This window comes from Oncorhynchus gorbuscha, linkage group LG07 (genome assembly GCF_021184085.1).
Source record: "Oncorhynchus gorbuscha isolate QuinsamMale2020 ecotype Even-year linkage group LG07, OgorEven_v1.0, whole genome shotgun sequence".
NCBI classification, from domain to species: Eukaryota; Metazoa; Chordata; class Actinopteri; order Salmoniformes; family Salmonidae; genus Oncorhynchus; species Oncorhynchus gorbuscha.
The window spans coordinates 22,124,935-22,196,760 of record NC_060179.1 but is presented as its reverse complement, the minus strand read 5'-3'; the positions used below and the strand labels follow the sequence as shown (position 1 = coordinate 22,196,760).

The window sequence follows — 71,826 nt, the reverse complement described above, 5'->3', positions numbered from 1 at the left end:
TGTGGTAGAGTATAGTGGTATGGTAGAGTTCAGTGGTAGTGTGGTAAAGTTCAGTGGTAGTGTGGTATAGTTCTGTGGTAGTGTGGTAGAGTTAAGTGGTAGTCGGGTAGAGTTCAGTGGTAGTGTGGTAGAGTTCAGTAGTAGTGGGCTAGAGTGCAGTTCTGGTGCGGTAGAGTTTAGTGGTTGTGGGGTAGAGTTGAGTCATAGGGGGGTAGAGTTCAGTGGTAGTTTTGGTAGAGTTCATTGGTAGTGTGGTATAGTTCAGTGGTAGTTTTGGTAGAGTTCAGTGGTAGTGTGGTATAGTTCAGTGGTAGTTTTGGTAGAGTTCAGTGGTAGTTTTGGTAGAGTTCAGTGGTAGTGTGGTATAGTTCAGTGGTAGTTTTGGTAGAGTTCAGTGGTAGTGTGGTATAGTTCAGTGGTAGTTTTGGTATAGTTCAGTGGTAGTTTTGGTAGAGTTCAGTGGTAGTGTGGTATAGTTCAGTGGTAGTGGGTAGAGTTCAGTGGATGTGTGGTAGAGTTCAGTTGTAGTGTGGTAGTTCAGTGGTAGTGTAGTAAAGTTTAGTGGTATTGAGGTATAGTTTAGTGGTATTGTGGTAGAGTTAAGTGGTAGTTGGGTAGAGTTCAGTGATAGTGTGGAAGAGTTCTGTGCTCGTCGAGTAAAGTTCACTGGTAGTGTGGTAGAGTTCAGTAGTCGTGTGGTAGAGTTCAGTGGTAGTGGGTAGAGTACAGTGGTAGTGTGGTAGTGTGGTAGAGATTAATGGTAGTGGGGTAGAGTTCAGTGGATGTGTGGAAGAGTTCTGTGCTAGTCGAGTAAAGCTCACTGGTAGTGTGAGTTCAGTAGTAGTGTGGTAGAGTTCATTTGTAGTGTGGTAGTTCAGTGATAGAGTGCAGTGGTGGTGCCGTAGAGTTTAGTGGTATTGGGGTATAGTTCAGTGGTAGTGTGGTAGAGTATAGTGGTATGGTAGAGTTCAGTGGTAGTGTGGTAAAGTTCAGTGGTAGTGTGGTATAGTTCTGTGGTAGTGTGGTAGAGTTAAGTGGTAGTCGGGTAGAGTTCAGTGGTAGTGTGGTAGAGTTCAGTAGTAGTGGGCTAGAGTGCAGTTCTGGTGCGGTAGAGTTTAGTGGTTGTGGGGTAGAGTTGAGTCATAGGGGGGTAGAGTTCAGTGGTAGTTTTGGTAGAGTTCATTGGTAGTGTGGTATAGTTCAGTGGTAGTTTTGGTAGAGTTCAGTGGTAGTGTGGTAGAGTTCAGTGGTAGTTTTGGTAGAGTTCAGTGGTAGTTTTGGTAGAGTTCAGTGGTAGTGTGGTATAGTTCAGTGGTAGTTTTGGTAGAGTTCAGTGGTAGTGTGGTATAGTTCAGTGGTAGTTTTGGTATAGTTCAGTGGTAGTTTTGGTAGAGTTCAGTGGTAGTTTTGGTATAGTTCAGTGGTAGTTTTGGTAGAGTTCAGTGGTAGTGTGGTAGTTCAGTGGTAGTGTAGTAAAGTTTAGTGGTATTGAGGTATAGTTTAGTGGTATTGTGGTAGAGTTAAGTGGTAGTTGGGTAGAGTTCAGTGATAGTGTGGAAGAGTTCTGTGCTCGTCGAGTAAAGTTCACTGGTAGTGTGGTAGAGTTCAGTAGTCGTGGGTAGAGTACAGTGGTAGTGTGGTAGTGTGGTAGAGATTAATGGTAGTGGGGTAGAGTTCAGTGGATGTGTGGAAGAGTTCTGTGCTAGTCGAGTAAAGCTCACTGGTAGTGTGAGTTCAGTAGTAGTGTGGTAGAGTTCATTTGTAGTGTGGTAGTTCAGTGATAGAGTGCAGTGGTGGTGCCGTAGAGTTTAGTGGTATTGGGGTATAGTTCAGTGGTATTGTGGTAGAGTTAAGTGGTAGTCGGGTAGAGTTCAGTGATAGTGTGTTAGAGTTCAGTGGTAGTGGGGTATAGTTACTACCCACTACCCTGCCATTTAGCAGACGCTTTTATCCAAAGCGACTTACAGTCGTGTGCATACATTCTACGTATGGGTGGTCTCGGGAATCGAACCCACTACCCTGGCGTTACAAGCGCCATGCTCTACCAACTGAGCTACAGAAGGACCACGTGGTTGTGTTGTAGAGTGTAGTGGTAGTGTGGTAGAGATCAGTCGTAGCTGTGTGGAGTTCAGTGGTGATGATGTAGTTGGATAGAGTTAACTGGTAGTGGGCTAGAGTGCAGTGGTGGTGCGGTAGAGTTGACTGGTAGTGGGGTATAGATCAGTGATAGTGTGGTGGAGTGCAGTGGTAGTGTGGTAGGGAGCAGCCGTAGTGGGGTGGAGTTCAGTGGTAATGTGGTAGAGTTCGGTGGTAGTGGGGTACATTTCAGTGGTAGTGGGGTGGAATTTAGTGGTAGCGTGGTAGAGATCAGTGGTAGTGTGGTAGAGTACAGTGGTAGATTTCAATGGTATTGTGGTAGAGTTCAGTGGTTGTGTGGTAGTCGGGTAGAGTTCAGTGGTAGTGTGGTTGAGTTCATTTGTACTTGGGTTGAGATCAGTGGTAGTGTGGTAAAGTACAGTGATAGTGTGGTAGAGTTCTGCGGTAGTGTGTTGGAATACAGTGATAGTGTGGTAGAGTTCAATGGTAGTATGGTATAGTTGAGTGGTAATATGGTAGAGTTCAGTGGTAGTATGGTAGAGTACATTTGTTGTGTAGTGGTAGTGTGGTAGAGTTCAGTGGTAGTGTGGTAGAGTGCAGTGGTGGTTGGGAAGAGTTCAGTGGTAGTGTGGTAGTGGGGTAGAGTTCAGTGGTCGCTCTGGATAAGAGCGTCTGCTAAATGACTTAAATGTAATGTAATGTAATGTTGTATCAAACAGTGGTAGTATGGTAGATTTCAGTGGTAGTGTGTTAGTGTGTAGTGGTGGTTGGGTAGAGTTCAGTGCTAGTGTGGCAGAGTACCATGGTAGTGTGGTACAGTTCGGTGGTAGTATGGTAGTGCGGTTGAATGCAGTGGTAATGCGGTTGAGTTCAGTGGTAGTGTGGTAGAGTTCAGTAGTAGTGTGGTAGAGTACAGTCGTAGATTTCAATGGTATTGTGGTAGAGTTCAGTGGTTTGTGGTGGTAGTAGGGTAGCATTCAGTGGTAATGTTCTGTGGTAGTATGTGGTAGTATGCTAGTGTGGTGTCAGTGGTGGTTGAGTTCTGTGGTAGTATGTGGTAGTACAGTGGTAGTATGGTAGTGGGGTAGAGTGCAGTGGTAGTATGGTAGTGGGGTAGAGTGCAGTGGTAGTATGCTAGTGTTGCAGAGTACAGTGGTAGTATGCTAGTGTGGCAGAGTACAGTGGTAGTATGCTAGTGTGGCAGAGTACAGTGGTAGTATGGTAGTGTGGCAGAGTACAGTGGTAGTATGGTAGTGGGGTAGAGTGCAGTGGTAGTATGCTAGTGTGGCAGAGTACAGTGGTAGTATGGTAGTGGGGTAGAGTGCAGTGGTAGTATGGCAGAGTACAGTGGTAGTATGCTAGTGGGGTAGAGTGCAGTGGTAGTATACTAGTGTGGCAGAGTAGAGTGGTAGTATGCTAGTGTGGCAGAGTACAGTGGTAGTATGCTAGTGTGGCAGAGTACAGTGGTAGTATGGTAGTGGGGTAGAGTGCAGTGGTAGTATGGTAGTGGGGTAGAGTGCAGTGGTAGTATGCTAGTGTGGCAGAGTACAGTGGTAGTATGCTAGTGTGGCAGAGTACAGTGGTAGTATGGTAGTGGGGTAGAGTGCAGTGGTAGTATGCTAGTGTTGCAGAGTACAGTGGTAGTATGCTAGTGTGGCAGAGTACAGTGGTAGTATGCTAGTGTGGCAGAGTACAGTGGTAGTATGGTAGTGTGGCAGAGTACAGTGGTAGTATGGTAGTGGGGTAGAGTGCAGTGGTAGTATGCTAGTGTGGCAGAGTACAGTGGTAGTATGGTAGTGGGGTAGAGTGCAGTGGTAGTATGCTAGTGTGGCAGAGTACAGTGGTAGTATGCTAGTGTGGCAGAGTACAGTGGTAGTATGCTAGTGTGGCAGAGTACAGTGGTAGTATGCTAGTGTGGCAGAGTACAGTGGTAGTATGCTAGTGTGGCAGAGTACAGTGGTAGTATGGTAGTGGGGTAGAGTGCAGTGCTAGTATGGCAGAGTACAGTGGTAGTATGCTAGTGGGGTAGAGTGCAGTGGTAGTATACTAGTGTGGCAGAGTAGAGTGGTAGTATGCTAGTGTGGCAGAGTACAGTGGTAGTATGCTAGTGGTAGTGGTAGTGGGAGTACAGTGTAGTAGTATGGTAGTGGGGTAGAGTGCAGTGGTAGTATGCTAGTGTGGCAGAGTACAGTGGTAGTATGCTAGTGTGGCAGAGTACAGTGGTAGTATGGTAGTGGGGTAGAGTGCAGTGGTAGTATGCTAGTGTGGCAGAGTACAGTGGTAGTATGCTAGTGTGACAGAGTACAGTGGTAGTATGCTAGTGTGGCAGAGTACAGTGGTAGTATGCTAATGTGGCAGAGTACAGTGGTAGTATGGTAGTGGGGTAGAGTACAGTAGTAGTATGCTAGTGTGGCAGAGTACAGTGGTAGTATGCTAGAGTGGCAGAGTATAGTGGTAGTATGCTAGTGTGGCAGAGTACAGTGGTAGTATGGTAGTGGGGTAGAGTGCAGTGGTAGTATGGTAGTGGGGTAGAGTGCAGTGGTAGTATGCTAGTGTGGCAGAGTACAGTGGTAGTATGCTAGTGTGGCAGAGTACAGTGGTAGTATGGTAGTGGGGTAGAGTGCAGTGGTAGTATGCTAGTGTTGCAGAGTACAGTGGTAGTATGCTAGTGTGGCAGAGTACAGTGGTAGTATGCTAGTGTGGCAGAGTACAGTGGTAGTATGGTAGTGTGGCAGAGTACAGTGGTAGTATGGTAGTGGGGTAGAGTGCAGTGGTAGTATGCTAGTGTGGCAGAGTACAGTGGTAGTAGTGGTAGTGGTGGTAGAGTGCAGTGGTAGTATGCTAGTGTGGCAGAGTACAGTGGTAGTATGCTAGTGTGGCAGAGTACAGTGGTAGTATGCTAGTGTGGCAGAGTACAGTGGTAGTATGCTAGTGTGGCAGAGTACAGTGGTAGTATGCTAGTGTGGCAGAGTACAGTGGTAGTATGGTAGTGGGGTAGAGTGCAGTGCTAGTATGGCAGAGTACAGTGGTAGTATGCTAGTGGGGTAGAGTGCAGTGGTAGTATACTAGTGTGGCAGAGTAGAGTGGTAGTATGCTAGTGTGGCAGAGTACAGTGGTAGTATGCTAGTGTGGCAGAGTACAGTGGTAGTATGGTAGTGGGGTAGAGTGCAGTGGTAGTATGCTAGTGTGGCAGAGTACAGTGGTAGTATGCTAGTGTGGCAGAGTACAGTGGTAGTATGGTAGTGGGGTAGAGTGCAGTGGTAGTATGCTAGTGTGGCAGAGTACAGTGGTAGTATGCTAGTGTGACAGAGTACAGTGGTAGTATGCTAGTGTGGCAGAGTACAGTGGTAGTATGCTAATGTGGCAGAGTACAGTGGTAGTATGGTAGTGGGGTAGAGTACAGTAGTAGTATGCTAGTGTGGCAGAGTACAGTGGTAGTATGCTAGAGTGGCAGAGTATAGTGGTAGTATGCTAGTGTGGCAGAGTACAGTGGTAGTATGGTAGTGGGGTAGAGTGCAGTGGTAGTGTGGTTGAGTTCAGTGGTAGTGTGGTTGAGTTCAGTGTTAGTGTGGTTGAGTTCTTTGGTAGTGTGGTGGAGTTCAGTGGTAGTGGGGTAGAGTTCCATGGAAGGGGGGTATAGATCAGTGATAGTATGCTTGGTGACCCCTTAGTGTTTGTGGACCTCGTAGCACGCTGACTAAGCTACATTAGTATACTGTACACCACAACCAAGTGCTTCTGCTAATCGGACTGAGTTAGAGATAGGCCTACTTCATGCTGTAGGTTTGCTTCAGTTGCAGGTCTATGCTGTCTAATCCATTTCTATATCATTGGTCTGTATGAAATATCTCTAATTCATCTGGGATTAGTTTTGTCTGGGTTCATACTAACAAACTGTCCATAGCAAGGTATAGTTGTGCTAATACTTGAGATGTCTGGAAAGAGTATCTCAACATTGCTTTAAAATAACAAGGGCACATTCACGACAACAATGGTAGACTAGTACATTTCAGTTCAACTCAATTGACGAATTGGTATAAAAACCTTGAAATGGTTTTTCATGGCCTGTCTGTCAGAGAAGTCGGTATAGGGCTGCAGGTAGTGTTACGTTCCAAGCTGCTCCTGCACACTTTCTCACGGTGAGGAGTAAGTGCTAAGACAATGTGGGCTCCACAATGAACTAATCCGAGGTGTCTGCTTTCACCTTGGGGGCAAGGGAAAAAAGTGTCGAGAGGCACCATATTTTAACGTCTCAAAAAATTACGACGCACTATTTGTCGACTTGTTGGGGCGTCAACCAGACTCACAGTGGAGCATATACATTTACTTCCTGCCACCACCTTGTCTTTTTTATCTAATTTCCTTTCCTGTTTTTTTTCTCCCCCTTTTCCTTTCCCCCTGAAATTGATTTCTTCTTGTTAGGTTTGGCAGTAATAAGATCAACAGAAGGATTACATTTCAATGGCATACTACCTTCAACCCGGGGCAAATGATTTGTCCAAACTTAATAATAGAATACTTAGGATGTATTGTCAGATGTAAACAGTAGTCGTAATAAAACAGAGCCCCGGGTAAAATACTTATTTAAGTTGTAAAGCCCCTGTACTGCCTTGTGTTGGTCTATTCAACACCCGGGCTGAGGGCTCCCCTAAACATTATGATAAAATGTATCCCCATTTACCCTGATGAAAAGTCACTATAAAAGCCATGCGCTAGGCTATCAGAGGCTAACAGAGGCTAAGCCCACAGAGTGAAGACATGTTTATCTCCCCACCAAGCAAGTCAAACAAGCAGAGATTGCGGGTCCTGAGTGACACAAGAACAAGCTACTTCAACATGACACAAGTGACACAAGCTACTTCAACGTGCTACGTTGGCGTTAGCAGCGATGCTCAGTTGGGTCTGTCACTGCTTTGATGAACAGGGGCAACACTGGGGAAGTGGATCTTGTCTGCATGTTAGCTAGATATCTACAACTATTCTGGAGGATGCCTGTGTTTGCATCCAAATTCAACTCTGCTACCAAACTCAGCATATACTGCCCTCACATTTGCAAAGAAAATGGTATCTTGACTTAGTTAAACTTTGCATATGTATTTGCATGTGATTATAACTGAAAATCTTTAGAGTGAGCCTAAAACATATGTTTTACCGACTTCTAAAATCCAAACAAATGGGTCATCCTCAGCCTTTTTGAAACTGTTTATATGTTTGAGTTGATACTTAGAGCTAACCGATGTGTTTGTGGCATACTTGTTACAGATATATCCATGCTTCATTATCATGCATCTGTTTTGTTGTCTGGACTGCTGTAGGCACCACATGAGTCCTTGTGACTAAGGCCTGAAGATATCAAGATAACAACTCTTGGTAGTCAGGAGCTCTTGGTACATAGCCTGCTCTGCAAGCACCCAAATCCTGGGACAGTAACAGTCCCTCTGACCCTGTTCCGCCATTAAACAATGCACTTCACGACATGCAGCAGCCGGTTTACAAAGATCTCATTGACCACTCATTGGGTGTGAATCACTCCATCTAATTATTTTGATAAATTACACAAACTCAATCTCGAGCCAATTCTAATTTGTTATCATGCCGCTTTTTTCACACGTTCATCAAGATCGGTACTGTAAATGTGACACGAATGTTGACGCAGGGACATTACGAAAGCTGGAGTCTGGACACAAGGTGGCCTTTGATTGTGTGCGACTTAAGTGTGACCCTGACTAAGTGTGGGTTTCTCCTTAGAAAGGGAATGAAAAGTGGGTCGATGTTGGAATGATTTGACCTTAATAAGAGAATATAGACCTCTTTTTCTGACTACTGACTATTTCAGTTGTATGTACTGATCTTGATGAACGTGTGAAAAAAGCGGCATGATAACGAATTAGAATTGGCTCGAGATTGAGTTTGTGTAATTTATCAAAAATAATTAGATGGAGTGATTCACACCCAATGAGTGGTCAATGAGATCTTTGTAAACCGGCTGCTGCATGTCGTGAAGTGCATTGTTTAATGGCGGAACAGGGTCAGAGGGACTGTTACTGTCCCAGGATTTGGGTGCTTGCAGAGCAGGCTATGTACCAAGAGTTCCTGACAACCAAGAGTTGTTGTCTTGATATCTTCTGTTGAAAAATACTAGGATTTTTCTTTTTAACTGATTCAAGAAAAAAACACATGTTTGCCATGGCTGAAAGCAGGAGCCTTTAATAGCCTGTCATAAATCACTCACTCTATTGTCCTGCCACCAAGTTACAGGTCCACATTTTTTTTCAGTTAAAAACTTTGCTTCTGTTTTTACCGAAGATGCTACGTTTTGCATTCGTCATGATCACCGTGCAGTCACATCTCACTCATCTTTGAGTGCATTGAAATAATTGGAGAGCTGATTAACCCCAGCTCAATCTCCTTTGAATTTGCCCTCTTGCACGAGTTCTCTAATTTGGTTCTCGGTTAAGAGTGCATTCCAATAATTCTCCGCTTTGAATTACAAACGTGGACCCTGCCTGCACTCTATGGTGCTTACAGGTTGACTCCTTTTTAACTGCACCCTTTCAACAGACCCCTTTTTGATGGAGTTTGATAGTGTGATTCATTTATGCTAAACAAAACCACCAGCTTTAAAAAAAAAAATCTGAGTTTAACTTCTGTTGACCTTTCTAATTGCTACTCCAAGCAGGGAGGGGTCATTTTTCTTAATCACTCTTTTGACAACAAACACAGTCTGTTTTGGCCAGGAAGGCCCAGCAACGGATTTGTGTGTGTGTGTGTGTGTGTGTGTGTGTGTGTGTGTGTGTGTGTGTGTGTGTGTGTGTGTGTGTGTGTGTGTGTGTGTGTGTGTGTGTGTGTGTGTGTGTGTGTGTGTGTGTGTGTGTGTGTGTGTGTGTGTGTGTGTGTGTGTGTGTGTGTGTGTGTGTGTGTGTGTGTGTGTGTGTGTGTGTGTGTGTGTGTGTGTGTGTGTGTGTGTGTGTGTGATAGGACGCAGGCTGGCCTGACAAAGAGAGAGAAAAGGGCAGTCCACAAACTAGCCTGAACGGGGAAGGTGGCCGCTATAGCCCTTTAAATGAAGGGCTTGGTTGACGGTAAGAAGTTCGACAAAGACAGAGGGAGGAGAATAAATGGGAGGAGGAGGAGAAGGTATGGAGAGCACCTGAGATCAGATCAGTTGGCTACAGTGAGGGCGTCTCTGTAGCTACTGAAAGGGCCCAGTCTCCATTATGAGGCCAAACATCAAGGGGTTAACAAAAAAAGACAGAGAAGAAACAGAGGGCCACACCAGCTTGTCTGCATTCTCTGTCTAGTTAATGTGGGGAAGCTCTAATAAAAATCCACCATGTGCCAATTGAGCGCCTACAATTAACAGATTAGGGTGATAAAGAGGTTGCATGGCTGTGAGGCAAGCCCCCCCCCCCTCCCCAGGCCCCGGGCAGAGGGTAGAGGGGAGTGGGCCCAGCACCGCTGATGAGGGGGCCAGATAATCTCTCCTTCTCCTCCCCTCACCCCTCTCCCCCTGTGCCCTGAAGCACCTTCAGCAAATACCTGCTCAATATTCTAGTACAGAGGGGATAGGGAGGAGGGTAGGGGAGGGTATGTGGCGCGTCTGCAGAGGGGAGATACACAAAAGCCGAGCAAAACAAAAACCGGAACATCTGCTAAAGCGATTGCGGGTAAATATGTTTGACAATTATTGTTTACAGTGACAGTGGTAACAGTTCACGAAATCAAACCCCATTTCTATTTGCAATGAACCAGATGGGCCTACAGCGATCCATTAACGGGCTGTCAAGAGCTTAATTTTAAAGTTACTTTTATGTCTTTGCTTCGCTGTCGCGCAAACGAAGCGTTATTATTTGGGATAATGATTGCTATCCATTTGCTGGGCTTCAATCAAGATACCTAGCATTCATTGTGCCTTTTTGTCTTCAAGTTTCTTTCACTGCAAGTGTTTACAGTGGAATGATGATTCCCTCCTTGACTCTGTGTTTTTGTATCGAGGCACATATTGTGTTATGTTGTTGATGGTGGAATCTGTTTCACTTGAAAGCACATCTCTGCAAAGACAATGATTTTTCTGTTTGTTTGGCTACAGAAAAGCCTCCACATTAGGGGGCATTTGGGTTGGTAACTTGTGAGTAATTCTATCAACAACACAAATGATTAATAGCAATTGCTTGTCTTTCATCATCCGACAGGGTTTTTCCTGCTATCTAGTCTGCATAACCACTCAACACAAAGGTACCAGCCATTGTGTGCATGCAAAGCACTCATTTTGAATAACACGTGCAAAACCACAGGGCTTGATCAAATAAATAGCAGTGGTTTTGTCATGGGGGCCTTTACGTGTCAGTATTTACCAATGCGACAGGAAGGGGGGGGGAAGTGAGTGGTGTACACACATGAAGACGAACGTGTTATCTACCGTTACCCCTTGTCATCGTTCCTCCCAAACACTGTACATTCTAATGACGTTCAATCAAAATGTGTTGAGGCATAATTAACCCCGGCCTCCCGTCGCTCTAATTGACGCTTATTAGAGGGCCCACGTGATTCTATGATAAATGAGAGAGAGTGAGAGAGACAGAGAGAAAGAGAGAGAGAGAGAGAGAGAGAGAGACCTGTGATTGGTAAGCAACGTTTGGAAGTGATGCATACCGGGGTAACCAACACTTAATTATCAATGAGGTTTTTTGCAACACTTTGAGAACCCCGGGGCACTGTTTCCCCTCAGTAATAGTAATGGGCTCTTTTAATGGAACTTGTGTTAAACACAGTGCTGCTGCTCGCTAGATGCTGGCGTTTCGTCCCCACCAGTTGAGGCTGCCATGCTAATTTGGGTGATTAGAAGGAGCGGAGGCTCATTTCGCCGCAACGACTTTTGAATGTGGTTGGAGGCTGTGGTGAATGTGGTTGGATGCTGTGGTGAATGTGGTTGGCGGCTGTGGTGAATGTGGTTGGAGACAGTGTTGAATGTGGTTGGGGGCTGTGGTGAATGTGGTTGGGGGCTGCGGTGAATGTGGTTGGAGGCTGTGGTGAATGTGGTTGGAGGCTGTGGTGAATGTGGTTGGAGGCTGTGGTGAATGTGGTTGGAGGCTGTGGTGAATGTGGTTGGGGGCTGCGGTGAATGTGGTTGGAGGCTGTGGTGAATGTTAATACAGGCTGTGGTGAATGTGGTTGGAGGCTGTGGTGTGGTATGAGATATGTGGCCACCGTGTGATGAGAGGGGTGATGGTGTCACCGTTCTGTCACGGTCAAACTCAAGGCTGCAGGAGTAGTCAGACTGTCGTCAGATACTGTCTACGTGGTTTTGAATGTATAGTATGCTGTGGAGACCAGCATTTGACCTTCTGTGACCAGTTCCAAACGTACATTTTCACCTCTATCTAGTTTCACGTACCATGAACAGTTTGAACCCTTTCTAACTAACTGAAGGATTGAATTGACTGAATGATTGACACTAGTCCACCAGTCCCACTCACAACATGAGTACTTCCTGGTTTAGCTAGCTAGCATCAGACCATACCCACTCAGCTCCTTTCTCCACTCAATACCTTCCACCAACCAGTAGAAAACAGGTTTTGGTGACAGATTGTGCACACTAACAGCCCACCTCACACTTTGAGGAGCGTGGCGACATTTGTATTTTTTAACCTTTATTTGACTAGGCAAGTCAGTTAAGAACAAATTCTTGTTTACAATGACGGCCTACCAGGGAACAGTGGGTTAACTGCCTTGTTCTGGGGCAGAACGACAGATTTTTACCTTGTCAGGTCAGGTCACACGCTATAACTACTAGGCTACCTCCAGCCTCTTACTCAGGGCATAATGCTGGAGGTGTGGGCTGTGACTGGAGCTTGTGTGGGCAAGGGCTGAGTATGAGGCTGCATGGGCTGGGAATGGGGCTGAAGCTGGGTATGGGGCTGGAGCCGAAGCAGGGGGCCCTAAGAGCCAGACGAGGCCCAACTGACCCACTTTGCTGAGGATCCTGTCATGAGGCTCCTGGGTCTGTTAGGGAATCAGGGAAACCCTCTTCAGTCAATGCTAGCTGCCGTGAACTGGGTTAGCACGTGCCAATCAACCCGGATGGGATGACAAGTTTGTGATGACACGGCTAGAGAGCTCCCTCTCCTCTCACTGCCTGGCTATGTCAAAGACAGGATGATGTCTCGATGGCCATGGCATTTCAATGTCAACTGGCAGACTAGGTTGGATAGTGCATGATTGACTGAGACAACAGCACGTGTTTGTGACAACAATTGTTTATGAAGTTTGGGAAGTTTATTGGGTAGGGGTGAAACAAACAAAGAAAATGGTCCGCACTCAAAAAGATGTTGTATAAGCTTACTTCCTTTTTCAGGACAGAGAATACAGCACACTATTAGCACACAACAACATTTCTTAATACCGAAACACAATACACACATCCAATTTGATGATTCATTGTGATTACCCTTTCTGTTTACATGGTAAATGCTATTTTTTTCGTTACCTTGATTACCCTACAGTCATATTCAATGTTTCACTCCAAATAGTATTGACATGTTGTTCCTCCATCTAAAGAATGGGAAAATCAAAGTTGTCTATTTTTTTGCAAAAATAAATCTCCGCCATTTTTAAAATGGCCTCTCCCTTTAGCAACGGTTGTCAGTGAACTCTGACTGTCACAGTCAGTCAGACTAGCAGGAGCAAGGAAGAAATACATCTGACAATTCACTGGCATGAAAGCGATCCCCTCAAGCTAACAAATTCAGAGAGAAAATTACAGTTTTGCACGTTTGTGTCAATATGCATGTCAAAAGGTAATTGGGAAATTGTTCTGCAATGTCAAGTCCTGTTGGAAGTGTTTAGCCTGTGGTTAGATCTAACTGTTTCTTCTCACACTCGAGAGGTCGAAGCAATCTCCCCTCCCCTATAGGTTCCTCTAATAAGTTAATAATGTAGCAATTCATCATAAAAAGTTATTACACATGATCTACCCCTTTCCCGTGTACTGAAAATGACATTTCAGGCAATATTTATATCAAGTCATAAACAATTGAAATTTGTTATAAGTACATTTCTTATTATCGTAAGGGATTTTTAGGAGCAGGTTATCAAACGTTACTATCCAAGTGACTCACTCAGGCCTCTTTTCAACTTTTAGTCAGACATAAGCTATTCTGTCCTAGAGCTAAACTCACTTCTTCTGGGCATCAATTTTTTTATATTCACATTTTTTGTCATTTAGCAGAAGCTCTTATCCAGAGCGACTTACAGGAGTGAGTGCATGCATTTTCGTACTGATCCCACATAGGAATCGAATCCACAACACTGGCGTTGCCATGCTCTACCAACTGAGCCACACAGGACCACATCCTCCGCCTATAGGGAACTAGACGGCCATAGCATCTTTATCTGTACAGACAGGATTAATAATGATGACCATGAGAATGATGATCAGCATGATGATGATGTTGATGAGGATAGTGGTGATGATGATGATGAATATGGTGTTAATGTGAAGGTGTTAATGTGAACAGGTTTTATTTAGACAGCATAGTTCAGTCTTCACAACATACACATGGGAGGGCTAGACACACAAACACACACACACACACACATTGCAACACCTGGGGCTTAGAGTCCACCTCTTCAGACAGCCCAGGTAGAGAGATATGTGGAGTGTCAGTGCATTGCAATTCACAGCTTTAGTGTCCATTCAGATTAAAGTGGGAATTCATCTTTAGCTCAACACAGACACACAAACATTTATACAAATGTTCCAAACAGCAGGAAATAAAATACATTGGAAAAGTGGAAAAAGACAATTGGGGAAAACATCAGTGCAATGCATCAATACACACTTCTTATTGGCATTTAGAGTGGAAATTACTTTGTAAAAGTGATATAGGCCTACCTTACTGGATAAAGTTTAAACCATCAACCTTAAAGGCAGATGCTCAAATGAGCTGTAGACAGAATGGTTCCGTTCCTACCATCAAGTATTCGTGTGTCTTGTAACTTGCTTAACAATTGCACTCTTTCATTATTGTATTTCTAAACAAATGTATTTTAAAACAATTGTTGTGGATTCTAACGATTTGTGAGCAAATGCACCCTTACATAATTTCTATATCACTCAAATCCACTCCTTTCTTTAGCAGGATAAATAAGGAAATATCCAGGAAATGTGCAATAAGCCAAAAGTTAGCTGTATTATGAAAAAATGATAGAGGGAGGAAAAACCGAAAAGCAGTATAGGCCAAGCCTGCGAGTTGATTAGTCTCAAGTGAAAGCTGCTCTCTTTCTTTGCGCACAGAGTAAGTCCTTTATCACCGGGCGGCACTGGCGTTGCCTGGAGCTATTGCTTGCCTCGAGCAAGGTACTAGGATAGCAAACGGGATCCTATCATCAAACTTCATAATAACGCTGGGTTCGCCACAGCTGCGCGGTGACCCTTTGTGATGGAACAGATAGCAGCTTAGATGAAATAGTGTTCTTCTTTGGTGTGAAATAATCATGTCTATTAATTCAGTCAGACATCAGCGTCTCTCCCCTCTCTTCCACTCTCTCTCTTATTCCATTCCTTATCCGTGAAAATATGCGATTTTCTAGCAAATGGTCCATTTTACTCAAGTAATTTTTCATCGTTGATTCACAGAAAATAAGGCTGGGGGGTGTGAGCTTCAAAAAAGGGCAGCTTCGTTGAAGACACAGTACAAGGAGCCTTTAAACTGTAACAAAACATATGATGCATTTTGTCATTATCTTTTCGATTTTGCTGGACTCGTTCACATTGAAGGCTATGCCATAAATTCATCACAGAAAAATAGGCAATAGAGAGTGCTTATCGAATAACCTAGTTCTCTTGTGAATTCATGTATCTCAATTAATAGATGTAGGCGGAGGTTGCTGCTGTAAATTGTCAATATGTCCAACAAACCGGGTGTAATAGTTATAAAGCATTAATAGTTATATTTGTATTTATATACTTTCGTAGTAATGTCACTATGGTAATATTATAGTCTAAAATAAGTTTGCTTCGCAATGAAATGTGATTTTTCACTCCATAAAAAAATACTCCAATAGGCTATTACTTTGATTTAGATATAGGCATATACGTTTTTTGGTATGAAAAAAATCTAACACATGTAAACATTATTCTATTATTATTAGGTAATTTTGCCTGATAGTATTGTTATTAATATTATTACACCAATAACACCAACTTCGATCATATGGTATCATTTTAGCAAGCAGTTTTGAGCATGAGAAAGATTTCCACTTGTTTTGGAGATATAGGACGTGTTACCATGGTATAAGCCAACGAGAACCCCAAAGCATGTTATGGGGTCAGCATCGCTTAATGCTTTGGTCCTTTTCAAAAGTTGTATATCTTCAGGTTGCACACTCCAAGTCTTGGTGCAACTGTTCGTTTGGGCAAAACACTGTTTCTCAATACAAACCATTCGTAGATTTTTCTAATGTTATGTTAATATTTACTTATAACCCAATAGCTGATGCTCCTGAAGCCAGAACGTTATGAGGCAAATTGATGGAATTTCGTGTGTGTTATCTCATTTCATTGAGTGTGATAAAATTCAATTTTTCCATTGACCAAATAAATATACATTGTGGGCTAGGTTTCTATATGAATAATGCATAATTAAGATGCGCAATAAAATAGATAGGCCTACCACTCCTCACTTTTACCAAGTTCACCAACTAGGTGACCTGCACAGACAAGTCATTCTACGGGTCCCCAAAAATCTGTGACGAACGTCATGTGATCGAATGACCAACATAATGACACAATAACTAAAGGGGAACAGACTACATGAGACCAATAAATAAATAAATGAATAGATTAATAAATTAATAAACAAATGAATAGTCTTTTGGGGGTGTTGTTTATGGAGCGTGAAGCCGTTTGGTTAAATGTTCGCATCATTTTCGAGGTCTAAGGTTTGATAGAAAAGAGACAGCCCTCAAAAGGCGTTTGATTGAAATGGCGTGTGCCGGGCTGACGGGAGCCAGCGAGGGACAAAGCCCCGCGAAGCCATGGCCACTCGAGCAATTATTCCTCCACGCTGAATTTGGATTAGTGCAATGGAAAGAAGCATATGTTTGGCCCGGGGCGACACTCCCCCCGGCTGCCTTCAGAGATGCGGGGAGAGAGAGAGACAGAGAGACTGAAAACTAGAATATAAACTATATAAACCGACAAGGGAAACATTAACAACATTTTTAATCCCCTCTTTTTGTATATTTGGGAGACACAAACCCATGAAATGAGTCGACCTCCGCTTTTGACAGGTGATGGAAATGATCGAAAACAACCTTGCAGCCTATGAATTGTGATGAGCATGAGCAGTCATCACACCACTAACATTTTTTAAGATACAAAGTAAATACATGCCCAGATGACACCATATAAACATGATATTATTTTAAACTTAACAAAACGTAATCAACATCATGTAGGCTTATTAGGCCATTATTGGTCTGAAAACAACATGAATGTTTATAAACCAAGATAAGGCCATCTAGTCGAAATATTGTCTTTTGATGTTAAATTGATGTTATCTCTGACAATTTTGTGTACATAAATTAATTGGATAATCAAATTCTGGGTGAGATTTTTTCCCTTCACATTAAAGAAGAAATCAGTGGTAGCCTGTGCACATATAGCCTAGGCCTATATATATATATATATACTTCAGATGTTATGTGGATGTGTGTGGTTCCAAAGTTGTCACCCCAACACTCATCCAACACCGAGCATTATTTTAGAATGACCCATATTGCGTTGGAATTGCGTATTGCGTTGGAATCGACTTCTCAGCTCACTTGTGAGGCCTTTTGTTTATTCAGTTGATGTTTTCTAATCGATTCTCCGATGTCCCAAGTAATCAAGAACGATTTGGTGGAGTCGTTGACCTTTCGTGGCTTTTGAGCCCCGGCTCGCACAGTGGGGTGAGGTCAGTGGAAGGGTGTCGAGACCGAAATGAGGGTTGATGTCAGACTTGACGAAAATTAGCTATTTTGCGCTTCATTGCAAATTTATAGAGTCACATAATTCGATTGCACCGGTCCGCGTTTCAATTGTCATTTGAGTGAACCCTATATGCATAGAACACATATTTCTCTACTTGTAGAATGTCCTGCAGTTTTCAATTCGTCATTAATAAGATATAAAGAAATTAGCAATTTGGTAAATAGATGTGTCCATGCAGGAACAAAAATTAGCTTGAATACAATAAAAAAAAAGATTTACATGGTTTACTCTCCAAATAGCCTATACATCGTTTGCATGTTGCAGATGGAAGGTTACACTGTATGCACGCTTGACACAACCGGTTTTCAGTCCGGAGGTCAATATTATAAGGTTACTTGTGTACACAGCACATGACAAAAACGTATCTAGTATTCCATATTTATGGAAAGTGCATGGTTCAAAGCTATAGTTGCAAATGACTAATTAAAAAAATGTTTTAGTTAGCTAGCCATTCTGATGCAATGGCATTAAATGTAATTTCTATTATTGTGTTAGTCTATTTCATCATTTTTCATTTTTGTCAACCCTTGACTTTGTATTTGGGGCCATTCACACTTGAAGGGTCAATTAATTACATTTCTGTTATTTCATGCATTGACTGGTATCGAAATGGAATTGACCCAGCACTGCACATTAAACCAACGCTATATATAGCCACTAGTAACAGTCTTTAGTCTATTGCCAAATCTGCCGGTTCAAAGTATTGTATTGCCAGTAAAAACGATGGATATGGTGAGTTTGGTCTTGTCTATTTTGAAGAACGGATCCTGGTGTAGTGAAATCAGCTCACCAACCAAAGCTCCCAACAACATCTCATCAAAACAGTTTCGGACTAGGATCAGATAATGATGCGTGTGGAGTGTAGGTTATGCGTGTGGAGTGTAGGCTATGCGTGTGGAGTGTAGGCTATGCGTGTGGAGTGTAGGCTATGCGTGTGGAGTGTAGGCTATGCGTGCCTGAGCGCATGCATCTCTGCATATTCGTGTGTATGCAATCAAGGGTATGCTGATGCATGGGAAGATCAGATTTTTAAAAAAGTAAATTGTAGCCTAACATTTAAGAATAGGCTATTTAATAACAACTCGGGGAACAGTACACAACAGACGCACGTATTAATTATTATAGTGGAATCAAGTGTAATTGATGTAGCTGAAACCAGGGGTTACGGATTGAATTAGCCAAATTCAGTTGGGTATTGCTGACTGGCTCTTCAAATTTCAGGCCTCTTCGTTATTGCAAATTACTTTAGCTGTAAGGCATTATGTAAAACTAGTTCTACCTGTTTAAGATCAAATTATGGCAAAATTAAAAATGTCGTATTAAAACAGTAGCCTATGTAAATTACAGGTTTGTATCAAAGTAAACAAACCAAATAAAATGTGTATTTTGTCTTCAGAAATGGGGGCAATGGCATTGCATGTTCGTTCCTTAATAGGCCTATAGCCTTCACGTGCTTTCGATAGCTGCCATTGTGATAGACATGTATAATGCTTTCGTCTCGCTCTCAAAAAACGCTTTCATTTACCCCCGATACATTTATTAAATAACATTAGCATTAATGACACACGTGAGGGGCTTCCTAATACCAGTGAATGCTATTTAATACGATTGTTTCCTTTAAAGTGACTATTTATGCTTTTTTTAATGGAAGGAGCAGCCGGGTATTCCTCTTTATGAGTGAGCTATTGTGCCTGGGGTTAGGATCCCACACACAATCTGAGATGCAGCCAACAAAAACAGCCCTGACAGACAATGGCTCGCTTCACCTGCTACAGCACTGCACCGCAATTATGCCAAGGACATGTACAGTTAGGCTTCATTCACCTTATTTGAAAACAACTGCTTCGGAATAAAACAGACCGTCTGGGCTTAAAATATGCAGATAATAAATAACCGCTATTTTGGAAAATGCAAAAGAAAAGGGGGAGGGGGGTTGAAGAAAAGTTGCTCAGTAGGCCTAAATCTATCTCGATGTCACAACATCCCCATGCCACAATGCTCTCGACTAGAACCAGAGAGTGGAGAATAGAACAGAGCACAGACACAGGATATGCATATACATCCACCGACTCCACTCCACCATGCTTCAGTAGAGATTGATTTCGAGGTGCATGCCATCAATACACAATCAAAACTCCATTTGAATTCGCTTATGTAATGCATCGTCCCCGTGGCTTTAGGCACGCCAAACAAGGCTACAGCAGGTGTGTTAGAAGCATACGTGATCATTTGCATCGACATGACTACAACGAAGCCTATGGGTAGAGATGTGAGCAAATATAAGAGATATCCACAGGCAAACGTATTTGTCATATCGTTTAACTGAATGCAGTTGAAATAGGTTTCCCACATTTGATTCCAACTGAATGCTGTCAAACAACACCAATAATTACAGACAGGCTAGTAATAACAAATATTTGATGCATGTCTTAAAAAAGCTTTAACAAAAACGAAATAAAGAAAACAATAGAGTAGTAGGGAAAAGCAAATGTAATAACCTTCAACACAGCCATATAGATCTCACTGATTTTAAAGAACGGTTTTGCTTGAGGGCTGGCGCTTCGCACACACACTTCAAACACCAAAGAATTCATTGTTTTCTGTGTCATTCCGCATGGTAAAAAAGCTCGGCTCCGGTTTTGAATGATCCTGTGCTCTGAACTATGAGTTGAAAGTATAAGTTGTTTTATTATACTTGAGGGAAACAATGGGTTCAGCTGCTTATTGCAAGGAACACTCGTCAGGGGAGAGTTAAACTCAATTACTGTAACCGTGCTGAATAGAAAATATGGCCAAGAACGAAAATACACCCGGGCGTCTAAACCACTGAATAAAAAATGAAAATATATGAATAAAAATCAACATGAAGCGTATCAAATGTTTATTTTTTTCTGGGCAACAAAGGACTATAATACATTGACAGGCATGGGAACTATTGCCAGCACAAGTCTATACAATACAGCTAAAACCGCCTCCAATTTGGACATTGGACATACAAGATATCAGATGGTCCCAAATGCTTAGAATTACTTCGAACATAAAAAAAATAATCAAAAGACAATATCCATTTATTGCTTTTATGGTGCTTCAAGGGAAGAACAAGTGAAACGTATTCTGATTGGCACAACACATAAAAGCTTGTATAAAAACAAGAAAGTAGAAACACAAAACAGTTCTCTTCGGGGTCTCGATTATGCACTTTTCAATTAAAAAACTGAATGGAATAAGGATGATATAGCTAGAGAGAAATCGAGGTTTATTTCTATTAAATTTGTTTACTTGCTTCAATGTCGCCTCAACATGCTACAAGAGGGCTGAATTGAAATATCCCAGAGAAAAAATACCCCAAACTTCTGTTTTCTAATAACCATAAAACCACATGAAGAACTAACCGAATATTTAAACCCACTAAAACAGGAGGCACCAGATAAATAAAAAAGAAGTTTCAACAGACGCACCATATTTACAATTCCCATTAAATTACACATAAATAAATATATACATACATGAACACAGATTCCCTTATATAACCGTGAATCGTGTTGAAATTCAAAGTTCAAGTTGGTCGCTTGGAGTGAGAGTCTACAACTGAAGTCATGACATGGAACTCTGTGGATTTTTTTTTCAAGTTTATTATTCACAATACTGATAATAATTCATCCTCTTTTAGCTTCTTTTTGTCACATGGCTACAATCGTAAATTGAGAGATATAAGGGTCGCTCGATTTCAGTCCGTTGCAGCTCATAAAAAGAGGGAGTACATAAAAAGTCATAGATGTGGCAGAGATCTTTCCCTCTCTGGAACTGTTCTTTGCGCCTTTCAGCATTTTTTTCTTTTTAATTATTGTGGGGATCTTGCGCATCACTTCCCGTGAATCCAAAGTTGAATGGTATTAAAAACAAACATGTCAAATCATCGCGAGATCAGGAAGTGGCACGTTAACTTGATCAATAGTATTTATATGTATTTATAATATTTATATTGGGCTTTCAGGTGGGAATCACTTTCTGTGCTTCTCGTCTTTGTCTCCGCCTTTAGTGCCGCTGTCTGAGTGACTGTTGTTGTTCAGGTACATTTTGTCCATGGCTTTAATCGCCTCGGTCAGATAGTTCTGGAGAGCGGTGAGGGCCGCGCACATGGCTGGGGTCCCGAATCCGTGAGAAATGAGACTGAAATGGGTCAAGCAACTCTGAATCCCTGGCTCAAGAATAGGTTGTGGTCGAGAATTCCCCAAGGGCGTACGGTCCTGGGAAAGCAGGTCTGTGAATTCTTTGCAGATTTGCCTAAAATGGGGAGACAATATATATGTTAATTACAATCATAATGCCAGTCTGCCCCTAATATGACGTATAGGCCTATACAAGACATGTTCAAAGATCCTATTAATTTTATGTAGTTAGTACTATAACATTATAATGTGGCCTATCGCATATTTGTTCAAAGGGACGTATAAGTATAGTGTCGTACTATGTCTAAATGTTCAAATGCAGTGGGGAAAGGTTGACGTTGGAGTAAAACCAACTATGTTTCAATGCAATCCCAATCACAGCAAACAAAATGGTTGCATATAGATGAATCTGAGGCCTGTTCAATCGATCAATTACAGTAAACTCCATATTGGATAGTCTCAGATAGGCTATTCGTGCACGTGTTTTATTCTATGCTTACGCAACGCCAAAATGCTTGGCATGAATCGAATACAGAGCATGGATATCAAATTCTGTACGTCTAATATTAGTTGAAAGTGTCGAATTCAAGAAGTGTTTGTTCATTGTGGCATTTTGTCGTGTGCATAACATCACTTGATGACCTATTTGGCTTATTAGAAGGACAAATAATTGGACATTAGTCGATTAATTTGTATCCAATAATTTTTTTTGTCAGTTTTAATGTCACATCCATTCAATAGCCTACTACAATGTAACACAAATAACGACTCCATAAATCAACACTTTAGAAATGCATGTGAAATATATAGGCCTATCAAAAGCCTACAAAAATATATAAAAAACGAATTTATAGAATTGACCACGACCATCCATTTGTGTTTGCAAACACTGTCGATGTAAACACGAGAATCACATTTTTTTTTACATATGAAATGTGATAATATAACACTTACTTCGTTGCCAATAACATGTTTTTCCTCTGGACTTGTTCGTTTGGGTCGGAATGCTGACGGTTTGTATATTCAGCTACTGCCTTGGCTGGAAACTCAGTCTCGCATACGTAACCAAAATCTCTGGCAAGATGCACGGCTTCGCCTGAGAAGGAAAGAATGGATTGAGTATACTATATTGCTCTAAATTGGACATTAAATATAGACCAATTAACGCTTCCATTTAACACATGATTCATCTAATGAACGTCCTCTGCCAAAGAGAAGGCCTTGTCTTTGCATCAAATTCTAAATCAGTAGGCTATAGGCTAGCACTTGTACCTTCCATCACATGATGGATTATTTTATTTTTCTTGTTGTCATTTAGCAGACGCTGTTAAGCAGAGAGACATTTGGGTTAAGTGCCTTGCTCAAGAGAACATCTACATATTTTTCACCTTGTCTGCCCGGGAATTCGAACCAGCAACCTTTCGGTTACTGGCCCAACGCCCATAACCGCTAGGCTACCTGTTATCAATAAGAGTCAGGCCCCCATTCCGTGAGAAGAGTTAAATATCAGGGAAGCAATATAAAATGCCATAAGTAGCGTCATGCATATCACCATGTCATTGCTTAGCCATCCCTAAACATTATTGAACGTCCAGCAGATCATACAACGAAAGCAATTTTAAAAGGCTATATGCAAATCTCGCTCCTACAAACTTTAGCCATGAGAATTATAGGTTCATTCCATTGAGGTCTGCCTTTTTTGTAGATTTTTTCAAGTCTTTGGTTTTAATTTCCTGAAACAGTTGGGTTTTTACTGCGGGGCTTCCTGCCATAAGCCTCAACTCCGGAAGAACGCATGCGCCAATTAGCATCAAAGCTCAAGTCCAGTAAACTCGTTTCCATAAAATGGAGCGGATCATAAACAATAACAGCACTTCAGAAAAACGCAGTGTCTCTTCACTAAATAACCGAGTGTCTTCATACCCCCCCCCCCCACACACACACACACACTTTATCGCAAAGAATCATATATTTCTTCAACCTCATTACCATACAGCACCCAATTTCAATGAAGTACAATGAATATTGCATTCGCTCCACGGCTGTAATGATTAACAGGAACCAATGAACCGTCCCAGGCTTTCACCTTTAAAATCCACAGCTCACCAAATACCACCGCACTGAATAATAAGGTTCAACTTTGCAAGCAAAATGGATTTATTCAATAGCAATGGCATCCTCATAGTGTGCCACAATTACCTAATTTATTATTTAATAGTCTCACAACATATAGATCTTCCATAGGTCACTTCCACTTCAATCACAGAGAAACAGAAAGTGTCCCTGCATGTGTGAATAATAGAAGTCTAATAACAGTAGCTGTAGCTGTAGCTGTTGGCTAGTGGCCTTACTACTACTAGTATTACTATAACTATGTTTATTACTACTATTACTACTATTACTATGATTATTACTACTATTACTACTATAACTATGATTATTACTACTTTTACTACTATTACTATAACTATGATTATTACTACTTTTACTACTATTACTATGATTATTACTACTATTACTACTATTACTATGATTATTACTACTATTACTACTATTACTATGATTATTACTACTATTACTACTATTACTATGATTATTACTACTTTTACTACTATTACTATAACTATGATTATTACTAATATTACTAATATTACTATGATTATTACTACTATTACTACTATTACTATAACTATGATTATTACTACTTTTACTACTATTACTATAACCATGATTATTACTACTATTACTATAACTGTGATTACTACTATTACTACTATTACTATAACTATGATTATTACTACTACTAATACTACTATAACTATGATTATTACTACTATTACTACTGTTACTATAACTATGAATATTACTACTACTAATACTACTATAACTATGATTATTACTGCAACTACTACTACTACTATTACTATAACAATGATTACTACTACTACTACTACTACAACTATGATTATTACTACGACTACTATTACTACTATTACTCCTATTACTACTACTATAACTATGATTATTACTACGACTACTACTATTACTAGCCTAATATAGGCCTTATGATAATGATCATGATAACAAGCCACTATAGGGTTAATAAATCAATCGATACACCTCTGCCAGAGGTGAAACAGCTCCAAACTCACGCTAGACAATAAATAAGCAAATGCCCATAACCCTGCTTCAACAAGGAGCCTAGTTCATCTGGTACAAACTAGGCCAGCCAGGCTTACCGAACCCACCTCACACTGTAGTAGTCTATTCTAGGACCACTTTCACGAGAGGATTGCACACACGAAGGCTACATACACAGGCCAATGTTGCGAAAAGCCTTTTAAAATTATTACCATCATCCTCTCTCTCAAAAACACACATATATCCTTCATGCATGACTGGTTTGCAAGGCAAAGTCAGTCCAAATTACATGGATGAGCGCATATACTGATTTCGAATGTCCCCCCTGAAACCGTTCAAAGCACCTGCTATCCCGGGAACCGGAACTCAGATCATTTACAATGCAACTTACCTTCGACTAGTGACGTCAGCAGGGTAACGTTTGCGGCTTTGCGTCTACCTGCAGGTAGATTTAATCCGATTTTATCCAATTTCTCTCTGAGGGACCTTCCGCCATTCTTAGACTTGGCCCTGTGACAAGAACAGAAAAATAGGTTGTATGAATAGGCTAATTTGTAAAATGGTATGTTTTTTTAAATTTATTTTATTTTTACCATCATTGTTACACACTATCTGATCCAAAAAGGTCTGAATGAATAAGTATGTTATTAATCATATTATTGAATCAAAGATTAGGTAGCTATCTTGATTTAAAAAACAACAATGCCATAATAGCATCGTCTTCCTTCCATACACTTCTATAACACCATCGGTGTCTACAGGCCTATGTGTGTGTCAATATAGGCTACGTATTTTCAAATCACTGAAACTACTTTATTTGAATGCACAGTGTATACCCAAAATACTGGCTTTGTGTCGAGGTTGGAATCTATAGACTAAACACTGAACTAGTTTACTGTTGTTGGTGTAGGCCGAAATATGATGTGCGTAAACTAGTCTTACAGGGTTGAGGGTAAAGGCCAAAAGGCCTACATTAATTTGTGGGCTACATTGTGAGTGTAAAGTTAATATGGAATTTAACAGTCTGCCTTTTGGGCTGTTTTAAATGCAGGAGGTATCACGCTTGGTCGATTTTAATTATACCTGGGATAAAGAATGAGGAGCGACATTAAAGTCCGGCTCACCTTCTCAGCACCCCGCCCAGCAGTGACGCGTTGAGGCACTCAGGCGGCGAAAGGCGTCTCTGCACTTCCGCCACCGTGACCTTGTATTTTGATGTGGAGCTGAGCAGAGACAGGCGACCCGGAACAGAGCAGAACACCTCGTTGGGGTTTACCACACCGCCAAAAAGACCATCCTTATTTATCGGAATGGCGGAGACGTTGTTGTTCTTGGATAAAGAAACTGGACCTAGGGAAGAAGGAGAACAATTTCTGTGAATCTTATTCAATGTAGACCATTAATCAGATGACATTCATATCAAACGCGGTGTGGGTGTAGAGGCCTACACACAATTAAAACAATTGGCATAGGGTATGACAGGCCAAATAATAATAATAATATTAACACGAATAATAAACATTAATAATGATAATATAGGCATATTTATTGTTTTCTTATTTTGGTTATTAGGCCTACGCACAAAGGCCTAACCATTGCAAAATGTTGTACCATATTGTAGGCCTCGTATAGGCCCAATATTTGTTTAGGGTAGGGCTATCTATGCAATTTGAGCTCTGAAACATCGCACGCTTTTGCAGACGCGCGCGCACACATGTTGCAATACTTAAAACACACACACACACAGCACGCGAAGAGAAGCCTTTTTTCAAATATCCATGGTCTCCCCAAAAATACAGTCGCGCGTGTGATTTCACTTTGCAGGGGTTACCGTTTTGTGTGCTGTAACCGGAGACAAAGGGACTAGCGCTTTTGGATAGATCACTTGTGACATTAATAGCCCAGGGGAGGCTAATAGAGACGATAGGAGTTAAACGAACTCTTGAGATTACTAATATAAGAGCCAATTATCATGTTGATGCGGAAAGAGCATCTCTCAAGATTTATCCCCTGCGCATCTAATTTGAACTGACAAAAGACTCCACATGGCGAGAGGGGTAACGTTCAACCTGACCATGAAGTAGGCCTAGCACGCCAGAAATGGTCTTGTAGGAGTAAACAATCGAATTCACACGCAATTATGCTAGGCCCATATATGATAATGCAACACTGAACGCATTATTCCATAATCAACCGAAGCCAAACGCTGATGGAATGAGACTCTATAAATGGTTTAAAGACCTTGCCTATTTTTGCAGCGTATATTATTTTCCACCTTTGATGCAGGATCTGGTATCATCCTGATACTTAATACATAGAGCATTTACCAACTGCCATTTTAGATTTGCTCCCGAACGGGCCTATATTTACGATATATAGCGGAAAAGATGCGTCAACACATTAAAACCAATAGCCTAAACAGCATAGCCTATATAGGGCATATTCGCATCTGACTATGCCTACTCTGAAATGCTGACATTGGCATTAATTGATGAAAAGGTGCATGCAGTTAGTTTGATGCACTCGAGCTCACGTAATAAAAAACACTGCGCATTAATCCACTTGGTTCAGTGAGGCACTGACTACCGCACAAGCTCCGGAGCAGAGGGGTGGTGTGGTGTGCAGCTTGTGGAAACATACATGGCATCTCGAAGGAAATTGCTTACCTTTTTTAATTACAGTCTGATCTGGGATGTGAATTCCTTGATCCTCAACATGCTGCAACACACAGATGCAAAATACACTTAATATGGAATACAATGAAATTCATTTTTACATGTCATGCTGTTTGCAAAAGACTGGCATGTAGCCCACAATCCAAATATATGATTGGCCTGTTATTATTTTCAATGAGGGTGATATTGGCTATAGCTGTTGGGCAGTGCGTGTCATGCATATCAGACTTAAATAATGAAGCTCTGTCGCCCAATAATCGTGACCTCATTCCATCCGCAGAGTGGATACTTACGAATAACTATGAATCCAAATTGTATTCGGAATAAAGGTGGTATTACACGTCGTGCACGCTAATTGGGGATTAGGCATTTGTTTGAGAAAAACGCGTCATTGTACAGGCCTTTACTTATTTGATGTATTCGTATTACCTGCAGAGCGATGGAACTTAATCTAAAACATGGTGCTCATAGTGTGCCTGCATGTGCAAAACTCCCGAGTGGACATTTTATTATTGCTCTCAGCCTCCCGCTCATATCGGGACTTGAGTATTTTCAATGAGCACAATTAAATTAAAGATGAAGGGAGGATATCCAGAATCATGTCCAAAAATGACAGGGAATATTAATCAACAAGCGCGGTATACCATCCATTTTGTGAGAGGGGTTGCAGATCATATTATAGTTCTCAGAGCTTCAGCTTTGACCTGTTTGTTTAAGGCAAGTGTTTATAACAATATGCATCTTTTCCGTGGAGGGAGGGGGTCAACAAAATAAGACAGCTAATAAAGTGCAAACACAGCTCGAGAATATAGACGGAATAATCCATGCAAATAGGTTTTTATACAGTGTTTCACTCGAGAGCCGTTTGTAAAATGTAATGTCTGTTGGAACATTTACATAAAAAGGGCTCTGTCAATTCAATGCAATGGTTATGGCCATAATCTTTGACCATTTCTGCATTTATAAAATTGCATGCCATGCACTGAGTCATTACATGTAGGACATGACATTTCATACAGAGCTGCCAATTTACAGCAACAAACACTTAAGATATAGAAGGCTACGCGTGTAGGCCTAATAATAATTAAAAAATAATAAGAAGAAAAATAATAACAACAACAATTATTATTATAATAACAACAACAACAATGTAATAGTAAAAATGTAATAGTAATAATAATATAATTACCAAATAATGCTGAATTACCTGAACATCTTCTAAAGAGTGAGGTATTCCATGGATTGGGATAGAATCTGAGAGTCCCGTATCGATTCCGTGGCCCGACGGCAGGAGCACTTCTCTACGGTACTCCCTACAGAGCTGATGGGGCAAGCCACGGTGCTGGTGCAGCAAACTGCTCTCCTGACTTTGCCTCTGGCCCGGCCAGCCAGGGTGTTGTGGCTGCGGCTGAGCGTGCAGGGAGTTGAGGGAGTAGGGGTCGTTGACGTGCGAGTATGGGTCCTGAGACTGGGGGTAGATTGGCTGGTAGGGCGGAGGAAAGTACGGTGGCTGGAAGTCGGAGTTTGGGGTATGAGAGAGTGGAGGGGCGCTATATGGAGACTGGCCCACGCCTCCCAGCTGAGGTAGCCTGGCTGTCCCATTGCTGGTACCGTCGTGACGATCCTGCAGGAAAAAAGAATCGGAGAAATTAAACCTATACACCAACCCTCCATTTTACCCGTTTTCACCGGGGCTTTTATGGACTGTCACCTACCATAATTGAATGTCTATTCAAAGTCGTTGGTTGAAATGAAATCAACAGCATTTATCTGTTGAACGCAGCAATAATAGCCTAATAATAATAATAATAATAATAATAATAATGCTAACAATAATAACAGTGATAATTACTGTAGGCTAATAACACACCCGTAGGCCTATTTGATCATTTTCAGGGGGAAAATGATTACAGTTTAAATATTTAGATAGGCCTACTGAAATTAAATGTGAGAGCAATCTTGCATTCTTTTTCTTTTTTTGTATGATAACTATTTGACTAAAAAAGGCAATAATCGGAGTCAGAATGCTGCACGAAGTAGGCTATAACTGTCTTTGCCACCGAGTCCAACTTACCATCGCGGAAAAACTGTGCACTAACATCTGCGAAGATTTTCGAGCGATTCAAAAGAGAATTTTCAGAAGAAAAACGTTGATAAAACAACGAAAATGTACGAGCAAACAAAATAATGCCAGCAACAACACTATTGAAAGATCACGGAGCCCAATGTTCAGATAAGCACCACCGAAGAACGATAATCCATCAGAATTTGGTTAAATTCCCACTGCCCTTCATTCGATTCTAAAATGCAATGTTTGGTCTTGCGGATTTATGTTTAAAGTTTCCTGTATCCCTGTTCCGTCTTCTGTCTCTATCACTGTGCTGTTCCCTCGACTGAGCTCATATTAGCAAAGAGCTGCTTCTTTCCTTGGACTCCTAATAGCAGATATTCATGACTATTAATATTACACGAATTCTTAATAAGGGAAGAATGGTCGGAAATCGAGCGTGAAGCGAGGAAGCAACTCAAGGCAGAGTCTGCACTAAATGACGTCCATTGAATGAGGAATCAGTATATCTATCTAATCAGAGATGGGGAGAGAAAGAGGGAGTGAGTGAGGAGGGGAGAGAGAGAGGGAGACAAAAAGAGGGACATTCTCTTGCGTCTGACGAATCAGAGAGAGGGGGGAACATTTTAAAAGGTTCGAAGGCAAGCACAAGTGAAAGAAAGGCAGAATGAAGGGGGGACCAGAGATAGAGGAAGAGCCATGGACGGAAACAATGTGCACCTCTGATTCGTGTGAAAATCCAGCAAACGCTGAGGGCATCTCGGCTGGCACATTTTTACTGTTCAGAGGGCGGTTGTCTGCTCGCCATGTCCCTTTGTTTTTCACTTCAGTTTCCGCCTTGCTTTCCATGGCCCTTCCCCAGTCTCTCGAATGAATTAATCCACGGTTATTTGAATTCAAACTACGCCAGCCGAGCTAACTTTCACTCCGAGTAAATATATTCAAAAGTTATTATACGGATACGCAAGCTTAAGACATCCACTTTCCACTTCTAACCTATTTGCACGCGACCATTTTTACAAAACAGCAAAAGAGTAACCAGTACGGTAGTTAACACTGATTTCGATAAAAACAGAAACAGGTCTATTAGCCTAACCGTAAACTAAACTTGAATGAGAGAATCACAAATTCAAACACGGGCGGCGAAATCCAGCCCAGCGTTTCTTCCCTGCTCTTTGCATGCGCATTCTCCAGACGCGGTTAAAACACGTTCAACTGGCTGCACCACTCCTAAACAACTCCCTGATATGACTGCCAAACTTTCTATTCTATAATAACAATCACACAGCGTGTGCAGTGCACACACACCACTAAGGGCTCAAAATGCACCGATTTATTTTATAAGAATGTAAGGGATAGGCATCCTATTATTTAAACACATTATTTGAAACATACTTCTTTTTCGATGATACAGTCAACACATTCATTTTGGGTATGTCTCCATATGTACATTCTCTTACTTTCTATGTACATTTAGCATGTTTCAGCAGTGAGTTTTGAAATCCTATTTTGTAACAATTACGTTTAAAATGGTACAAATATATAAATGTTTTCCTATGGGTTTGCCATGTATTACTTTCATTTATTGATGTGAAAATGTATTATTATTATTGCTATTACTTTATTTTCACTGTTAATATTGAAACTGTGTAAAATGTATTTTTCTACACAATTGAAAATTGCATTACTCCATATCAAAATAGCAAAATATCTAACATACGAAATAAACCAATATGCATCTGTATATCCTTCAATGAATTAAATATGTTCCCAGACAACTGTCAAAACAATTAGAGATTGACAAAATGAAAATAAAGCAGTATACCCCATTAATTACATGAAAACAGCAATAAATTAAATATGAGCCTCTTACCTCGCAATCTTCATATTTTATATTATCAGTTAATTTCCAAAGCATTTTCATGAGTTGTGGTGGATATTGAGAGCGCCTTTCCTTGTTTTACACAGTGAATTGTGCTCTAGCGGAAACTATTTTAGTTGAGCTTGGCTGTCTGCGCTCTGAGATCTCCCTCTAATGGTGAAAGTAAAAGGCTCGCGCACCACTGTAATAACATTCGCATTCCCTCATTAGCATATCAACAGCCGCTTGATTCCCATCTGCCCAACACCAATGGACACAGGTAACACTGGAGCGAGATTTCACATGTATTTACTTCTCCCACATTCAATGAGAACATACAGCAGGAATTGAGCGTACATTTTATAAGCATTCTCTATGACAAAAAGGCAACAACACACCCTGCACCTGGGGGTGTGAACGTTCATTTGATGGCTATGATAAAACAAATAATTGGATAATACATGTTATGTGTTCATTTGCTTCCTTTGTCGCGCATATTAGTTTTAGGAAATGTGTTTTCATAAAAACAACTGTTTATGTAACAGCTTCATAAAAAACAAGTTCCATCATCTCACACCCTATATGGGCCTATGGTACAATCTGTCTGTTCTTACATTTTAGGATGGTTAACTTGCTCTGAAGAGCGTGCCACACGCAAATACTCTATCTAGTGCTCTCTTCATACTTTGTTGCCAAACTGATTTTCGTAAACTGTTGTTTTAGACGTATTGAGAGTTGAGACCATGAAAAGCTATTCTGTCACTGTCATGCAAAAGGGGAAACAATCTAAAGTAGGTATACAGCTCCATTGACGACATGTAAGAGCGCCGTTTTTGTAATGTAAATAATCAACACAACAACATAGCTTGTTTAATGTGAATGAGAGTCTGAAGTATTTGGGCGGGTCAAGAACCAGGTCGCCAATTCCTAGGCGTTGGCCTCTCCTAGTTCAGATTTACATTTTTGGTGGGGTACCTTTACAACCGGTTGTTATTAATGAGAGGGCCCATGAATCTAGATCACAATGACAACTATCAGCGGGGTAAAGGTGCCTTAAAAAATAAATCGTGGAGTGTGTGGGTCTGTATGTATTTCCATATGCTGCTATGTGGATATTAGAAGTTGTGTGCTTTTGGAGAGTGAAACGAAAAGGCTCAATCTCACCATGGCTTGGATTGTTTCACCGACTAAGGTTTCACCGCGTTAGAAAGTTCTGTTTTACAGTCGACATTAAACTATTCTTTAAAAATCAATTGCATTAGGCCAACATACCCTCCAAAGTAATAGGCCTACATCGGAGAGATTTGTTTTGACATTTTAGATGACAAGAACCACAACTTCCGGGCGAGCTATAACTTTAGTATGAGATGCCATTTATCATATCATAGACGAATTAACATCTATAATGATAAGTTGGAGCATACTATGTATGATTTGTGCTATTTTATTGATTTGAATTCACATTTCAATAAACACTAGCCTATAGCAAAACAATACATTCTATATCCTAAAGGATACTCTATAGGCTATTATTTGCTTCTATATAAGGAAGGGTTTTCTATAGTCTTAAATTGCATGATATATAAAGTGATGGAGCCTTCTATGCCAGTTAAACCTGCTCTCCCCAAGTTATTACGAGAGCCAATGCGCTATTGTTAATCAGGCGTAAATAGGAACATTATCGACTTTTGCGAGAAAAAAGAACACTGTCAAAGTAAAAAATAATTTAAACTATTGAATAACTGTATAATATTTAGGCTAAATATAGTGCTTGCCTACTAATTCTACAATGAAAAGTTGATGGCAATGCATTTACCAATTGTGGCCATATATTCGACATATATTACACAACTAGCCTACACGTTCTTTGTTTTGAAATAAACAGCACATACCTGCCAATCCCCCATTTTGCCCATTATGGACATCATTGTTTCTTCAATTTGCCTGGATATGGTAGATCACACGTCGTGTTATCTCATTGAGGCTTCCGTCCATAAGCCAATTTTTGCTTTTACTTGTGGTGAACGAGATCAGCTCACCTGGCCATAAAAACCCTCTGGGCCACCTGGTGGCACATGCGCATTAGACCGGATGTGTTAACCTACCTGAAGTTGAGGTAATGCTCTTTTATGAATATGCTTTTGGAGCTTACTGCGTTCAATTGTGAATGAACATATGGCTGGAAAGTGTGTGGACGAAACTTTCGACCAGAATCTGTTTTTTTTTCATCCATGGGCTAACTGTTGTGAATAGAACAATATAACAATATCATTTGCATATCATTTATTTATGTAAAATACAAAAATAAATGAAAAATCTATATATTATTGAATATCAACATCATATCAATATCAGTTGATTATAAAATATTTATTCACATTAAAAATTAAACTGTGTCAAGATAAAATCTGAAGGTTAACTGTAACATCATTACTTAAACACAATCTACAAGGTTCCCTTACGTGTATTGGGGTCATGGTTTATTTATCATCTGTTTATTTCTAATACATACTTATGAAGACGCCTCAGGCCAGAAATGAATGAGCTCAGCTCTTCACCAGGCACACCAAAAAATAAAAAGAGCAACACGTGCGCTCACCGAGGTGTTAATGGTAATGATGGTCGAAAAGTCTTTTCTTTCTAATTCTAACGGGACACATGTCGACTCTACCTATGGGGCGCTCCACAACATGGTTGCACAGCACTGTCAATTTCAGGATGGAAAGATATATCTGGCTTGAATTATGATGTATTATTTAGTTGATATAAATATGACAAATAAACCATAACGATAAGTATTCCATTTCAAATTCAACAGTGCTATCTATATAAGCTATATCGTCTAGATATATAGCCTATTTTAAACAACAGGCCTTTTCCTGAGAAAACACAGCTCAGTTGAATTACAGTCACACAATTGGGCAAATATTGAAATATTTTAGACTACATATTTGTTTTTGTCTTGCATTTGACTGTGGTGTTTGGCAACTGTGCGGTCTATAAACTTGTATTCTATACATATTTGTACTATATTTGGGAAACTTTAATATTCCCTCAATGTTTGTCTTCAAAGAAAATCGATTTGAAAATAATAAAAGTGCAGGCAGGAATACAGATAAAATATAGAACAATCTAAAACATATATTCAGAGCAACAAGGTGTAGCTTACTGCAGTACTGTGCACAGGGAACGCGAGCAAGTGTGTTAAAGAGTTCTGGACAGGATCCGTTTCCATGTGAATATCCAACCTGTTTGTCTAAGGCTTGGTTTCAACCACTTCCACCCCTGCCAGGAGCCCCAGGCACAATTTCAGTTAAGCATCATAAAACCGTACAAGATGTTTAATAGGCAACGATACTGAAACGACTGGTTGCACCTTTTGGGCATTGATATATCTCACAATTTAGCAAGGATAATGCGCAATGCATTTTGCCAATAACATCTAACATTTATTATTATTATTAGTAGTAATAGTAGTAGTATTTCAGATGTTTATTGAATTATTAGTCCTACGCTAAATAAATGGTCTACTTCAAAACACGACATGTCATAAAATATTACAATGGCTAGAGAAACGCATCCCCGTGCGTAATTCTTATTTGTCCAAACTTTGGCGCATTACTTTATTCATCATTTAACAAGTTAGGAGTGATGAAACGCTAATCACTCCGCTGCAAGGTATTTACCATTATCCAGGAGTAAAACATAATTTACACAGAATTTGCCTATATTATATTCCTCCGCAAATATATAGAGAGGCCTCTCACATAATGTTATGCATTCTGGATTTCTGGTTGTGTAGGCCTACCCTATGCGTTTCAAGTGATGAAACAATCGTTGGTTTTCAAATTATGATCCCCAGAAGAATAAACTGTGGTCTGGCGCCATCAAGTTCTAAAAGAAAGAAAAGCGCTGCAGAAAGGCAAAAAAGTTTCAAATTCAACTGTAATTGAAACCAAATGTACTCAAATGGAAATACATGAAGAAATAGTACGCCAAAAGCCTACCAGGTCTGTGCAGTACAGTTCGCAACATCAGTTTTCATATCACTGCAAGGATAATACAATTAAAAAAACATCTATATGACAAAATTAACTTTATGTTATATCAATAACCTATAAGAGTGATTTATGCGTTATACTGGAATCGAACACATATTATTCTTTCAAATTAACCCTTTGATCTCAACCTAAAATCCTTCATAATGATAATCATCTCAGATTTGGCCCAATCTGGACACAGACGTCAACAGGCATCTTAATTGATCCTCTTGCGCCATCTTGTGGCTGTCATTATACAATTTAAAGGGACCATATTTTTTTTCTTTATTTAACCAGGCAAGTCAGTTAAGAACAAATTCTTATTTTCAATGACGGCCTAGGAACAGCGGGTTAACTGCCTGTTCAGGGGCAGAACGACAGATTTGTACCTTGTCAGCTCGGGGGTTTGAACTTGCAACCTTCCGGTTACTAGTCCAACGCTCTAACCACTAGGCTACCCTGCCACTCCCAAACTAAAATGTAGTCAATTCACCTGGACAGTTATTACATATTTCACTTACTTAGGTACTTGATAGACCTATTCTGTTTTGGCAGAAGATCTAGTTGGCTATAGTGCTCCATTCTGAAAACATGTCAATCTAAAACACCTTACAAACACTCAAATTCAACTCATATTGGCCGTATCTCTGACAGAGGATATTCTTGTCAGTATTAGGCCTTATGTATCCACTTCATGATTCACAGCAAAGTTGGTTCATGTTTCAATCATGTCTTTGGTCATGTTCGTGTGAGTTAAAAATACAATAAAAATTATTTTATGACAATAAAGCCACCCACAATGCAGGCTATGGCTGCAGGATGTCATTGAAGAGCAACTGCAGAAACTTGCAGTAGATGCAAATCGGACACTTTTTATCCCCATAAAGCAACATACTTTGAAAGGTGGTGACTGACCAGGGCCGGATTACCGAAGGGGCACGCAGTGTTCCCAGATAGCATATGACAGCAAAATGTGTAGAATTGCAGGACATTTGCTTTAAAACTGCAAAATTGTCTCTCAACCTCATGGGAAAATATTTAGAATAGCAGGAAATTTGCTTTGAAACTGCAAAATGTTTTATCAGCCTAATGGCAAAATATTAACAAAAGCAAGAGATGAACTATAAAACCACAACAACAACAAATATCTGCCCCATGGCAAAAAGTGTAGAATTGCCGAAATGTTCTTTTAAACTGCAACATTTTCTATTAGCCTTATTACAAAATGTGTAGAATAGCATTATAAAACGGCACATTTCTCTCTCTTCACTATGGGTGGGCGCAAATGCAGTAGTCCGACCATGTCACCGACTTGACAAAAGTGATCTGCCAGAATGCGCCCAATAGCATTAAAGTCACACGAGCTCTGTTAAAAGTCTACAATGAATTGTGAAACCCTACAATGAAAGGACTGTAATTAATTGATGAAAAACAACTGATAGTAAAGGTTTATGTGGAACCTTATTTTCAGTGAATGTATTGTGACACATTAGGCCCACCACTTGTATTTAACAATGCTATGTAATGAATGTATTACTTTTCATAAATGTAGGCCTAGAAATGAATGTGATGTTTGAGGTTCTCTCACTAATTGATTGTACAATGCACACACATATTGCATGATTTCAGTTTGTGAGTGTGTGATATGGGGGTTGGAGACATGTTTATTTCGACATTATAAATAAAAACCTTTATCAACAATGGCAACACTGCCATGTTGGATCTGAGCCTTGCTGTTGGAAAACCTCCCCCGACTTCACTCCTCCACATTCATCTACCATCGGTTGCTTTAGCCTTTACAACTAAAACGCTCCCATTTTGAAAGGGTGTCAGTCATAGAGATAGAAGAGGACTTATGCTACGTTCACATGCTAGTCGGGACTCAGAAATGTTCGACTTGCTATCCACTTGAACGTGGCACGTGTATAACTACAACCAGTTTGCAAGTTGTAGATTTCAGCGTTTCCTAGTTCCGACTAGCATGTGAACGCAGCATCATCTTTATATCTGTGCCATTATAGCGGCTGTGACAGCATGGGCAGCTCCATTGAGGCTACAACCCACAGGAATCTTCACCCAGTTGACTACTTTAAAATGGCGGAAGCATGGTGGATGCCCTCAATAGCGCTGCCCATGCTAAATCGGCCTTTTGGCAACCAGAGGCCTCTATAATTATCTGTTGTCACGTTTAAAAAGTTTTGGGTTTGGTTAAATGGGATACGAGTTCTAGTTTGTGTGCCAGACAGTTGATGATATACTGGTTTCCATGTTGAGAAAAACTTCACTTCCCATCAGTTATTTGGCAATGCGTCATTGCTACGATTTACGTTGTGTGTGCGCCATCATTGGTGGCTCGGTTGTCACTACGAAGCAGCGGTAAAGGACGTATCGAAAGCAGCAAGGTTGTACACAAACGAGTGTTTTAGTATCCAAATGTTTTCAGAGTTTGATAACGTATCTGCATATACATTAATATTGGTAGCAAACATACATGCTAGTCGAGATTCTAGTATGCATGTAGGCTACTGTGGTGTACTGCTCTCGTAACATTGATGCTAGGATATGTTGCTCTGACTTACTCTTGTGGGACTGGCTTAGCCTACTAGTTACCCAACCGACACACAAAATGTACCGAAGAAAGTCAAATATGTGATCAACGTTGGGAAAATGAACCACGGTGTTCCCCTGAGGAATTCAGCTAAACTAGGATAGGCTATTGTATGGAAGAACAGTTTAGCTGCAGATACCATTTATTTGCCCACGTTTAGTTTTTTTTACTACATTCATACTGTATGTACAGTCATTTATGTGTTTTGCAACTATGTAAAAAAATGACAGGCACAGCGCAACAAAATTATCGTTTAATCTTCTATTACTAATTTGCTACATTTGTATCGTCTGCACGTGCCCACTGCCAATTGTTCTGCAGTGGGTGTGTGGGGAATGGCGATAGTAACGTTCTCCCTCATTACTTCGTTATGTGTTCTAATCTAGATGACTGATTGGGCTGGATATGGGTATGCAGCCCTCATTGCATCCGGGGGAGCGATGGGCTATGTCAAAGCAGGTATGTTTATTATTGTGCCATCTGGGTTTACTCAATTATATAGTTATGTAGCCATTTACAGATGAGTTTATTTATTCTATCATATTTCTACTCTTGTGCTTGCCCTGTACTTCTTTTTGTGTCTCCAGGCAGTGTCCCCTCTTTGGCAGCAGGTCTTCTATTTGGGGGCCTAGCTGGGGTTGGTGCCTACCAGATATCACAAGATCCCAAAAATATTTGGGTGTCACTAGGTTGGTGAACTTAGGTGTTGGCCCTTACTGTTTTATGAATGTGAAAGCATGCTTGTGTAACAGTATAGCTCCCTTTCCTCACCCCGAACCAGGGACACTCTGCACACACCGACAACAGTTACCCATCGCGCCACAAAAGCCATGACACTTGCAGAGCAAAGGGAACAACTACTTCAGGTCTCAGAGCTAGTGATGTCACCCGATTGAAATGCTATTAGCGCTCACCACCCTTTAACCTCCTTTTGCACAGCAACCAGTGATCTGAGTCACACCACCAATGTAACAGTATAGCTTCGTTCCCTCTCCCCTACCTGGGCTCGAACCAGGGACCCTCTGCACACATCGACAACTGACACCCATGAAGCATCGTTACCCATCTCGCCACAAAACCCGTGGCCCTTGCAGAGCAAAGGGAACAACTACTTCAGGTCTCAGAGCGAGTGACGTCACCGACTGAAACACGCTAACTAGCTAGCCATTTCACATCGGTTATACTTGCAACAGGCCTCCCATCGCCCAGACCACTTTTGATCACCGCTAAACTAGATACTCATGATGATTAGGTTTACAATAGACAAAAGATGTAATGGGTCCGCACTCAAAAAGATGTTACATAAAGCTTACTTCACTTTTCAATTGTAATTTTCACTGCTTCGGGGATAGCATACACAGACGGGCAACATCTTTTTGAGTGTGGACCCATTACACATTTGGTTAGTCTGAATTTGCAGGTTTTACGCACCAGCCAAGCTTCTGGGAGAGCATGATGGTCCCCTATTGAGTAGGTCTACAATAGGCCTACTATACTGTACTGAGTCATTTCCCCCCTGTATCAGTCACATCAGGAGCCCTGGCAGGTGTGATGGGAAAGAGATTCTACGGCTCCAGGAAGATTATGCCTGCTGGAATGATGGCAGCAGCAAGGTAGCTGAGATGACCAACTCTTTTATTTCAGGAATAGGTCATAGGTATGCATGTAGATGATACAGTACATGATACAGTACTTAACGTGTTTATTTTCTCTACTTTCTCTAGTATCCTTATGGTGGGAAAGCTCAGTGTTGGAATGCTGCTGCAGAAGCCCCAGGAGTCATAATACACTGATATGAACACTTTCAGACACTGATGTAAAAATCATTATCCTCTTTTTTTTCCATTGTCTTGTATTATTCAGGCACAACCGGTCATCAGTCATATGTGGATGTTATTTTGTAAAAATGTATAATTGAACACGGATTTGATCTTGTTTTATAAAATTACAAGGATGGCATGTGTTTTTGTTCATATTGTTGTACAGATTGTCATTACATGAATGAACCGGTAAGTTGTGTAAAAGGTTTTAAAAAATGGCCAGTGTTTAATAGCTGCATCTTAAGCGTGGATTGTCATAATACATAACTGAAGTCAACACTTCTTTAGCCACTGATACAGTAAGTGGCTATTCAAGAGATTACAATGAGTGATAGGAAACATTTCCTTACAATTTCATTGGAGTTGAGTAATGTCAACAAAAGTTAAAAAATAGAAACAGAATAACTACATTATAAAAATCAAAAATACAAAATCCACCATTATTGGTTCTAATCGTATCATAAAACCGATTGTAAGACTAATCATTTTTCGGCATCAGACTCAATCTAGACAACACCCAATGGGCTTCAGGACATGGTTATCTTTGAGGGATACTTTAGAGAGCCCTATCAGCCAGTCTATCATCAATTACCATACAGTAGATCAGTGTTTCCCAACTCTGGTCCTCAAGTACATATTTGTTGTGGCCCAAGACTAGCACACCTGATTCAAGTTTAATCAGGTATTTTTGTCCGGGGCTACAACATGTACTGTTGAGGTTACTGAAGGACTGGAGTTAGATGATGCCGGGTCTTCTATTGAAGTTACAGAGATCAGGCCTCCTGGCGTATGTCTTTCCTTCATACATCACCCAATGATGCCAGTATAAAACAAACCTGTATATATCTCATTGAACATCACAGTACATGTGCTACTTAGTTGTAATATTGTATTGGAGGTCTTTCAGAAGTACATTCACCGAGGGTAGTAAAATTCAGAGCAGAGCAACAAAAGGTTTTCCTTAGCGCAAAGACTGGCTAAACCTGTGAGTTGGTTTAATAGCATCTCTTGATGCACTACCGATTGCCTCCATACTTGGATGCCCAGTCTACCCTCCCATGGACTGGCTGTACAGGTGGACCTCTAGTCAGAAGGTTGCCAGAGGTTTTCCCCAGGGCAGAGTAGTCCTGGCCTTTCATTTGAGGCTTGTCTGCCCTCCTTTTCCAGCCGTCGTAATCTGAAAAGAAAAAAGATCTGAGTGAGTGACACCTCCATGTGCTGAATTTACTATTCCATATTTACAGGACTCCCTCTATTAACAGACACCCAGGTACAATCCTGAAACAACAACACCCATATAGGCACATGTGTAGATCAGAGTATTGTGCAGGTATATGCAATATTCTACACAATTTATCAGTTGGCAAGGTGGAGCAACAGATATATTTTTATACCTGTCCAATCCTTTCAGATCTAGGCAAGTGCCCTGGCATGAGGAGGTTGTTTCTGAACAGAGATATAGTGTCTACTGGTATGAGGGGGTTGTTTCTGAACAGAGATTTAGGGTCTACTGGTATGAGAGAGTTGTTTCTAGACAGGGATATAGCGTGTCCACTGGTATGAGGGGGTTGTTTCTGGACAGGGATATAGTGTCTACTGGTATGAGGGGGTTGTTTCTGGACAGGGATATAGTGTCTACTGGTATGAGGGAGTTGTTTCTAGACAGGGATATAGCGTGTCTACTGGTATGAGGGGTTGTTTCTGGACAGGGATATAGTGTCTACTGGTATGAGGGGGTTGTTTCTGGACAGGGATATAGCGTGTCTACCCCAGCCTCAATGTAACCGTCTCCCTTGTCTGCTTGAGACAGATATCACTGGGAGACCATCTGGTCACTTTGACTGAGCCCAATAAGTGCTCATAACAATGCATCGAAATGGCTCTAGCTAATGTAATGTAGATTAATGTAAATGTTGATTAAGTGCTTCAGATCTTTAGCAATGCAGATCCCCGGTTCACAGTGCGTATTCGGGCTCCCTTTCCAACTGTGGCTTAACAAAGAATCACAGGCTTCTTATCAGGTTTAAGGGCAGGCTATTGACTAACAGATGATTGCTATAAATAAATAGACTTCAAATGGCACCTACATCAGTACCTGTGTGGGTCGGTATTAAGAGCATGATGGTAACAACACCAAGGTAGTGGGTTCAATTCCCAGAGGGGTCGCATACATACACATAAACTGTATGCACTCATTGTAGTGTAATTTGCTCCGGATAAAAGCCTATGCTAATTGGCATATTTGATATTATTAGCCTGGGACTGAAACACTGCATTACCTTCAGTGTTTTCACTCATGGGCGTGGTGGACTTTGTCTTTGAAGGTTTTGGTTTGACATTTTTGTTATCAGGAGTAGCAAGATCAACTGAGAGGGACAGCAAGAGATGAGTTTAATGCAAAAAAAATAATAATAGAAAATGAGTAAAGAATGACGAAATGTCAGAAAAAGAGAAAGCATGTAATGGTATAAATCCCTTCCAAGTGGCCTTATCTGTGTCTGCTGTGCCATCTAGTCCAAAGACCAGAGCATTTTTATGCCAATTAAAATGGTAACTATAGGATCTTACTTGTGTGCTGGCCGGCAAGAGGAGCAAGCTGGATCCTTTGACCCACAGAGCCAACCTCTTTCTTCTGAAAGGAGGGAACATAACCTCCAGACAGATTGTACTTTGTACTGACAAAGTTTCCTGAAAGACAAAAAAACAAATTGATTTAAATGTTGACAAATGTTATTCATAACAATGATTTAATTCAGACAAACTTTATTCATAACAAATAACGCTTCATTTGTACATCTTTAGCAGCAGTTCATTTGTTATTTAGAGTTCGGTCATAAAAATGACCATGGTTCCAGCAACCTTAATCTATTTAGTAATCTGGAGCGTGGTTCTCGTGTAGCACTGTGTGTTTGGGCTCCCTCTCCTGCTGTGTCATAATTGGCTGGGCTCATCAACATGTTAACCCACACCCACAGTATTAGGAAAATGTTTGCATAAGCAGAAACACTTATTTCACTTTAGTATATCCACCATAAAACAGATACGTAGCAACATGTTACTAAATGTTTATGAAAATTGGGCATTATTGCTAATGACTATACTTAATAATAAACCACTTCAATTAATTTTTACTATAGATCTTAGCTAGAGATCAGCAGAGGTCAACAGCAGGAATCCATGAACATACAAAGACATGAACATTCAATTCTAAAAGCCTTTACAGGTAAAGTACCTTTAGCTGAATCAGGTATTCTTTCTTTTAGAACAGATTTATCCGTAGATTTATCAGAAGGGTTATCAGTGTCTTCTGCTCCCACAGTTAATGACAGGGGGATAAGACAATACACACATGAAAGCAGAGGGAAAAGAGCGAGCGGAAAGGAGAGAAATTGGTGAAATGATGCAACAATTTATCGAGTCATTAGAGAAGCACAGTGAAATATAAGTCAGAAATAGAGACGAAGATGAGGAAGGCTACTGTAGATTTCTGTGAGAGATTGGGCCATCCAGTCCATAAACTCAAGATGCAGGGTGGGAGGGTGGGCTTGGAGACACTTGATCCTAAGCAACTGTCTTAATAATCCTCTAATCTCATGAATAAGGAAAGTGGGGGGCAGAGAGAGAGCACAGAGGCACATATTGTGTGTCTGTCTACATGACAAATGAATAATGGAGGCTCCCGTCTCCAAAGTGGCCCAGACGCTTAAGCACAGTAGCATACTCCAAACAGTTGCCTTTTTTGTGCCGAGCCAACACTAAAAGATCAGGGCGAATCAGGAAATGAGCATTGTAGAACTAAAGCATATGACGTGTAGGCCCTTTGTGATATGGGGGCATAAGAGTAGGAGGGCAAGCGTGTAATATAAAGCGACAAAGGGTTACCTGCGTTGACTCTGGTGACGGACAAACCAGCTCCAATGGGGCCGAGGGGTTTACTGTTGACATTGGTGGAGTTGTCCCACAGATCTCGGAGTGTCGGCCCACTGGGCTCCTTGTCTACAGAGTTCTTGCCGATCAACCCTGTAAGGAAAGAAGAGCTGGGTCTGAAAATGTGGATGGCTGAAACTGACATAAGAGGACCAGTTGATACATGAGAAAATATACCTCCTACAAATGACTTGCTTATCTCACATTCTTCTTGTTTAAAACAAACAAACAAATAAGCACATTTTCAGTTGGTCTTACCAGGCAGATATCTTGATTGACTAAGGTAATGTTGTCTTGCTGAGGAGCCCGGGAGACTGGAGTCCATTTGGCCCTTCTTAATATTGCTTGGTAACTTAGTAACAGTGCTGAAGGAGTATATTGGTTTTTGCTCTTTGGATCTGATAGATAAGAAAGGCAGAAAATCAAACAGTAGGAACAACTCAGACGATTAATCTCAGCCAATGAAATATTTCAGTTAGATTGAATATGAACCTCCTACAGGTAAATCAACCTATAACAGGGTAGCTAACTGTAAAGGCCACTTTTCTTTCTCATCATTTGCACAAATAGTAGAACGGTCGTCACAGAAAGGTAATTGGTTTGTGCCATAATACATGAAATGTAAACATAAGGTTACAGGTAAATCAATATAAGGAGACATCTATGCAGGGAGGAAGGGGAGAATGGTCCCCTGCTGTAATATAATCATTGATCTTACTGCGCATTACTATGGTCCTTAGGGCCCTTCTCCTCCTCTGATCCAAGGCTGGGTTTCTTGGAGTGGGACACAGAGGTCTCAGAAGGTTCTGACTCATCCCAGCTCTCTGTTGCCTTTACCACTGTCTGGCCCCAGCGCCTCCGCCCGCTCTTCACACCCACTGCTGCACTGTTCTCACTCCCAGTCCCCACCACGACAGATGGCTTCTGCCAAACGCAATACATTTCATAGGACATAAGTCATTCAGTTACAGTTGAAGTCGGAAGTTTACATACACCTTAGCCAAATACATTTAAACTCAGTTTTTCACAATTACTGACATTTAATCATAGTACAAATGCCCTGTCTTAGGTCAGTTAGAAACACCGCTTTATTTTAAGAATGTGAAATGTCAGAATAAGAGTAGAGAGAATGATTTATTTCAGCTTTTATTTCTTTCATCACATTCCCAGTGGGTCAGAAGTTTACATGCACTCAATTAGTATTTGATAGCATTTCCTTTAAATTGTTTAACTTGGGTCAAACATTTTGGGAAGCCTTCCACAAGCCTCCCATGATAAGTTGGGTGATTTTTGGCCCATTCCTCCTGACAGAGCTGGTGTAACTGAGTCAGGTTTTTAGGCCTCCTTGCTCGCACCTGCTTTTTCAGTTCTGCCCACACATTTTCTATGGGATTGAGGTCAAGGCTTTGTGATGGCCACTCCAATACCCTGACTTTGTTGTCCTTCAGCCATTTTGCCACAACTTTGGAAGTATGCTTGGGGTCATTGTCCATTTGGAAGACTCATTTGCAACCAAGCTTTAACATCCTGACTGATGTCTTGAGATGTTGCTTCAATATATCCACATAATTTTCCTCCCTCATGATGCCATCTATTTTGTGAAGTGCACCAGTCCCTCCTGCATCAAAGCATCCCCACAACATGATGCTGCCACCCCCGCCCTTCACGGTTGAGATGGGGTTCTTCGTCTTGCAAGCCTCCCCCTTTTTTCTCCAAACATAACGATGGTCATTATGGCCAAACAGTTTCATTTTTGTTTCATCAGACCAGAGGACATTTCTCCAAAAAGTACAATCTTTGTCCCCATGTGCAGTTGCAAACCGTAGTCTGGCTATTTTTATTGTGGTTTTGGAGCAGTGGCTTCTTCCTTGCTGAGCAGCCTTTCAGGTTATGTCGATATAGGACTCGTTTTACTGTGGATATTGATACTTTTGTACCTGTTTCCTCCAGCATCTTCACAAGGTCCTTTGCTGTTGTTCTGGGATTGATTTGCACTTTTCGCACCAAAGTACGTTCATCTCTAGGAGACAGAACGCGTCTCCTTCCTGAGCAGTATGACGGCCGCATGGTCCCATGGTGTTTATACTTACGTATTATTGTTTGTACAGATGAACGTGGTACCTTTAGGCATTTGGAAATTGCTCCCAAGGATGAACCAGACTTATGGAGGTCTACAATTGTTTTTCTGAGGTCTTGGCTGGTTTCTTTTGATTTTCCCATGATGTCAAGCAAAGAGGCACTGAGTTTGAAGGTAGGCCTTGAAATACATCCACAGGAACACCTCCAATTGACTCAAATTATGTCAATTAGTCTATCAGAAGCTTCTAAAGCCATGACATCATTTCAGGAATTTTACAAGCTGTTTAAAGGCACAGTCAACTTAGTGTATCTAAACTGGAATTGTGATGCAGTGAATTGTAAGTTAAAACATCTGTCTGGAAACAATTGTTGGGAAAATGACTTGTGTCATGCACAAAGTAGATGTCCTAACCGACTTGCCAAAACTATAGTTTGTTAACAATACATTTGTGAAGTGGTTGAAAAATGAGTTTTAATGACTCCAACCTAAGTGTATGCAAACTTCTGACTTCAACTGTATATGTCAAAGTCCAAATAGATACCCAGATGTCTCTGGGTTTGATTTCAAGGGGGGACTGCGTAATAATGTTACAATTGTTATATAACTGCTACTGTTTTTAACATGTTTAGCAGCTATTCCATGTTTCCTCAGATCTCTTTGTATGGACACAGTCCTGCCACCCACCGTGTTGGAGTTAATGACTTGGTCATGTGGAGATGTCTGGTCAATCTGATGGTCTGTCTGCTGGAGGGGCTGTTGGGGGGCCTGGTGGTGTCTGCTGGAAGCTTTGGGGTGGTTGCCCTGAGACGTCCGGGCAGAGGAGTCTCCTGAAGAGGACTGCATCTCACCTTTGGGCTCTGATGAGCCTCGGGATTGAGTCCTCACCGTGACCTTGCGTATCTCACTCCCGGGCCGAGGCCCCAACACCTGACCCACCTGGAAGTAAGGGTACCGCAGAGCCTAGAACACAGAATGGGGATATGAAAAGGATGAATTACTTATCATTAATGACTCCAGAACATAAAGGACATATGTTGACCAGCCATAAACAGGCATTGCGTAAGCAGCACACAGAAGAGCCCCATGAGGCTCTTGGGGTAATCAGTCTTAGTGGGCATGACTCACTGCACACCAAGCCAACGACTATGTAACAGGCATTACGGTGCTGCTTAACCATACCTATTCCTCCCTCACCAGCTAACACAGAAACTGGAACTCAGAACCTCAGTCTTTTGACAACATCTTAGCCAGCTATGCCACCAAATAGCTAGAAATTCAGTGGCGTGGAGAGACATTTCAAGCTGAGGAATGAGTTTTTATCATGCCCCATCAGTTACATATAGGAGTTGAAACATATCTGGGAGCAGGCTACAGCACTGTGATGACTGAATACCTGCACAGCCGTGGGTCTTTTCTTAGGGTCCCACATGAGCAGGTCCTTCATCAGGGTGATGGCCTCTGTGCTGGCGTTGGGGATGAGGGTCTTCAGGTGGGTGGGCACACACTGAGGGAAGCGGAAGTTCATGGCCGAGGCCAGCTGGTATCCCTCTGGCCAGTCAGACTGGTAGAACATGAGAGGAAAGTTAATTTAGAGAAATAATACTGTATGACGTTTCATTAACTCTCTCAATGCTTCACAATATCTGTGTATATTGGAAGCAATACAGTATGTCAACTATTCAAACCCATTAGAGATAATTGTAATAGATTTGTATTAGAAACAGATTCCATTACACAAATGTCAATAGAAAACAGTATTATTCTAACCAGTTTAAATGAGCTAGTTTACTGGATTACTTCCAGCACACACATTTTCACCAGGCCATCATTTAAACTATAACACACTAGTACTATATCTCTCTGTAGACAGAGGATTGGTTGCTCTTCCCTCTCTTACCTTCTTGACTGTCCCCAGAACCTGGCAGATCTTGAAGATCTCGTCCACCTCGCTGTTCCCGGGGAATAGAGGCCTAAGTGTGTAGAGCTCAGCCATGATGCAGCCCACTGCCCACATGTCTATGGGAGAGCTGTAGATGGACGACCTGAGCAGCACCTCTGGGGCGCGATACCTGGACACGACGACAGGGCAGCGTTTTTTCAACTTCGTTATGCATTGTTTAAAATAAGAGGGGACCAAAAAGTCCCGACGATGGAGGGTACCTCACCATCTTGTGGACACGTAGTCCGTGTATGGGGGGCGGGAGCGGATCTCTCTGGCCAATCCAAAGTCGGCTATCTTGACTAGCTCTGGGCCCATGCAGAGCAGGTTTTCAGGTTTCATATCCCGGTGAAAGAATCCTATGCAAGGGGTCATGGAGAACACTCAGCTCAACCTCTTCACAGGTCATCCAGAAGGACGTTTTAAATATTTATATTGACCATTGAGTGTTTAGGTGAAGACCACATTTCATACTTGATTACTGTTATGGATTTTAGTTTTACATGAATCATTCAGTCAAAATAGATTCAAATGGCTTTAAATTGATAGTTCAGTACATTTATTTGGGATTGACATCTATAGATGGATTCTAATATACTGGGATCTACACACAACAAGCATACAATAAGATTTTGCTTGACTTGAGACCACTTATGAGGAAAATATCAGACTAACTTTGAACCAACCATCCCTTTAATCCCAAGACAATGGAGTGAACCATCCCTTTAATATGCATCATATGGGGTTTTGCGACATGGAGTAGTATGCTAATTTACAAAAAGCAATGTCACGCAAACAATAGACAAAAGAGCAGCAGGAGGACAAAGCATCTTACCATGCTTGTGCACAAATGCCATACCAGACAGCACTTGGAACATGATGTTCCTAATTTCATTCTCAGTGAACATCTTATTTTCCCTGGCAGCGCAAAGGAAAGACACACAAGAGGAAAAAAAGAAAGGAGGGAGGAGAAAAGAGACAAAAGAAGAAGAGAGAGAGATGAGATAGGGAAACAGCTCCCAGGATGCATGCAGCCCATAGGACAAGTGTAAACCGTGGCCGTGTTGGACAAACACAGACTGAGTTAGCGTGGTGTGAGAAAAGAACAACTCTTGCCAAGTCACTCACTCTCTAACAGGCCAGATGGACTAGAAACCTGTTTACCTCAAAGTTTAAAGTGCTTTTCAATGCTGGGTTGCACAAGTGAGGTATCCACATGTCCGTTCACCGAAACAGCAAGACAACGGAGGTCTAACCAAGGGTGACAGCCAGCCAGGTGCTAGCTAGCTAGCGTGTGAAAGCTAAATATTTGTCAGTGTTTACAGACAATAGCCAACTCTATGAATGATGGGAGTGCCCGTGACAGCAGAGACCTCTGTAGCCCCAGTTGTCCTTGGTGTGTCAGAGGACAGAGTCAAGTGGTTCTTATGCGGGAGACCTACCATGTTTATGGATAAATGATAGGCCTTGTAATATCTGAAAGCTTATGTTTCTGATCGCTGATTCAGGGAACAATTTATTTCTGCAAATGAAGAATTGATAGAATTGTCAACTGATAAGACTCTATATGAAACTTCAAATAAATGTTGGGTTGTGTTCATAAGGGCACGGAACGAAAAACATTTTTAAACGTTTTGTAACGGAAAACAAAAATACAGCTTTTTCTATTTTCTTCAGTTTGGTGCCAAATGAACACAATCCTGTTGATTCCCACTCTTAAATAAATTACTTCCCCCAACAAGCATTATCTATTAAACCATTTTCAGGGTTTCAAGGTTTTGTCGTTTGAAATGAAACGCCCTTACCTGTCCTTCATGAGCTGATAGAGATTTTCTTTCATGTATTCAAAGACAAAGTACAGGTGGTCGTTTTCTCTGATGACTTCCTTTAACTTCACCACATTGGCATGATTCAGCTTCTTCAGGGACTGTGGAAATACATCATGGGATGGACCAAGATGATGAAGTATGATTATGTCTTTAAATGAAATATAGTGACAAACATTCTCTAGAATATAATCATCATAAAATATCAACTGAAATTGAATCATTAAATTCCATAAGCAAGACACGGATGTCATTGTTGTTAGTGATAATTGTAAGCACTTCCAGTTGGTGCTGATACCATCCTGTATGAAACATGAAATGTACCTAAAACATTCTGTTAATCATGTGTTGTGTACCAATCTTTACCTTTACTTCTCTCAGATTCATGCACTCTTCCCACGAATAAAACTTCCTCTTCATTCTGTAAAACGAGACAAACGACATGGTGTTTACAGTTTCAATACCATTTTCTCACTCTACAGGAACATACTATATTTATTATTTAGTCTGTAGCCCACTATTTACATAGAAATCCCACACTAATATAGAACATAAGAATATCCTAATCTTTACATTTCAGTTTCTTTGTAATCTATACAAGCACCACTACTAAATTTGTAATGCTAAGATATTAATTATTATTAGGCCTAATTCTTTCAGTTAAAGTGCCAAAAGTGTATCTATCTATCTATATATAGTGACCACATCTTTTCAATAAATGCTAGGTAAACACTAACTGAAAAAGGACTGTAAAACAAGGCGTTAGTGCATCGTAGGGGCGTCATTTACAGATGTACTGTACATGAAATTAAACCTTATTCCCAATGAACATTGGAGGTGTCCATTACGTGTCAGCTAATACATGTTGCTATGCTTGGTAGATAGTAGGTCCACCACCTGGTATAACTGACACTCTAGTACAACCTAATCCGTCGAGGACCTTTATTCTGACACTCCCATCTGATATTATGTAACTGGACACTAGGACCTGCAGATATCACACTCCTCCTCCTCACGTGCATCCGCCAATGCCTCTCTCCGCAGCAACACAACACTGCAGACTACTTTCACTCCTTTGACCGTCACCATGGCTATCACTTTGCATGGTAACGAAGCATTCACCCCCCCGTATCCATTATTCAACCTACCCTCCATGATGAAAGGCAGAGTTGTAAGCTGGCTTGCCTTAGTCATGGGGAAGCCTAAAGTGAGACTTCAGCCGGATTTGTTTGTAGTTAGGCATTATACAGCCAGAGAATTGTGTATGGTTCCGGAGTGTGGTTACCTTAAACCTAACCTTAAGCCTAACATTAATCCTGAACTTAACCAATATTGATCCCTATGCTTAACCCTTCCCTTTCTGTCGGCTGAATATACACTTCCTTGTTACTACGTTGTGCCAGGCATGGTGTTTCAGTCATCATGACTCATGAAGGTGCATTTTAGGATGGTAGTGCACTTATGTGCTTCAAAATGGCCGCTTGTGAGAACACTTAAGGAGTCTGCATGCCTCCCTCCCGAAACAGTATGGAAGAGTTTGTGACATTTTGTGATGTTTTTGTTAGTTTTGGACTTCGGTAAGGGTTTTTTCTGCTGTTCAGGCACACATTTTTTCGAGGCAAGCCGAAGTCGGTAGCCAAAGTCGACACCCCTTCGTCAATGATAGGTCAACAGTAAGGATTCTTCAATGAAGTCTTTCAACAAGAGACGACTCGTTTTCATGCACATTTTTAGCCTTTAGCCTATCAGAACAAAGCCATGTGAGTAAACAAACCACCCAGACCCTTGACTAGTTTATTAGTACTATACACACACATACCTGTTGATGGCCACCAGTGTAGGACTATATGTACCTCTTGATGGCCACCAGTGTAGAACTATACGTACCTCTTGATGGCCACCAGTGTAGGACTATACGTACCTCTTGATGGCCACCAGTGTAGGACTATACGTACCTCTTGATGGCCATCAGTGTAGGACTATACGTACCTGTTGATGGCCACCAGTGTAGGACTATACGTACCTGTTGATGGCCACCAGTGTAGGACTATATGTACCTGTTGATGGCCACCAGTGTAGGACTATACGTACCTTTTGATGGCCACCAGTGTAGGACTATACGTACCTGTTGATGGCCACCAGTGTAGGACTATATGTACCTGTTGATGGCCACCAGTGTAGGACTATATGTACCTGTTGATGGCCACCAGTGTAGGACTATACGTACCTCTTGATGGCCACCAGTGTAGGACTATATGTACCTGTTGTTGGCCACCAGTGTAGGACTATACGTACCTCTTGATGGCCACCAGTTCTCCCGACTCGTTGCTTTTCCCCATCAGCACGCTGCCATAAGTGCCATCTCCCAACTGCTTCAGCTGCGTGTAGCGATTCATTGTCTCAGAATCATCAGCTTGGGGGAGTTGCAGGGTGCTTCTCTCTCCTAAATGATAGTTCTACCAGTCCTCTCTTTCTCGCTCACTATGTCAATATGTGATGTTCTTCATTGGTGGGATTCACAACAGGTCACACAGGAACGGTACCATTGCTCTCTCCTGATCGCCACACTGGAGGTCAGCCAAATGTTACACTCCTTCCTGATGCTGGCATATCTTCAACAACACAGGAAAAAATACAATACTGTCAACTTTAAGGTAACCAGTCGCCTACAGGAAATCATAAGACAATGACAAAATAGGACTTTCAGTAGTGGAAGCTCCCAAATTATAGTCCTTAAATATCTCAATGAAAGGGCTGTTAAATGAAAGTAAAAAGTAGAGAACGTCCTCTCTTCTTGAGAAAGAGGTTGAGGAGGTGGATTAAGTGTGTGACAGCAGGGCTTGAGCCTGAGCTGACGCCGTCGTCACACTACCCAGGGACATGACACATCCGTGGCCAGGCATGGCCTGCCGGTGATTAGGTCCACTGGGATATAAATAGGGCATTACATCACCACCATGCTCACTTACCAGCACTCACTCTATCCCAAGCTCCCAACCCTGCATGACTGGCAATTGGATTTCAAGGGGCACAGCAACAGTAATCAGAGTGTTGGCTGCTATAGTACAGAGGTTTGTTTAAGGTAAACATGTCATGTCATGCTTATGACAGAGACACAGCATTGCCCATGTAGGCTATGACCCCAGTTGCTTTGGTGTTATATTCTGAGGGGACGATACAATAGTCTAAATATAGCAAACCATTATCAAAAGACTAAAATGACAGAGAGGCTATATAAGTCTACCTCAATCTAGAGTTTGTTCAATAAAGGAGACTAAAATGGACATCTCAAACCAGATTTCTTATCTGAATTAGACAATGTAGGATTGACGAAGCCATTTGGTGGAAATTTGAATAGTCATATCGCCAACAGCTTTCTAAACAGCCATATTTGAACAACAAAATGGGCACATCTAGGGTAAATAATAATACCACTATATGTGTATACTGTCTGTATTTAGGCTAGTCGATTCAAAGCCACGGAATTAGATTATTCTCTAGGATTAAATAAGACTGGTCCACTCAATTGAATTTCAAGACAGGAAAGAGACTACTCTCCATCAAATATGAAAATAATATTTTGAAAATACTTTGCATTCTTCTTGTAGTAGACAAAAGTCTGCCCTAAATCACTTTATAAAATAACTGAAAACAGAGAAAACTGCATAAAAGTATTATGTTCTATCTTCTCTATGATTTTAATTGCTTGCTCCAGTCTATAGCAAAACTCCCTTTCTTAAGACCATATGCCTCTAAAATAGGCAGGGAATGGTGAGCTAGGAAGGGCCTCTGTAACAGATTGCTGGAGTCCACTAAGCTTTCGCAGTATTGTAATCTGTTAGAGAGGGGTTTAGGAGGAATTACAAAGATGTATTAAAGGCACATGACATTAAGAAGCTCCTGAAGGTCGATGATGAAGCTGAAATATGCACACGTTTTATGATACCAGAAATGCTAGGATAACCTAACAACCACAAGGGAATTAGAGTTTTCAATTAGGAGACAGTATTTCCTGGGTAAAAAAACTACAGTCACTGACATGATAAAATTGGACACAGGCCCAATATGTCAAGATGCCTTGCATTTCAAATGAATAAAACTCTAATTATATTAGAACCTAACCTTAAATTGAAGCTATGCTGATACCAAGTGTTTCACATTTCTAAGATTAAAGAATATTCAGGCCTTGAATAATATTATATTTGACAAACTTCTGTCTCTTAATTATTATAGCCTATTATACAGGCCTATTTTTGGCTTAGAATTAACCTACACAACGGTAACGTTATATGTTCTGTCATGTGTGGACATGTGTTGACATATGCCCATAATAACAGTCCTCTCAACTGTCCCTCTTTCTTGGCCAAAACGTTTCTTCTTGGCTGCCTGTCTTTTTAAAATATTTTCTCGGAACTCACCATTTTAGGGTGTTGTTCCTCCCACTGTTTTCTGAGCTTGTAGATAGCGCTGAAGTTTCTTGAGATAAAATGCAAGTGGCGTCCTTAGTGTTCCGATAAGGTGTGTGGCGCTTCTCCTTGGCAACGTACACAGATCAACGATGTCAGGTGGAAACGCAATGGTTTGTGGGACTTATTGTCGCGTGCCTGAGTGTGTCTTCAGAGTCGAGGCCTTACCACCAAGGCTAACCAGGGGCGGACGAAACCACAGGCTATATTCTATATTTGCGTTAGCATGGCACACAGTACACAAGTAGTCAACCAAATACCAGTAAATTAGTCCTCACCATAGCCCCGCTGCCACCAGATGGCGCTATTATTCTTTACATATTTTGTCACCCACAGAGCAGCATACCTCGGCAACCTTTCAGGCTTATCTCTGCGCCTTCAGTTCCCTCAGGTAAGTGTTTGCCAGCCATTTCGCACAAAAGTGTAGTTCGTTTCCGACGTTTGAATTATTTTTAATAAGAATATAGAAGGCCGTGTTTTACAATTACACACATAGACGCTGTTTAATTTATATTGGCATTTTCTAGACAACTTGGAACTCTGGAGAAAAAAAACGAGGTAAAACCATGACGCCAGTGATCTTCAGGTCAGACCTCTAGAAAGATTCCCGAATATCCGAATTGGAATTCCGAGTTGGATGACTGCTCAAAACTATTTTTTCCCAGTCGGAGCTCCTTTTCTTCCGAGTTTCCAGTGGGTCAATTGGTGCTTTCAAGACAACTGGGAACTAGGGAAAAAACGAGGTCAAATAATGACGTCAGTGATCTTTGGAGCTTTAGAAAGATGCTACTGCATTAGAGGCTAACGTCTTTAGCGCATATTGATTAAATTATCTCCTGACCTGGGGAGTTTTGTTAAAAGCCCTAACACTGGCTCTAAACATTAACATACATTTCTGTACGTTTTTGGAAACATAAAGGAACATATTTCAGATCAGCAATAAATATTTTTTTTCAACAACAGGTTAAACTACTACACACCTTTTATAATGTTAGTCTTCCCACAGGGTCATATCTCCATGTTACATGGCTTGTTTACTGAATACAGATGGAAGACAGAGTGCGGTTTCCTCCACACAATAATGTGATGATTGTCAGATTAATATAATAGTTCCATTTAAAACGTTTAAATGCTTTGCAAGAATAACAATTTCCCCAATAATCCTGTTTACACCTCTGAAATCAGGCAACCTGATAAATGCAGAAAATCACCAATCAAAATAAGCATTCTATCACAACGAAAATGTTATTTTTCTGAAGTGTATTTGTTTCGGAGTTCGGACATAAGTTTACGTGTGAAAATGACTTCTAAAACGCATACATTCAGCTGTTCCGAACACAGCTAGAGGGAGGCTAGCACATGCGCAGATCAAATACACTGCTGGAACACCGATTTAAGGTGTTTACTGTTTTAATCATTCTAAAGATTGCTCAGAAAGAGACTATTGCATAATCTGCCTACTGCCATAGTCAGTTCGATCGAATTATCAGTGGGCATGTAGACCTCCTCAGTGGCGGCCACCTGTGCTAATTAGCGATCTAACATTCTCCGAACACCTGTGTGTAAGTGTAACTGGGGAGGAAGTGTGGTGCATCAATTGAAGGCATGCCGTTTGTGGATCTGTGCAAAACTGCTACAGTAAGTGTATATTTTTTTATTTGAAAAATGATTTCTCTGATATGCAGACATGCACCTTATTTTTCATATGTTTTTCGAAAACCGTTTTGAAAGCAATGATTTACTTTTCTAAATGTTAAAACACAGCTTCCTAATTGTAGTAAACGCTGAAAACGATTTTTTCCCAGTTGGTGCTCGTTTTTTCCTGAGTTCTATGTGTCTTGAACACACTGAAGTCGGAAGTCAGAGATTTCCGAGTTCCCTGTTGTTTTCAACGCGGCAATGCACCAACAACTAAAGAACGTTGACGCACAAGGCAACTTTCCCAGCTGTTTTGGTGCAGTACCCACCGCCCTACAGCGTAAAGCGAATCCATGCACATGCGCAAATACTGTGTGAAAGCGAGGTATTGCACCTCGCTCATCGCAATAGCTGAGTCCTTAGAATCTTTAGTTGCTACATCATTTTTTGGCTTCTAAATTAATGATAGGTAGGCCAACCCATGCATTCTTGAAGAATATAACTTATAAATGCCTCATGTGCTTAGTTCAAATTTCGTACCTCATCAAAACCCAACCTAAGCCTATGTAAACATACACTTAATTTTGATATCATAGATTGTCTATGAATTTGAAAGTGGTTACATTTCTCCAGGCCCATTCCTCAGCTTTTACCCGAAACGAAGGTGGGGTGACGACTTTGTTTTTTTTTCAATTAAGGGCTCTAGCTTTAAACAACTATTTTGTAAAAATCACATCATTGGTCATTGTGCTTGGACCCAAATAATTATTCAGTCCTATGGCATGAAGTGGAACTGTACTGAGATAATGTATACCGGTTGTTTGTTTCTCAATCCACAAGGGTTTGTGATACACAAATTGAAATTCACAGTAACGCTTTCCAATACAAGGAATAAAGGAGCCAGTTTCCTGATCCAATATAAATCATTTAAAATGTCTAATCTAACAAAGAAAATGTTGACCCTCCTATAATTATTTTCAAAACGTACCTCTAGAAAAGCATTCATTTTCAGTCACATTATATTGATCAATTTGTCCACTATTCCATTGTTTCTTTCACCTATCATAGCAAAACAGAGTAACACGGCTCTGACAGTGGCAGCAAGGGACCCAATTGTCTCAGGCTGAGGCACTCAGTGTCCAAAGTAACACTTCAGACAGACCAGTCAAAAGGGACAAGGAGGAAAGGCACAGGGAAATGGATTTTTTAACATCCCCATCCTCTAAGTGATTTTAGCATGGACTGAGCTCTCTGAGTAAGAAGCACCAGCTGACTACCAGCAGCACTCTACTGATTGAAGTTTCATCCTTTATTTGACTAGTGGTTGGAGATGGAGTGTCTGCCTTTTTATTATAAGACTCAGGTGCAGTGGACATACACTGAGTGTACAACACATTAGGAACACCTGCTCTTTCCATGCCTTAGACTGACCAGGTGAATCCAGGTGAAAGCTATGATCCCTTATTGAAGTCACTTCGATTAGTGTACTGTAGATGAAGGGGAGGAGACAGGTTAAAGAAGGATTTTTAAGCCTTGGCACAATTTAGACATGGATTGTGTGTGTGCCATTCAGAGGGTGAATGAACAAGACAAAATATTTAAGTGCCTTTGAACGGGGTATGGTAGAAGGTGCCTGGCACACCGGCGGTTTGAGTGTGTCAAGAACTACAAGGCTGCTGGGTTTTTCATTCACAACAGTTTCTCGTGTGTATCAAGAAGGGTCCACCACCCAAAGGACATCCAGCCAACTTGACACAACTGTAGGAAGCATTGGAGGTAACATGGGCCAGCATCCCTGTGAAACGCTTTTGACAATTTGTAGTCCATGCCCCGACGAAATGAGGCTATTCTGAGGCCTGAAGAGGCTGCAACTCAATACAAGGAAAGTGTTCCCAATGTTTTTTACACTCAGTGTATAGTCCCCCTCTATACTGGTTCTCCGGTCAAGGCGACATTGGGAGAATTGTCGTAACTCCGCATTGGAAAACACTTCAGTGTCTCAGTGTTTGTAATTGATGAATGCTGTTCAAACTGTTGATTTAATGAGGTTGTTGTAATAACGCTTCTTGGGAGAGATGGTCATGGGTCATCCTCACCTAAAAATATTTTAGCCTACTGTTGATAATCTATTCCTTTTGGCACAATATACCTGCGCAGAGCTATTATTGAGTATTATGATACCTTTGTAACATTTATTAGCAGTGTATAACTCCCCTGATATTCTTTTTCCCCCCTAGGAGAAGTCTTCCCTCACTCCCCATCCACCCCCATGAAACAACACCTCTGATAAGGGCGTTTATGTAAGCTTTTCTATTCACTTGTATATTATTTCCGTCTTATATGCTTGAAACAAAGTGAAAAATGTAATCGAATTTAAACATCTATAATAACTCAATATATCCTGGATTTCAAGAAAAGTTGAAATACTTATTTGGGTCGTTGCATTTGATTTCAATCACTTTATGACCGCATCCCGTTCGATGTGGACAAAACATTCCATACATATTTGCCCCTGGTAGAAGTGGTCAGAAAGTACCTTTTTGGACCTGAGTGCCAAAACATTTACGAGATAGAGCTACTTAAAGTTGACCCATTTTGCATACCCCACCCTACCATCAGACATCAATGTCTTCATCACTGGAAAATATAATTTGTTGAGTTTTATATTATTTAAAAGCTTACAAACAGGGTTGTCTTAACCTTAAACGTCAATTATCTAAAAAAGCATAAACTCCGATTTTTTTGGGGGGTTCACATATGTCACGTGAAAAAACTCATTCCATAGAGGGCCGAGTGTCTGCGGGTTTTCGCTCCTCCCTGGTACTTGATTAATGAAATAAGGTCACTAATTAGCAAGGAACTCTCTCACCTGCTGTTCTTCATTGAATGGGAAAACTAAAACCAGCAGACACTAGGCCCTCCATGAAATGAGTTTGACACCCCTGGTATATGTTGTAGTTTAGGCACTATTTTACATAATCTGAGGTGTTTGTGTTGTGCCCTCGATCAGCTGAGACACAGCATACTCTTGAATAAAGGGTGGGTGTCATTTCAATCAAATAAATATAAATGGACTTCAATCAAATAAATATATGCCTTCAGACCACTACAATTTAGCTGGGACATTATTCAAATTGAATAAAAATCGATGATCTATATTTCTATCATTCCTATGGAAGATTGACAGTGAAAATGTAAAACGACTCTTATATTCCCATTCATGTCAACATTCTCTGATGTGTGGGTCTCCAACCCTCTTTGTGCTACCATTTGAACGTTGAAATTTAAATTGTATCCCCATTTTAGTACATTTATCAGCCCAAACATGACACCCACCCTATATTGAAGAGTATGCTGTGTCTCAACTGATGGTGGGCACAACACAAACACCTCAGATTATATTAAATAGGGTCTAAACTACGACATAAGATACAACATATGCGTGTTTTAGTTTACATGTTTTTAGATCATTTACGTTCGAGGTAAAAAATGTCCATTTTGATTTTAAAATGTGTTTTTCATGGAATTATAAAATAGTTTGACAACCTTGTTTGTAAGCTTTTAAATAATCTAAAACTCAACAGTTCATCTTTTCCAGGGATGAAGACATGGATGTCTCATGGTATGGTGGGGTATGTAAAATGGGTCACCATTGAGCACCTTTATCTATTATGTTTGGGCATTCATTTCTGACCACTTCTACAATGGGCAAATATGTGTAGTAAGTTTTGTTCAAATCTAAACCGGTGCAGTCAAAAACTATTCTCTCTTAAATGTATTATTACCTTGGTTTTTAAATGACAACTTGGCAAGCATACACCTGTAAATTCTACCTAGTGCTACAGCTGTAGGATCTTAATTTGATCACCCTGTTGCAGGATAACTTTGCTGCAATGCAGGAAATTGAAAACATGTAGTGTATTTGAGGTTTAAAAAGGCTTCCGTTTGTAATTTACACTTTGACATTTCACACTTGATTTTTCCGTTAATAAAATGTAGCAACCCCTACAAAAATGTCCATTATTTATAATCCACGTAATAATTCACATTTCCTGTTGCTGCAGGATTATTTTCTTTCTATAACAAATTGGCTCAAATTAAGATCCTACATATGTACTAACTAATAACATATATTAGATTACTTAAACAGTTGATTAACCTGTCTTCTGATAAGCCTGGTGCCTCCATAACACTCTATTAACCAGCATGCAATTTGGCAAACACCGGAGCTGCATGGGGTGAATAAAAGGATGAGCACATTTTCATCTGCTTTTTCTCTATGCAGGAGTAATCCATCAATCGGGGAAATGTTCAACATGATTTGGGTTTGCATTGGTATTCATTAACCATTACAGTCAAGGGGGGGATATCCTGCAGATGTGAGGATTGGGTTTCATAGGGGCATACTTTTCCTGGGCACCTCCATGAGACACTGGGGTTTTAAGGGCCACACACACAACATAACCTTAGCATGACTTACATGGAACCTACAATTCCCTTTTTTGTTTCCATGCTCAAAGGAGCAGAAGAACTCACATGTAAATTCACTGTAGCTTGTAAAAATCTGGATTGGACAACAAATGGGGAAAGGAACAGTCTGTGAACATTGTTTTTAGTAGTGTTTGTATTGCTAATTTGATTAAAGTCTTCTAATGGTGAATAAAACTGATTTACACTCAATTAATTTGGATTTTTAAAATTGGTTAACTCTTGTTTCTTATTTTTAAAAAGGCATCACACATTACCATAAATAATTAGACTAGTGGAAATCTGGTGGGGTATTTATTTACTGTCACAGTAAAAGTAATGATGTTTTGCCGTAGGTGATTTTTGCACTTGCGTAGGAGAGGAGACGGAGTGATTCCAACGGCACTTGATACCCAGCGGGGCAAGGTGGTCACTGACCTGGATGACTTTCAAGCAAAAGGTACAGCACCTTAAGCAAAGCAAACAGTGTTTGGTTCATAATAAGTCAACATCTTCAAGCATGAAATGGACCACGTTTGTTTCCCCAACAAAAGCCATGCAGTGAGAAGGTGTCTGCATTTTACAGCCTATAGCCTAGCACATATTCCGCAAGAAGTGTTTGACTAACAATACCCCAAAAACAGGTAATCTATCCACCATCTCAGTGAATAACAGGACGGATCATAATAAAAATGAACAATTGTCCCCATAAAACAACTTTCCCAATGTTGGCACTTTCAAATGTAATGGTCTGAGGGACATCAAGTAAAATAAAGATGGTTGACAAAAACATTAACAATGAGATTGTTTGGAATAGGTGGACATTTCTCCCACTTTAATCTCCATATGTGACAAGAACTTAAGTGTAAACTTACCACATTTTCACATGCTGAAACCCCCCAAAAAGATGAAAGAAAGTAAAGGTTTTGACTTGAGAGGGAGATTGGGGGGGCTGTTTTTTTGGGGTAAAGGGGTAAAGCTCACCCCTGCAGAGGGTAACACCTGAGATATGTGTTATTACCCACAAGGGAAGCACTCTCAGGGCTCAGTGACAAGCACTTCACACTCTACAGCGCTCAAAGGCCTCTGCTTGCAGTTGACAGCACACACCAGTGGTGAAGAATAGCCCCCGCCCGATGCTTATCTATTCACCCAGTTCCTCCACCTGCCTGTAGTAGTGGGCCTTCCACAGCTGCGTGGGGATTTTTGTGTGTATGTGTGTGTGACTGTGTCAGTGAATATGTGTGTTTGTGAGTGCGTGTCAGACTGGATCCAAAAGCGCTGATCCTAGTGGGTTTTCAACACACACCCGTGGGAATAGAGCTCTCAAGGTCTGTATCCCAAGGCATTTTCCGTTTGACCTCTGAACCCCCATATCTAACATGGCTGTGACTGTAGTAGCTATGTGTCACTGGTTCACACAGTCATTGTTTATCAAACATTGGATTTACTATACCTCTCGCTACAATTTTAGATATGTTTTGTAAGGACAAACTGAGAATACTATTGTATGCATAAGAAGTGATGTTTTGGGATAGATTTTAATTTCTGCTTTCTGACCTCGGAAACATTTATTCTTGTATTTATTTAACTAGGCAAGTCAGTTGAGAACAAATTCACAATTACGTCCAACTCCGGACAACACTGGGCCAATTGTGCGTCCCTCTATGAGACTCCCAATCAATCCCAGCCCAATGAGATTCAGCCTAGATTCGAACCAGGGACTGAAGTGTCGCCTCTTGCACTGAGATGCAGTGCCTTAGACTGCTATGTCACTCGGGGATACTTCAATGGTGTCTCCTATTTCAGCTCTGAATCTGTAAATTAGATGCACTAGATGTTTTCAATTCAAATGGTAATTTTTTTTTACAGAAAATAGCAATTTCTCAAGCAAGAACTTAGCTAGGACTGTCTGGAAGTGGTCTGAGTGGGGAGAGAAACTGAGAACTAGCTGTTATCGGCAGAGAGGTTTGGAACTCTTTCTTATTGGTCTATTAACTAATTTAACACCAGGTGACGTCACCAGGCAGGCCAAAACTCCATCCCACCAAAACAGGCAGAAATTTTAGGCAGTCTTTTCAAACACCTCATATACTAAAAAGGCATTATCATAATTTATGCAATTTCACACTATTATTCCAACCTCTAGTGTGGAACTATATATAAATCACATTGTTTGACTGCACTGGGCCTTTAAACCATACAATAACTGAAATCTAATGACTTTAAAAAATGTCTGAATGAAACTTAATCACAAAATTAATCACATTGCCCAGAGTTCATTGACATTTAGCTTTAGTAGTGTCAGCCAGGCAGGTACTAAGTGACAGGCTGAGGTAAATATCAGTAGCCAGGTGTGCCTAATCCTGCTGAGTTTGGCAGTGTTTATGATGCGTCTCACATTACAAAGGGTAGAATTAAGGTCCGTTGGTTGAGCTCAGCAGTAATCAGCACATAGTTTGCACTGAATACTTTCCCCTCCCGTGTTTGTATGGGTATCTCTGGTTATTTTCTTTTTTTCTCCCTCATTACACCCGTCCTCTAAACACTTGCTGGAGGACCTAGGAGTGGTCACAGACTCTTAAAAGGCTCCTATGCTTGTTTACGTGCAACACTGAGGATCCACTGGGCACAGATGTCAGTTCAACGTCTACTTTTGATTTACATTTGGTTGAGTTATCAAAGATCTCACAAAAAAATGTCACCATGTCATGGGATTTAGGTTAAAAGTTTGTTGGAAAAAATATGAAATTCCCTTATGCTGATGGCTTTTTAAAAATCTCAAAAGTATTTCACATTGATTCAACATCATCACATTCTTTGGTTGAAATAATGTGGAAACAACGTTAATTCAACCAGTTTTTGCCCAGTGGGGACCGACTTTTCTGTAAGAATACTTTCCGCACACTGTTTTAATGTTAAATGCCCTTTTGTGGACTAATATTGGTCTCTTTACAGATGTACGTTTGTATTACTTGTTATCAGGGCCAAAAGTAGATTTAATTTCTTCCCGGTACAGGACCACCTATGTGTGTATGTGCTTGTGAATATTTTTTAAAGGCCAATTAGAATTACATCTAGAAAACCTATCATTTTAAAAGGATCTCTGTGGGCCAAGTAGTAAGAACTGATAGGATTTGCAAAAAGTAATCAACATAAAAGCATTTCATGCCCCCTCCACACACACACACCTAAATCCAATGACATGGTGAAATGTTTTGTTGGTTTCACTTTGAATTCGCATTATTTGAAAACTCAACCAAATGTAAATCTAAACTAGACGTTGGACTGACGTCTGCACCCAGTGAGATGTAGGCTACCCGCGCATATTTGTCCACTCAAAAATGAATTCCAGCAGACAAAATGTACTCTGTGCACCTGCCATTTGATGAAACAAACACTAAAAAGTGTAAGGACATATTAGCGATTGTCATTATGCCTACACTTGTAGCCTGAATTGATGTGTCTACTGCTGTCCATGTGCATCAGTCTCTGACAGTCATCTCCCAGCCAGCACATAATGTTCTGAGAACCATATGTTTCTTAGAGCTTGGTGAGAGCATGGTGAGAGCTTGGTGAGAGCAAACTTTCTGGGAATGGTGCAGGATAGTTTTCTTAGCTTTGGTACATTTTCAGCATATTTAAGGAACTTTTTTTCTTCTTGGTATTTCAATACTTGGTATTTCAATACTTTAACAGAACGTTTCATACAAGTTCAAACATGGTTACATTTCATTTCAATTTTCGTAATGTTCTAGGAACCTTCTCCAACTGATTTGACATTGGGAATGTTCTCAAATAGTTTAGAGAACGTTCTTTTGTGGGAATTTCAGTACTTCAGCATAATGTTTCCTACAGGTTTCCTCATGGTTCTATTTAAAGTCATGTTCTCAAAACCCAACATTAGTAACGTTCATTCTAAGAATGTTGTTTAAAAACATATACATTCCGTTCTCAGCATCAACAAAACTCTCTTTATCCTCTGTCTTGTTAAGTGTGTTGGCCTTATATCCTTTGACATGGATCTGTATGAATAGACTAAAATGAACAGCTTTGAGATTATGGCATGCTAGCACACTCAGAATATTTATAGTTTTTAATTTCACTGAAGTGTGGAAATGTGTTTGAGATTGTTTCCAAATTAAATCTCAGTTTGTTACCTGCAATTATTAAAAATCTTATTGAAAAAAGTTATATAATTACTTAAAATAACCTGTCCAGGAAAACAGAATAAATCAATCAGATTCCAAACATTTTCTCCACCATGGCCAGGACCAAATGATAAATAAGCTCAGTGTCCAAGGATGTCAGGGACAAGATTGTAGACCCAGTCACGTTTCTCTCAAAGACCGACTGGAATGGGCTACAAGACCATCGCTGACAAAGAAATGCAGTCTATACTTTTTGGTGAGAAGGTGACAACAGTTAACGGTTAAACAAAATAATCCAGAATAACAAAACAAAAAACGCATGTCAAAAATGTTATAAATTGATTGGAAGAACCAGGTGTCGTAACAATGAGATTACAACTTCCCCTGTCCACCATACTATCAGATTCCAATATACAACTTCCCCTGTCCACCTGGAATACAAGCAGCTTGGTGAGAAGGTGACAACATCGTTATTCAATATACAACTTCCCCTGTCCACCATACTATACAATATACAACTTCCCTGTCCACCATACTATCAATATACAACTTCCCTGTCCACCATACTATTGTCAATATACAACTTCCCCTGTCCACCATACTATCGTCAATATACAACTTCCTCTGTCCACCATACTATCGTCAATATACAACTTCCTCTGTCCACCATACTATCGTCAATATACAACTTCCTCTGTCCACCATACTATCGTCAATATACAACTTCCCCTGTCCACCATACTATCGTCAATATACAACTTCCCCTGTCCACCATACTATCGTCAATATACAACTTCCCCTGTCCACCATACTATCGTCAATATACAACTTCCCCTGTCCACCATACTATCGTCAATATACAACTTCCTCTGTCCACCATACTATCGTCAATATACAACTTTCTCTTTCCACCATACTATCGTCAATATACAACTTCCTCTGTCCACCATACTATCGTCAATATACAACTTCCCCTGTCCACCATACTATCATCAATATACAACTTCCCCTGTACACCCTATCACACTACTGTCCTCATAGACAGCTTTCATCCTTCTGACTGTGCATTAGGCATCAACGTCGACTTTCATCAGAATGAACAACAAGAAGAAGATCACAACGGATGCTTATCACAATAGGGGAGAAACCATCACAACGGGTCCATCAAAGGCCTTCGAGCTGAAATCAGCCGAGGTATCTCTGGCAATCAGCTATCTGTGGGTCGGCAGGGATAATGTGGAGACTGACGTGTGCAAGGGGCCACGCAGGAAAACATCATCTAAGCAACTGTGCAATTCAACAAAACATATCAAAGCCCAGTTCCATAGAAGTGGCTCTTATTGTGGGATCAATTGTATGGTCTATTGTGCATGGGGAAAATAACATTATTCAATGGACTCCTTTTACACCTTTAGGGTAGTTATAAGCCCCTGTTTATTTAGAAAATCTACCACAGTGCTAACATATTCAGTGAATTTACAATTTACATGGAGTTACAGTATGGACATATTCTATCAGGTTTATTGCCTGTATCTGATTCTGTTGTTTCTTGTCTTTTAGTTGGAGTCCCCCTGCACAGCTGGTATCTGTGCTCTCCCTTCATCTTGGAGTTCTTAATGGCCCCTATGGCTGGAGAACTTACCCAGACGAATCACACAGTACTCATCCATACACCCAGTACAGCCTTTTGTGTCCTAAATCTAAGAGCAGTCTATAACGGCCCAACCTAGTCTAAGGGTATCCATTACAAAACAAGGGGATTGTTTTGCAGGTTTTTTTTTTATCTTCCCGCTTGTAATGTTGATGAAACGTGGCAAGGCTTAATCAGCAAATCTCTATTTTTCATCATGCAAATTATTTTCTGTCAATGCATATAAATAAATCACCATATTGGGATGAAATGCATCCTCCCTCTTGCCTGTGACTCAGATGTGGCTCTGCACTAATGGCTGTTTTCCTTTGTGGGCCACTTGGTGATGATCAAAAACAGAAGGAGGTCTGAGAGGGAGGGTGCAAGACGGGGAGAAATCAAATGAGCCTAGTGGAATCCATGGTGCATGGCAGCTGGCAGATTGCTTATCGGGAACGATGCACAATATCCTGACTTTAAGATGTCTATCTGGGAGGCGGTGGCTTAAACCAGCAGCTTCATGCCTCTTAAAGAAGACAGTACATTTTTGGCTTTCGCTTCCTTCTCAGATAAGGATTCTCACGGAAAGGTGTCCTCTTTGGCCTTATCACCCCACTGCATCGGGCCGTCTCAGAATTAGTTGCCTGAGCTGAGCTATCCTGAGGGTAGGGTTCGAGGCTGGGGGGCGCTGGTGTCCTCTCAGGCAGCTAGCTACAGCAGAAAATCCTAACAGGACACAGCAGTATGAAACGCAGTGTGTACAGTAGACAATAGACTAAAGCTGTCCCCTCTTCTCGTCTTCTATCCCTCATCAGCACTGATCTGAAAGCAGGGTATGTGAAAGCAATATGCTTGATGGATAGGCTATCTATTGCTTACTGGGGAGTTGCTTTCATTTTTCAATGTCTTTTCATATCAGTGCAAATGGAAAGGATACAAGGAAAGGAAATGATTTTAGATCATTGAGATGCACCCCTGGAGTGCCAAACCAAAATATTACCCAATAGTTCCAGGAGCACAGGGGTATTTCCTGTGTGTCAGGTTTTCAGTGGAAGCAAGTGGCTGTCATGCCATCATTCAAAATAGTTCCCTGTAAGTGTTTTCTTTGCCTTTTTTGTAAATAACATAATCATTGTTTGAATCATACATCTCTGGGAACGCACAAGCTTCAGTGTCCATCAAACTATTCAGAGGCAGTGATGCATTTATCTGCTGACTATCAACAAACTAAAACAATTCTATCTTTCTTTTGTTTCATGAATTCACATTAACTACTGTATATCTTGTTCAGATTTGTGGAAGTATACAACCAGCCAGCACATAAAGTTCTGAGAATCACATGTTTCTCAGAGCTTGGTGAGAGCGTGCTTGTCCTAAGGTTATTTTTCATACAACCTTCCCACAACATTCTGGGAATGGTGCAGGATAGTTTATTGGCTTTGGATCATTCTCAGCACATTTAAAGAACTTAACCAAATAACATTATTTGTTTGGTATTTCATAATTTTAACAGGATGTTGCCAAATAGTTCAAAATGGGTTACATTTTTTTATTTAATTGTCATGTTCTAGGAATGTTCTCCAACTTGTTTGAAATTGGGAATGTTCTCACATAGTTCATTTGTAGTAGGTTTCCACATGGTTCTATTTAAAGTCATGTTCTCAGAACATTAAGAAAACATTACATAAAAAAACACAAGAAAACAGTAAAATTCTAAGAATGTTGTTTAGAGAGTTTTGTTTTATATAAACATATGCATTCTGTTCTCTGCATCAACAAAACTCTCTATCTTCTAAAGTGTGTTGGTCATCACACCTGATCTTATTGAGTGCGTCTTTCCTTTGAAATGGGGTCTATTTTATTTATAATTGAACTAGGTAAGTCGGTTAAGAACAAATTCTTATTTACAATGACAGCCTAGGAACAGTGGGTTAACTGCCTTGTTCGGTGGCAGAATGACAGATTTTTACCTTGTCAACTTGGGGATCTAGGAACCTTTTGGTTACTGGCCCAACGCTCTAACCACTAGGCTACCTGCCACCCTAATAGACTAAAATGAACAGCTTTGAGTGAGTATCCTGGTGGCGCAGTGGCCTAATTCCATGGATAGAGAACAGAAAATCATAGGTTAGAATCTTACTGATGTCGTGCCACAAAAAAAAGAAACATGTTTGCATGATTAATGCCTAAGAAAAGTAATTTACATGTGTCATATCTGTGCTTGGAGTTTAAAACAATTAACCTAAGCTAGCATTGTTATTAAAAAGTCTTATTGAAACGTTCATTGAAAATGTTAAGGAAGTTATTCGAAACCCTCTAAATAACCTACAGTTTTCATTCTTAAAACCTCCCAGGAAAACTTTCGGGACCATAGTAAAACGTTCTCAGAACGACCTGCTACTTAAAAATGTACGTTCCTAGAACAGTCTAAAAGTTCACTTCCGTTCTCAGAACGTTTAACTGATCAGGAAACTGATGTCATTGTTCCCAGAACCAATGGGAAACCAAAAACGTATGTTCCCAGAACTTCCAAGGAACTAAATGGGCTGTGCTAGCGGGGCAGTATCTGAGTTCACATTAAAGTGACGCTCCAGAGTTTTTTTTATAATTTCAGCAAGTAGTTGTTTTGAAAATAGTCCCCAAAAATGTTGCACAATTGTGTAATACGTCATCCCTTATGAATCGTTAAGTGCTTAAGATCCCGGACTGCATCTTTAACTACTGTGTATCTTGTTGGTACTTTTGGTACAGTTTCCCCAAGTTTGGCGCCAACCTCTCTATCAACCTGGAAAAGCTTCACCGGGGCGTGAACCGGGTTGTCACAATACCTCGTCTGCATTTGTCTGTAGTCTGCTAGCAGGATCATTACTCACACTGCGCAGAATGTGCATGAAGCGATATGGTCGCCAAAAGTTTATTTTGAATGCAGAAGCTACTGATGCCGAACTGTACAGGTTAGACCTGTTGAAAGTCTAATCTCCTGGTCAGCCTCATATTGACTGCCAGTTCACACCACTACTGCAGAAGAACTGCACGTAGGCACCTCTCACACTGGTGGGACCAGAGCCAAAATGGAGGGAGGAAAAAACTCATGCTGGTAGCTTTGATAAAGTATCAGTTTCTTTACATCATCTAAACAACCATGTGTTCTGAATGCATCAGCAATGTCTGGAGATAGTAAAGAATGCAACTGTATACAAATTTTCCAAGACCTAAACTAGCGAAGGTTCCAAATAAGGAACAGCCATTTTGGATCTTCTTTGTGGAACGGTTTCTTAATTTGCTATTGTGCTCCTGTATGGACTTGCGGGCATTATATCCATCAGGTTTATCAGGGTTTTTGATTTCAAAAGAATCGGAGGGACTGTTTCGGCACTATTTTCAGGTTGGCTTGGTGTACCTCTGGAACGGAGCCAGTCTCTGCTTTAGTGTCCAAGTTCAACAATCTCAGATACAAGACAGTGGTGCTAATTAATCTATAGCTACCAGAGCATGTCAGTATTTGCATTATGCAATTGCAGGGGGAGACGAGGCACTCTTTTTCATTGGGCACCAGAGGACTTCTTCAGTTTACATATTTGGGAGAATTGTCCTCCATGTCACATGCCTATCCAATGCCAGGACTGGGTTTTATCTTAACTTTGGATCTGGGAAGTTATCATCTGATCTGAAAACAGACATTTTATACTTCTCCAGTGCACAGACAGAGATTCCATCTGATTCAGGACCCTTTTTCTAAAAAGCATCAACGAACAGAAGAGTAACTTACAAAAATAATTCAGTTGTTGCAAGAAAAGTACACTTTTAAATTTTTGATTTTTTGCTTCTATGGGCAGTGGTTTGAAGTACTTAAGTAAAAATACTTTAAATTACTAAAGTAGTTTTTGGGGGTATCTGTACTTTACTCTACTACTTATATTTTTGCCTACTTGCCATCGTTGTAAATAACAATTTGTTCTTAATGAACTGATTTGCCTAGTTAAATAAAGTTTTTATTTTTTATTTTAAAATACAGTGGTACTCTATTGAACCATATACTCAACTTCACAAATACTGTATTTTTTATTTCTATTCATCTTTCGATCTGAAACACCAGTTACTTTAATTAAGACAGTATGGGATGAAGTCTCAAAAAGGTCTTTATATGCTAATAAAATAAAGTTGATCAACATTTTATGAAATGATGAGAGTGTGGTGTTATTCTGATGTATGGGGTTTAGAATATAAGAATATAATTGAATGAAACAATGTTTACGGCAATCACCAACGGGATATATTTCCTATAGGAAGTGACACGACTGCATAACATAGGCTACCTATGTTAAAACAGATGACATTCACCCCAAGCATATTCATATAATTTCTAGATTGACACAGTTATGACATATAGACAGTTGTGGAAAAAGTACTCAATTGTCATACTTGAGTAAAAGTAAAGATACCTTAATAGAAAATCATTCAAGTAAAAGTGAAAGTCACTCAGTAAAATACCTATTGAGTAAAAGTCTAAAACTATTTGGTTTTATATATACTTAAGTATCAAAACGAAATGTAATTGCTAAAATATATATGCTTAAGTATCAAAAGTAAAAGTATAAATAATTTCACATTTCTTATATTAAGCAAACCAGATGGAACAATTTTTATGACATTTTTTATTTACAGATAGCCAGGGGCCCACTCCAACACGCATACATCATTTACAACAAAGCATTTGTGTTTAGTGAGTCCCTTATGTATGTAAGTAAAAAGTATATTTTCTTTAGGAATTAGAAGTAGTTTATTTTTATATATATATTTTTTAAATGTAACCTTTATTTAACCAAATAGGCCAGTTGAGAACAAGTTCTCATTTACAACTGCGACCTGGTCAAGATAAAGCAAAGCAGTATGACACAAAAAAACAAAACATAGTTACACATGGAATAAAGAAACGTACAGTCAATAACCCAATAGAAAAAGTGAGCTGAGATAAGGCGGAGCTTTACCTAGCAAAGACTAATAGATGACCTGGAGCCAGTGGGTCTGGCGACGAATATGTAGCGAGGGCCAGCCGACGAGAGCCTACAGGTCGCAGTGGTGGGTGGTATATGGGGCTTTGGTGACAAAACGGATGACACTGATAGACTGCATCCAGTTTGCTGAGTAGAGGGTTGGAGGCTATTTTGTAAATGACATTGCCAAAGTCGAGGATCGGTAGGATGGTCAGTTTTACGAGGGTATGTTTGGCAGCGTGAGTGAAGGAGGCTTTGTTGCGAAATAGGAAGCCAATTCTAGATTTAATTTTGGTTTGGAGATGTTTAATATGAGTCTGGAAGGAGAGTTTACAGTCTAGCCAGACACCTAGGTATTTGTAGTTGTCCACATATTTTAAGTCAGAACCGTCCAGAGTAGTGATGCTAGTCAGGCGGGCTGGTGCGGGCAGCGATCGGTTGAAAAGCATGCATTTAGTTTTACTAGCATTTAAGAGTAGTTGGAGGCCACGGATGGAGTGAAGTATGGCATTGAAGCTCATTTGTTAATACAGTGTCCAAAGAAGAGCCAGATGTATACAGAATGGTGTCGTCTGTGTAGAGGTGGATCAGAGAATCACCCGCAGCAAGAGTGACAAGACAATTACCCGCAGCGATGAGTATGAGTCATAATACCCATAAAACTAGCAGTCAAACAGGGAAATGGTTCCAATCATTTTTACACCCTTCATTTTTTTCCATAGGGTGTTTAAGAAACACTTCAAATGAGGTCTGGGTTTCGTGTAGGCTTACCTTGGCTTGACGTTTTGATAACTGTGTAAATCTCTCTAGGACAAGGTGACTTTTATCAATATATTGGCCTGTATTTACCCCCCCAAAATGAAATGCTAATTAGCTGCTAATGTGGATATCATAAAGAGCTCGAAATGCCATGCGGATCTGGACGAGATTACCGAATCGAGGCAAAAGTTAATTCAGATATTCTTACCATCTAATGTAGGCTAAATGTAGCAATGAATAAATTTGCTGCATTTCTTTAAATTGACACTTCTGTCTTGTGCAAGTTTTAAATTGACACAATACTTGTTGGCAAAGGTGTCAGCTAGAGAATACGTGCAGGAGCTTGCAGGGATTTGAGGTTTTGCATGATGTCTACTTTGACGCTAATTACCATTTTTGAGAGAAAATAGAGCTGAATATATTGATAAAAGTCAGC

At 40.6% G+C, this 71,826-nt stretch overlaps 3 protein-coding genes and 1 long non-coding RNA gene across 17 annotated transcripts; 2 read left to right on the top strand and 2 right to left on the bottom strand.

The window, feature by feature from the left end:
• Positions 1–19,997: 19,997 nt before the first annotated feature.
• Positions 19,998–33,083, bottom strand: tfap2a (transcription factor AP-2 alpha). 8 transcript variants are annotated; one of them, XM_046355821.1, is made up of 7 exons: positions 32,938–33,083; positions 28,306–28,740; positions 27,108–27,159; positions 25,566–25,791; positions 24,833–24,951; positions 22,255–22,396; positions 19,998–21,415 (listed from the first exon to the last, which is right to left on the bottom strand). In XM_046355821.1, exons 1-7 carry the CDS (start codon positions 32,971–32,973, stop codon positions 21,133–21,135), a joined length of 1,293 nt encoding a protein of 430 aa, XP_046211777.1. In that variant the 5' UTR covers positions 32,974–33,083; the 3' UTR covers positions 19,998–21,132. The 8 variants fall into 8 exon arrangements, with proteins under 8 accessions (XP_046211777.1, XP_046211780.1, XP_046211776.1 ...); XM_046355824.1 differs by having other exon boundaries at positions 28,324–28,740; XM_046355820.1 differs by lacking the exon at positions 32,938–33,083 and adding an exon at positions 31,058–31,340.
• Positions 33,084–37,189: 4,106 nt separating this feature from the next.
• On the top strand, positions 37,190–39,652 carry tmem14ca (transmembrane protein 14Ca). The gene is made up of 5 exons (XM_046355817.1): positions 37,190–37,487; positions 38,080–38,152; positions 38,281–38,382; positions 39,219–39,306; positions 39,418–39,652. The coding sequence occupies exons 2-5, from the start codon at positions 38,080–38,082 to the stop codon at positions 39,476–39,478; spliced, it is 324 nt and encodes a 107-aa protein (XP_046211773.1). The 5' UTR covers positions 37,190–37,487; the 3' UTR covers positions 39,479–39,652.
• Positions 39,653–39,712: 60 nt separating this feature from the next.
• Positions 39,713–54,374, bottom strand: mak (male germ cell-associated kinase). Of its 6 annotated transcripts, none has more exons than XM_046355812.1 (16): positions 53,704–54,374; positions 51,581–51,897; positions 49,652–49,706; positions 49,265–49,386; positions 48,902–48,981; positions 47,686–47,818; positions 47,418–47,589; positions 46,914–47,081; positions 46,205–46,480; positions 44,159–44,364; positions 43,699–43,838; positions 43,396–43,533; positions 42,746–42,820; positions 42,082–42,201; positions 41,793–41,879; positions 39,713–40,690 (listed from the first exon to the last, which is right to left on the bottom strand). In XM_046355812.1, exons 2-16 carry the CDS (start codon positions 51,679–51,681, stop codon positions 40,530–40,532), a joined length of 2,034 nt encoding a protein of 677 aa, XP_046211768.1. In that variant the 5' UTR covers positions 51,682–51,897; positions 53,704–54,374; the 3' UTR covers positions 39,713–40,529. The 6 variants fall into 6 exon arrangements, with proteins under 6 accessions (XP_046211768.1, XP_046211767.1, XP_046211770.1 ...); XM_046355811.1 differs by lacking the exon at positions 48,902–48,981 and adding an exon at positions 48,295–48,377 and having other exon boundaries at positions 53,704–54,373; XM_046355814.1 differs by lacking the exons at positions 41,793–41,879; positions 48,902–48,981 and adding an exon at positions 48,295–48,377 and having other exon boundaries at positions 53,704–54,373.
• LOC124039638 lies at positions 53,820–65,876 on the top strand. 2 transcript variants are annotated; one of them, XR_006839611.1, is made up of 4 exons: positions 53,820–54,142; positions 57,627–57,689; positions 60,213–60,316; positions 65,568–65,876. It is a non-coding gene; the product is annotated as an uncharacterized LOC124039638 (long non-coding RNA). The 2 variants fall into 2 exon arrangements; XR_006839610.1 differs by lacking the exons at positions 60,213–60,316; positions 65,568–65,876 and adding an exon at positions 59,675–60,059.
• The last annotated feature ends 5,950 nt before the right edge of the window (positions 65,877–71,826 follow it).

Coding starts and splice junctions, on each gene's coding strand:
- tfap2a (XM_046355818.1), bottom strand. CDS start 30,033: ATGGAAAGCAAGGCGGAAACTGAAGTGAAAAACAAAGGGACATGGCGA. Junction 28,741..29,904: donor GATTTTCACACGAATCAGAG/GTGCACATTGTT, acceptor TTTTTCCTGCAG/GATCGTCACGACGGTACCAG. Junction 22,397..24,832: donor GCTGACGTCACTAGTCGAAG/GTAAGTTGCATT, acceptor TTTCCTTCTCAG/GCGAAGCCGTGCATCTTGCC.
- tmem14ca (XM_046355817.1), top strand. CDS start 38,080: ATGACTGATTGGGCTGGATATGGGTATGCAGCCCTCATTGCATCCGGG. Junction 38,153..38,280: donor GATGGGCTATGTCAAAGCAG/GTATGTTTATTA, acceptor TTGTGTCTCCAG/GCAGTGTCCCCTCTTTGGCA. Junction 38,383..39,218: donor AAATATTTGGGTGTCACTAG/GTTGGTGAACTT, acceptor CCCCTGTATCAG/TCACATCAGGAGCCCTGGCA.
- mak (XM_046355811.1), bottom strand. CDS start 51,681: ATGAATCGCTACACGCAGCTGAAGCAGTTGGGAGATGGCACTTATGGC. Junction 42,821..43,395: donor CGTCACCAGAGTCAACGCAG/GTAACCCTTTGT, acceptor CTGTGGGAGCAG/AAGACACTGATAACCCTTCT. Junction 42,202..42,745: donor AATACCTGATTCAGCTAAAG/GTACTTTACCTG, acceptor TTTGTCTTTCAG/GAAACTTTGTCAGTACAAAG.